Source organism: Amphibalanus amphitrite, unplaced genomic scaffold (genome assembly GCF_019059575.1).
Source record: "Amphibalanus amphitrite isolate SeventyFive unplaced genomic scaffold, NRLGWU_Aamphi_draft 000366F_arrow, whole genome shotgun sequence".
NCBI lineage: Eukaryota > Metazoa > Arthropoda > Thecostraca > Balanomorpha > Balanidae > Amphibalanus > Amphibalanus amphitrite.
This window is the reverse complement of record NW_024881860.1, coordinates 481,531-553,154: the sequence shown is the minus strand read 5'-3', so window position 1 is coordinate 553,154 and position 71,624 is coordinate 481,531. Positions and strand designations below refer to the sequence as shown.

Below are 71,624 nucleotides of genomic sequence, written 5' to 3'. Positions count from 1 at the left end.
CGAGAGCGGGTGTGAGCAGTGTCGGTGCCGCGCGGCGTGGCCGTTGGTGATTGTGCTTGTGTGTTGTTCATCGCCTATAGAGCCTCTGTGGACATTTTATTGTAAGTACCGATGTGCTAGAGCATTGCGTGCCGTTGAGTGGTGCTAATTTGACCTGGTCAACAGGACCCCGTGCACGGCCACGTGGCCTAGTGCTGTGAGTACGTACCTACATTAATTTTGTTGTGATGCTACAAGTTTATGCATTGTGTTGGTGACTTTGAAAAAGCCTTGCACTGTAGTGATCCAGTCTCATTATCTCACGCAGACGGGCGACCACCCAGGAACGCCGTCGCTCACTTCAAATATTGTGCGCTGTGCCTTATCCAATATGAGGGCGCTGAATGTCTTGTATTCATATTCAAATTGCATTCAAGTTGTATCGTGGTGTTTATTTACCGCTTGTGCATTGCTGAACGCTTTGTATAAATTCGTATGAATAATTGAAGAGTCTCACAATGTTCATGGCTGGTGTGTCCCTCGTATTGTTTGTACGGAAGCCTAATATACATTGTTGCTCTTGAAGCATGTTTTTTTAGTTGGTGAGCTCCGGTTAACAGAAGCTTCGTAAAGCTTCTGGAGGAAGCGTCTGTGAGTCTGTGACCATCCTCTGGGGGGTTTACACTAAAGGAAAGAGTAAACATTACCATGTGACAAAGGGTAGGCCAGAAGAATATACTCGCTGTAGGAGGGTAAAGCACAGAGTAGATGATGCGTTACTCCCTAGAAAAGGGTTCCGTTAAAGATTTACCCTTTCAAAGAGTGTAACCCAAAAAATGTTACACTCTAGACAAGAGTAAATCAAAAGAGTTTACCATTCAGAAGATGGTAAAAAACGTCTGTGTATCATGTTACCCCTACCTGGCGAGTTTACTCTTCATGAAAGAGTAAAATTTACCATCTAGAAGGTGGTAAAAAACGTCTGTGTGTCAAGCTACCATGCTATGGCGGGTTTACCCTTCAGGAAATGGTAAAAAAGTTTTCAGTGCGGCATATAACTTTGCATCGGAATACTAATCCGATAGCCGGCAAGGCCAGTCTGGAAATCGTCTACGGAACTTTGCATTCAGACTGGTTTTTAGATCTGAATTTCGTGTTTGGTCTTTTGGGTGGCTCATACCAAATTGATAATGACGCCATAGCCGTTACGGTCGTAATCGGCTAGTTACTTCCGAAAACTTCGAGCATCGTGACTTTTCCCGACGAAGTTGAAGTGCGGCAGCCAGTCGCTGTAAACTAGCATCGTCTACCGTACTTTTACGGAACGTAACATAATTTGGGAAATTGAGCTCGTCGTCCCGACCATTTGATCTACATGCATCTCCACAACGACTGGCCTGATTGATGAGGCATCTTCTTTGGAGAAGGTCAGTATCCTTTCTACCCCGAACTGCTCTATTGATATAGCCCATGAGTGCCTACTACGGCACGTGCCACTTACGGCGTGATTCTCATATCCTCGCATTCTATCCTATCTCCTATCCCATAGGTTCCACATTTTCTCATCTTATTAGTTATAGTTCGAAATGCTGGAAACTGGAATGTGTTTTAGGGTTAGGCTGGGAAATATGATATGAGTGTGATACACCAGCGACCGATGCTTTTGTCACAACAATTGCTCAATTTTGTGCTATCTCGAACCTCTGACTGGAAATGTGTTCTTATCTGGTATGCACAATACTAGTCAGGCCTCCCGAGTGAACAGTTGGGCCGTCCGTCCATAGATGGCAGCAGCGGTTTCGCATGGAGGTAGGCTGTGCCGCAATGGCAATGTCCTAGGACGGATAGTAGGAGCCTAGGCCCTTATTCGATCGAGATGAGTTTCTTGCAGAATGCAAACAGAGGAATCATATGCGATATAGTGTATTCATTCACTTCCCTCAGTTACACTGATCATTTTTATACAAAATGATCATATTGATCATGGATTTGTTCTTTTAGTTGTAGGATGCATAAGATATTCGCACAGGGTATAGACATCTGGCGATGATGTGCATTTCCGAGCAAATATAAATAATGCCCGCAGTAACGGTCGACGTTGACTAGTATAGTGTCATTTTGTTGCTTGCGTCTACCACTTATAAGCCTCTCAGTCTCAGGGTCAGAAGCATCTCGATATAGCAGCTTCTCAGCACAGAGCAGACGAGCAGCCGATGAGTTTTAAAGGCATTCGGCAAGAAGACAGTGACTTGCGTCCGCACGCAATTTAATCAGATGTTACGCCTTGTAACTATAGGAAAGACGATATGCTTGGGTCGACAACAACACATTTTTTCAATATGAAGTAACGGCTTTTCAGCACCTGTGTCGGAAAGCTCTGGACTAGCGACTGAAGCCCCTTCCGAATGAGGTGGCCTGCCACAATAGTTCACTGTCTTTGTTCTTAGAAAGTCCCGAGAGCTGCTCATTTGTTTCGCCGTTGGGGGTCGCGTCAGAGCCGTCACTGGAATTGAGTCGGTATTCGAGTTCCATCTGAAACAGACAAACACAATCAGACTATCAAAAAGCAGGACGATTGGACGTGAACATCATTTACTCACAGGAATGACGTTTTGTTAGCGTACATTTTAAAATATTTTCTACATTTTAAGAATATTTTATATCCTTCGCATATTGCGACATCGTATGTGACTTAATTGCACAGGCACTAAACGAATCAAATGTTATTTATTTTGTACCACTAAAAGTGTTTCATTTATTCTTTTAAATTTTAGTTAATTCAAACTTCAAATTCACTTCAAAACCATCCGGAGATGAGTTATTGTAGAGCAAGCATAGGTACCTACAGCTGCCATAAAAGCTGTTTCGACAATATAGATGACAAAATGTGTGGGGAAGCACGCTGCGTTTCATCCTGTGTATTGCACAATGTGCAACTTACACGGGTAATTATTCGGCGGGAAAACCACAGACTGTATAGGCGGCTGCACACATGCGGGCCAGGCCCTGGGCCGCTTCCGCTTCTGCAAACAGAACGGGGAGAGGTCAGCTGAGCAATGATGCCCCACGGGTCACGGGTCACATTACATCAGCCTACACCGAACACTATACGCAGATCCGGCTGGGCAATGGTAATTCATGCTGAATATTAGCCGAATAATTCCACAGGTAAGCGCCACACCTGTCGAAATCGGACCTTTTGCCATGTGCTCATTAACACAGGAAATATGTCATTATCATGGCTCACAGGCAAAGCAAATGGGCGTTTATGGCATTTTACACCTGCTGGCTGCTGATAACATCTTTATTCTGTAAATATAGATAGGTATACCGATGGTAACAAATGAAAACCGGCTTCAATTAGCTGATTATTGACAGCTTTCTACGGATGGTGGCTTTGCTGATGGCGTCAAATAATTCCTAGGGATTAGTACAAATACTTTGAAAACATGTTTATTTCCTGAAAATCTATGGAAAGTAAGGTATTATAGCTGCCAACGATAATCCTACTCAACCCACGTGGTGAAACTAGATCTATGTGTTAGCGTTATCTCTCAACCTAGGTTGGATTGCGTATGGGTCTTTATCCTATCGGGTCACTGCTCTTTTTTCAATTTAGTCCGAACCTTTTGAATGGAAGGATTTACAGCGGGACAGAGGCCCACTAGGCACTAAGTAAATCTTGCTTTGCCCTCCAATCGAGAAATTCCCGGTCTATGGCAGAATTCAGATTTCAAAGTAAATATACGCACGTAGGCCGTACGATCGGTCCCTCTCACTGACTTCGGCTGGCTTATAGTCTGCCACCAACCGCAATCATACCCGTGGCCGTCAAGAGGTTTATAAACATCGTGGTGACCGGAGCGCCTTCAAGATGGCTTCTTCCTTCGTTTTCCCTCGACGGCGGGGTGAGGGGCATGCAGCTAAGATGCTAAATTATTCCATAAATGTTCACTGCAGAGGGTAGCTTCAACACCTTACGTTGACATGGAATAATAATATCGTGTATCATACTGCATGAAGTGCTGTCCAATGTCCATGCATAGACGTTTTCCGAGGTTTGTGTCTCCAGCGTAGCTTTGATACTATCACCGTCGAAAGCTAGCACTTGATATTTATGTCGCGTGGACAGCTGGAGGACTTCCCTTGCACCTACCGGCCGCGGCGGCTGCGCGTTTGCCGAAAATGCTGCCGTTGAACGTTGGCTTGCGGTAGCCGGCCTCTGTCAGAGGCGCCAGTAGCGCCAGCGCCACCAGCGCCACCACCAGCACTGCGGCCACCCGACGAACTGCGCACCGGCTGCCCATTTTGTCTCTGCAACACAGCGAACTGATTTATTGTGAGGGAGTGCTGAATACCCATCGACACATATGCACCTTGCACATACCCACAAAGTCTCACTCGACTGTTGCATAACATCAGCCAGTACACTTCTTTTCAGCGATTTGTCTCAATCTCAAGTCTCCAAATTTTCGGTGTTCAGGTTTATCGCAAACCCCACGTTCACCTATTCATCCGTTCTTTTTATTCTAAGCGCCAACCCATTGCTTTTCTTAATCATCCCTATTCTGGTTGATCGTTGCCACGCCAAGCCCGCGATGAGGGTCACCTTCAGTGGGAGCAACCTCCCCGTCCCCCGTGAATGACCTAACCGTTTGTTCGACTTAGGTTCTACCGGGGCACACCTGTCTCACGAGATGAGTTCAGCAGTGGCAGCACACCAGTTGGCGTTTGCCCTATTCATTCACAGGGCATACACGCTGTTCTGTATGTCAGGCGAACTTTTATCCGGTGCTTTGTCAATTATCAGTATAGTGATAAGATGAATTATTGAAAATGAACTGCAAAACTATAATGCATTTTCACTTATGTGAAGCATCTGCGCTTTGCATAATTTTTGCTTTGATTTTTTTTTTTCAAAACCAGATGTTCAATGAAACGCTTAATTACTAATTCGGTTGAACATTTCGTTAACCCGCGCCCCGCTGGGGGGGGGGGGCAGAATCTGCCCCCTCCCGTTTTTCGCCAATAACTTCTAAACTCGTTACGCCAACGACGTCAAACTTTACGTACCTTATCATACATCAATCTAACACGTTTCCTAAACATTTGAGCGAAATCCGTTTGAAACTTTTTGAGAAAATTACGTTTTAGTGACGTCATGTCCGCCATTTTCGCCTTAAAAACGGCAAAATTTCAAACGCTGCTAACAACTTCATTTTCAAAGGAATCAAGACGTAACAAAAATGTTATACGTGATTGTTCTTTGTCTATCTCATGGCTATCTCTACTGTTTGAAAATTTTGGATTTTGGATCATTTTTTTCAAACTACTGACTTTTTTGGGAAAATAATTATGAAATCCAAACTTTTAAGTGGATCGAAAAAAAAAAACGAAATATATGTCAGAGAAGTGGTCTATCTGCACCTGCATACCAATTTTTAGAAGAATCGGTTCAAAAATGTGTGAGTTATTCAAAACTTTATGACGTCACGACACACAAATGTTTTTGAAAAATGAACTTTTTGGAAGTTCTAGACCTCGTACGGTAACATAAATAGCACCATTCGATTTGCCGTGAAAAACTGCATCAGATAGACACCTTGTTAGGCCTTAACACGCGCACCGACGGGGGGCGAATATCCACCCCCTGAGGTTTTTTTGCGAATAGCGGAAAAACCGCAGCGCGTAGCGCCGCGAAATTTAGTACGACTATTTTCTTATCAATTTTACACATCGTGTGCAAGTTTTAACCTCCTAACTTTTAAGGTCAGGTCACTAGGTCACTTTGAATGACTCAACCTCAAGTCACTTTTTTGCAACTTTGTCACCGTGCCAGAGCTACAGTAGATGTCGGAGGCCTTTGAAAGTCGCAGGATGTTATAAAATCATTAGTAGCTACAATTTGTTAATCTCGTAATTTTGATATCGGTGACCTAAGGTCAGGTCAATTTCTCGACCTCTTCATTATAAGTCAATGGGGGGAAAATCAACTCCCTGTTTTCACCACTAAAACCGGTCGGAATGGCCCCATATACCATACATGACTTCATATACGATCAAACTTCACTACCTAGAGGTCTGTTTTGCTGTTGGGCAGCTGTAAGGTCATGTGACGTCATCAAAGGTCACCAAAGGTTGTTTGCCAATAACTCCGTACAGGAACAAGATACAGCCGCGTGGATGATCTCATTGTGTTCAGCTCGTCAAGACGCATCGAATGATATACATGATGACCTCGAGGTCACGTGACTTGAGGTCAACCTTTGACCTTGACCTTTCGAGGTTAAAATATATATCATTCGATGCGGATTGACGAGAGGATCACGATGATGCCCTTAGTTTTTTCCTATCTTGACTAATTCGAAAGTTATTCGAGAAAAACTATCTCCATATCTAGCGCCGCCATTTTTACTTTTTCGACCCCTGTGACGTCATCTTTGACCTGACCTGAAAATGACCGTAGTAAAAATTGTAGAACTTGACCGTGCGTATCCGATGCATGTCGTTTACCGCTTGTCGCTATCTTGCTTCGTTCTCGAGATCTCATGGGGGGGGCGGTCATCCGCCCTCCCCCCCGTCGGTACTAAGTTGGCGCAGATGTCGGTGCGCGTCGGTGCGCGCGTTAAAAACCAACTTCAAAATTTAGCCTCACTTATCCTGACCTTGTCCTGACCTCGACCTGAAATTCATCCAGATGTGGCCAATATCACTTATTGAGTGTGCCTATTGAATTATATGAATAAAATAACCGATAAAACATGTGTCGCACATGCCCTTTTCTACATTTCGTTTTTGGTGACTTGACCTGACCTTGACCTTGACCTTTGCATGACATTGTATGCAACGAATATTGTCTTGGTAGCCTAAGAACACGTTTTGGGCAATCAGTCTCAGTCCATTCTTTGGCAACTACGGTGCAATGCCGAAACTGTAGAAACTTGCATTTTGTACCCTTGACCTGACCTTGGCTTGACCTGACCTCTGACCTACTTAAGCAAATAAAACTGAGCTCTTAAGGTCCACCTTGTTGAGAGCTTTCGATTGCCGTTTTCCCCGTCTTTCTACGACCATCGGTTCGGAAGTTAGTCAGGGGGGCAGAATCTCCCCCCCCCCCCCAGCAGGGCGCGTACGGCTGAATAGCCCAGCGGGGCGCGGGTTAATAAAAGCGCTAAAGATGCTTATTTAAGTGGCAACCCTTACGAACAACAAACAAAAATCATTATAAATGTTGGAGGCTCATTGGGCCTGGATGTTTCTTTTTCTGCGCATAGGACACGTACAGTCGTCCTCAAAATTATTCATACCCTTGTTAATTTACGACATGTTTTGCTTTTTTGATGAAAAGAAAACATTTTGTCGAGCTTATTTATGATTTATATATGACCAACAGGGGAATGAATAACAGCAACATACAACTGACAAAATATTCAGTTTCAGGTCTGTTTTATTCATGAATCTTTGAAAACACTCATGTTCAAAAATATTCATACCCTTGGTTTTCAGAGTTCAGTGTCTTTCTTAAGTAGTCGATAGCATATCCTTTGTTCCTTATTACTGCTTCTAGTCGGTTCCTGTAGGTGCTCACAAGCTTGCCACACGTTTCCTATGGGATTTTGGCCCATTCTTCCCTGGCGAAAGCCTCCAGCTGGGTCAGGTTAGTCGGTTTCCTGGCCGTCACTCGGGTCTTCAAGTCCCGCCATAGATTCTCTATGGGATTCAGATCAGGACTCTGACTAGGCCACTCGAGGACGCTGATATCATTGTCCTCGAACCATTCCTTGACTACTTTAGCCGTGTGTTTGGGATCATTGTCTTGCTGGAACTTCCAGTTGTTGCCGAGTTCCAGCTTCTCTGCAGATTCCTTCAGGTTTTCGTCCAGAATTTGGATATAGTCCTCCTTTCTCATGGTGCCCTGGATCCTGACGAGGTTTCCTGTGCCGCGGGAAGAGAAGCATCCCCACAACATGATGTTTCCGCCACCGTGCTTGACGGTTGGCACCGTGTTCTTGGGATCGTAGGCCTCTCCTTTACTCCTCCAAACATATGCAGCATCTATGTGCCCAAACAACTCCAACTTCGTCTCATCAGACCACAGGATGTTTGCCCAAAAGTTGGAATCTTGCTGCATATTGCCTCTAGCAAAGGCCAGGCGAGCCTTGCTAGAGGCAATATGCAGCAAGATTCCAACTTTTGGGCAAACATCCTGTGGTCTGATGAGACGAAGTTGGAGTTGTTTGGGCACATAGATGCTGCATATGTTTGGAGGAGTAAAGGAGAGGCCTACGATCCCAAGAACACGGTGCCAACCGTCAAGCACGGTGGCGGAAACATCATGTTGTGGGGATGCTTCTCTTCCCGCGGCACAGGAAACCTCGTCAGGATCCAGGGCACCATGAGAAAGGAGGACTATATCCAAATTCTGGACGAAAACCTGAAGGAATCTGCAGAGAAGCTGGAACTCGGCAACAACTGGAAGTTCCAGCAAGACAATGATCCCAAACACACGGCTAAAGTAGTCAAGGAATGGTTCGAGGACAATGATATCAGCGTCCTCGAGTGGCCTAGTCAGAGTCCTGATCTGAATCCCATAGAGAATCTATGGCGGGACTTGAAGACCCGAGTGACGGCCAGGAAACCGACTAGCCTGACCCAGCTGGAGGCTTTCGCCAGGGAAGAATGGGCCAAAATCCCACAGGAAACGTGTGGCAAGCTTGTGAGCACCTACAGGAACCGACTAGAAGCAGTAATAAGGAACAAAGGATATGCTATCGACTACTGAAGAAAGACACTGAACTCTGAAAACCAAGGGTATGAATATTTTTGAACATGGGTGTTTTCAAAGATTCATGAATAAAACAGACCTGAAACTGAATATTTTGTCAGTTGTATGTTGCTGTTGTTCATTCCCCTGTTGGTCATATATAAATCATAAATAAGCTCGACAAAATGTTTTCTTTTCATCAAAAAAGCAAAATATGTCGTAAATTAACAAGGGTATGAATAATTTTGAGGACGACTGTACATACTCCGCAGGCGCAGGATGTCTGAATTGACTTTCAACGCATTGTGGTTTGTAATGACAGCAATAATTACCATGGTACTAAGGAAATACAAATTGTACAATATTTCAGAACAAAATGTTGTCGATAAACCTACGAAAAGACCGTTTTTAGGCACAACGAAGTCCTCCTCAGAGCCTTACCTGACGCTATCAACTGCAGCCACCCCATGAACTGACACTCGTGTACCGATCCCCACACCTGCTGTTCGCTAAGTGCAGTGTCCGGTGCAGTGTGTGACCCACAGTGTGACCGACTGACCTGCGGAGCTGTGCGGAGCGGAGGACACTGCAGACCAGCCGGGGTCACCGTCACAATGGACCTCAGCAGCCACCGGGTCCACCTTTATAGCCCTCCACACCGGGTGTCATTTCCAGTCAAATTGACCCGCGATTGAATTACTGGCCAAGATGAGCCCGGTGACCGGCGCAGCGGCGCGCGGCGCCCGCGTCAGATTGGTCACGCGCTGCGCCATGATTGTGTCATCTGCCGGCCTCCTCCCAGCTGTATTGTGTGACCGGGTAAAATGGGAGCAGCGGTCCACTGCGTGGGTGGGAGGTCAGAGGTCAGGAACGCTGAGAAAATATAGCCGAGTGGTAGCCAGTACGCTTGCACTATACCGCATAAAGGGGAAGCTGTCATCTCATTGTAAGATCACTTTGCGAGCAAGAAAGCACTAACACTAGCAAGGATGGAAAGGACACTTCACCTATATATTTGCAACTTAATTAATCTCTGATCATGCAAACGCAGACCAGACCATCAGGTCACGTTCAGTGACGTGAGATTGAGAAAAGGATGCATTCTCATCCTAACCACAGCACAACGACTAAACTAACAAGTAGCAATATATGTGATCACAACGATGTTTCTGATGATATGATATTTGAGAATGGAAGATATATGATATGCCTACATTTTGAATATTAATAGGGTATTTGCAAGATGTGGGGTTTTAGCTGTATTGGTTTTATAAGATAAAAGGGATGCCATGAAAACATGTGCATAGTCACCTCGCATTAACCATTAATAGGCTACATCGGGTCAGTCAGGGTTGTTATGCTCATACTTTGTTGTTTTCTGATAAAGGTGAAGGAAGAATATGCGTACCGCTAGCTCTCAGTAGTCACATAGTGTAATAAATAACGGTATGGTAATCATATGCTACAGCTATATCAACTAACTAAAAAAGCTTAACTCAAATACACATTTTACCTGTTATTAAAATTTACAAATAGTTTGTGTCACATTGGAGACGGAAACTTGGTGCAAAACGTCTGGAGACGACCGGTCGAAGAGTCCTCAGAAACACACTCCGAGTTCACTCTCTATAAAACGTGGAAATTACACAAGATGGAATGTACTTACTAGTGATACCAATCGGAACTTGGATCTTCGGAATTCCGTTTTAGTCCAATGTCCAATTTGGAATTTGGCCGGACAAAGGCAGCAGCCCTTAGACAGCATTGGACAATCACTTGCAGCACCTCAACATCTTTATAAAGTAACCGTTAGATAAAACACATATTTGTAGTAACGTAAGCAGTGTTGAGTGTGAATTATTGCATTGCTTTCGGACATATTTGGACAAATGGCTGGCTTGGACATTTTTGGACGGACAGTCGACGAAAATACCGGACATGGACGGACCATAGACTGACATTGGACATACGTGTTCTGAAACTGGTACCACTAGTATACTTACTGAAGGAGTTAAACTTGCACCACTTACATCGTTGTTTAGTTGCGTAACCCTACTACTAACCACGATTCCTGAACATACCATGACGTCACGCAATCGTCGAAATTTACCCTCGTTATTCAGAATGAATGTGTAAATTGCATGCCTACTCAGGGCAGCTTCCGTGTTATGATTTTCACTATCGCTTTCACACCTTTTACCTCTCGCTCTCAAAATGGCGAATAGCCCTGCTCCTGATGCAATAAGTTACACTCTGAGTTGTTCCCTAAAATATCAGCCAGGTCTCACATTAATACCAATCACCTGAATTGAAATCTCACCAAACATTATTTCCATGCATTATACGGACTCCGTATAAAATGTTTTGCTGACTGTTAGCTCTGAACAACACAATATAAGTTTAAAGTTCCGTGTTTCACTGAACATGTGCAAAAACAAATCTGAAGATCGTACCTAGCCATTTGCAAATTGAATCTTATTGCTCGACTCCTGTAAATCAATCTCTATATACATATGAAACTTTGTATCTAAGCCAATGAGATCCCTCAACATAGGCCTCATATCACTGTAAAGCTACTGCTGCATGTATAGGTGCAGAGGAGATGATCTGCCGTTTCGATTTCCAGGGCCCGCCCCAGTAGTGTGAGAAAGGTGCCCACCTCCGCACCACCGCACAAAGCGGTGGTGAGAGTCCGTTTCGAGACGCTTCAACGCTCCCTATTTGCTTCCAATTAGGATGGTCTACAGTCAGCGACCGTGGTCACGATATAAGGCAGGCTACTCTCGCCAGCAGCCAGGTCAATTGATTTCCCACATTCGATCACAAGAGGGATTTTAGAAGGGAACAGAGAAAAGGAGGGAGAGAGAGCGAGAGAGGAGAGAGCAGAGAAGAGAGAGAGGGAGAGAGAGAGAGAGAAAAAGAGAGAGAAAGAGAGAGATAGAGAGAGATGGAGAGAGAGAGAGAGAGAGAAAGAGAGAGAGAAAGAAAGAGAGAGAGAGAGAGAGAGAGAGAGAGAGAGAGAGAGAGAGAGAGAGAGAGAGAGAGAGAGAGAGAGAGAGAGAGAGAGAGAGAGAGAGAGAGAGAGAGAGAAAGAAAAAAGAATGAAAAATAGATCAATGGAGTAGCACACGTGAGATGAGTGCCCTGAAGGTGAGGGTGAGGACGGAATGGTGACTTTCATGGCCCCGTGCCTGCCGTTCTGGCTCCGCCGTGAGAGTGAAATCTCGGCAGTCACGGTTCGGTGCTCGCACATGGGGCCACTGCACAGACGCTGCCACGGCACGGTTCGGCTCAGGGGAGCCCGTCCGCCCCGCCCTTCTCCGCCGCAGGCCGCAGGCCAGGGGAGGTTTCACCAGTGCAGCCGACTGCTCCGACCTGCACCCTGTCTCGGCAGGGTGGCGACCCATGACCGACCTCAGGCAACGGTGGGTCGATCCGGCAACCAGTACCTGCCAGCTGATACACCTGTAACTGTATAAACCGAGTTATTCATCAACACCGTACTGATGATATACCTACTATGTGACGTTACCGGTTACACTCATATTTAGCATACAAGGAACGAGTTCGACCTATTGCTGTAACCGTCGTGCGTCAATTTAACCATGGGACAAACTCATAAACCACAGCGTTTAACCGCTTTCAATAATTAGCTCACAAAATTTCCAAGCGCCTGGTGGTGCATCCATGCAATATCCATGGTGGTGCAGAAAGTTATTGCTTCTTTTCAATTGTCTCGGAAACAATAGATCGTAGAAATATAAGCTATGGTGCGTTGAAACCGTCGGTCCTTCGCACACATTCCATGGAAATTTCATCGTTTTCGCCGCTCTGAGTTATGTAAGCTGAGTTACGAGTGTAAACAGTGAGGACGGTGCTGAATTGCCACAGCTGATTAGACCGCCGTTCTGCCACATATCGAATGCAACAACGTGCTGTAGCCGACTTTTCGACGGCAATAAAGTAAAAAAAGAAAAGATAAACAAGTCAAGAAAGTCAGTTTGATCAGTCAAAGCAACCATGTAAGAGGATTTTGCATTCACTGATACCAACAGCGTTAATGTAACAACGTCGATACCGCCAATCAATTCACTATTTATCAATATTCAGCATGCCAGAAGCACTTCATGTCAGCGCAAACGTACGTGAGGCGGCCGGGAAGTTGGCGGAAGCCGTCGCTCCCCTCATACCTGCTCCTACCTGCTCTTGTACCTGCTCCAAGTGTGTTACATTTGTTTCAAACTCAACCAACGTCTCCATGGGGCGTCAAACTCTCCCAGACGAAAAACGAGCTGTGTAGGTACGCGTGGCGCTGGCATCAGTGATGACAGTGGCTTTCTTCGGCGACCATCTCAGAAGAAAAGATCGACGTTGGCGATTGGTAGACGTCTTTGAATTACATTGGTGACTTTGTGGGGTAAAATTATGCTCATCTGATGGACAAATGCTCAAAATATCCCGCACCTTTGTTTCATTTTGATACCCTCAGCCGTTTTCGAGTTATGGGAAATTAGGCTAACTTTTCTCATCTGTAGTTATACCTGATGAGATAGTCAAGCTATACGAGTACCTATATTGCTCTGTCTTTCGCCATTGGTCGTGAGCTCGTGCCTCTTATACCATGCAGACCCTATTTATTCAGCAGTTGTTCTTTGCAGCGCGAAGGCATCGTAGTAATCGTGGTTGATATGCACATTACCATCGGAAAACGTGCATACCACTCCCTTGACTAAGGTACGTACCTTGAACTCGTACTTAGCATTTTTGAAGGTCAATGGGGTGAAGCGTGTCCAATGCACTGTCCCCAATAGATTGAATGTGACGTAGCACGTGTTCGCTCATTAGAGACATATTTTCAAGTCATCAGGTCAGGTCAAGCAAATCTAAAAGAAATGTTTTGGTACTGCATGTGCTGAAAAAGGGATTTGAGCTTTTCAGCAGCCGATAAACGACAGAGGATGTACCAAAAGCACACCAATGATCTTAGCTTAGATCAAGATCAGCATTTCAACCGTCTCATAAAACGGGCACGTGTTTTAATTCTCTGTTTATGTGTACTTGATGTTAGATGCATATCGTACCATCCAGTAGGTATATCCGTGGCTCTAAAACAGCCTACCGTACATATATGTATGTACGGTCTACCTACCAAGAGAGCGCATTGATGAAAGTTCATTGACACGAAACTCGCTCAAATTCTTCACGAGATGTTGAATGTCTCAATCACCATGCTTAGATTCCAATTTTGAGTGCCTGCTGATCTTTGAACATGCACGTGGGATTCCATAATTGATCCCATTTGATCGGTCTTCAACGTCAAGAAACTTTAAACGGTTCCGACCCACCCATGCCCCAAGATAAATAAGTGGTGTGTTAACCCGCGCGGGGCTGGGGGGGGGGGAATTTTTACCCCCCTCTGTGCACCTACATACCAATTTTTAGAAAAATCGGTTCAAAAATGTGGGAGTTATTCAAAATTTTATGACGTCACGACACACAAAATTTTTGAAAAATGATTTCTTTGGAAGTTCTAGACTTCGTACAGAAACAAAAATAGCACCATTCGATTCGCCGTGAAAAACTGCATCAGATAGACACCTTTTTAGGCCTTAACAACCAACTTCAAAATTTGACCTCACTTGACCTGACCTTGACCTGACCTCGACCTGAAATTCATCCAGAGGTGGTCCATATCACTTATTGAGTGTGCCTATTGAATTCTATGAGTAAAATGACCCATAAATCATGTGTCGCACATGCCCCTTTTCTATATTTTGTTTTTGGTGACCTGACCTGACCTGACCTGACCTTGACCTTGACCTCTGAATGATATTGTATGCAACGAATATTGTCTTGGTAGCATAAGAACACGTTTTGGGCAATCAGTCTCAGTCCATGACTCCATTCTTCGGCAACTACGGTGCAAGGCCGATACTGTAGGAACTTGGAATTTGTACCCTTCACCTGACCTTGACCTTGACCTCAAACTTTAAATTAAGTACATGTTTTTAGTTGTTCGTGATGAGATCTTTCGATTGGCGTTTGAATTTTCCAAATCGGACCATTAGTTCGGGAGATAACAGGGGGGGGGGGGTAAAATTTACCCCCCCCCCCCAGCCCCGCGCGTTCGGCTGGAGACCCCAGCCCCGCGCGGGTTAATACGTGAGCACTACGCAAGTTCAAAATAAACATCCACTAACTTGTGCGGTTCTCTCATCTATAGTGTGGCTCAAAACCGTACACATTAAGCGTAATCCGTTGAGCCCTTTTTGCAAGGGTAGAAGAGGGCCAATTTGTTATGCATACGCATAAGAAAAATGATGTTCCAGCTGGCAACAACCGTTGACTTGAGTTTAAATCGAATTTGACTTTTCTGAAGCAAACGCACGTTTCTTTATAGGTGATTTGTTTTCATCGTGCATAGATAACATGGTAGTTCATGTTATCTATGCATCGTGCAATAATAAATGGGCTGCAACAACCAGATCTCACTGGACATGTCGTTTTATTGCACATTCAATACACATTTCAATTGAAAGACGGCTGCACTGCCGGACACATAACAGCAAACAGACGCCTGTGGCAGCGGCTCATCGTTCTCAACAAAGGCCAGCTCGGTGGCGGTGCTGCACAACTCTGCAGATCGGTGGTCGGGCTGTCGATTCGGTGATGTGATAACGACTCGCCTCGGTCGTTTTGATATGTTCTGCCTTGGGCGATATGATGATGACCTGCCTCGGGCGATACAGTGACCTATAGGTCACGCTGGCGTCTCAGCCGGCTGGCGGTGGCTCGTTGCGGAGGTCAGGTGATGTGTTTAGCGGTGGTACTTGTCGTACGAGTACACCGGGTAGTCGGCATACCAGCCGAAGGCGCCGTACCCGCCCGTGTACGCGCCGTAGTCGACCTGGTCGCCGTAGCCGCCCGGGTGGCCCGCCTGACGCGCCGGCCTGCCGACAGGTCACAGAAGGTCAGCGTCACAGCTGTGACATCGTTACAGAGAGAAGCCAGTCACACCTAGTCATCAAATGGCTTCGTTGTTACGCCCACATATGCACACCAGAAATGAATATGGGGTGCAGCTGCATCTGTCAGTGATGAATGATTTTATTGACACAGTTTGCCAACTATTGACCCTTCTGACTCAGCTCTTTATACGGCTGGTCTGTCTCATTTTCTCTATTCTGTGTGAGTCATGCACGAAATATCACGCTGACCGATGCATGTGGGAGGGCGATCGATTTCCCGTGAAAGTGAGCTCCGCAAAGCGGGCCGTCCACTGCACCTTTGCGTATCTTTCCTGTTAGCTGGCTGATTTGTGGGGCCTATCGGGGCTTTACCTCAACTGAAACACGTCAAACCTAACCTGTCTAACCCGAATCTCAATAACATCATCAATCCCGGATAAAATCAGTTGTAACTGCAGCTACAAGATCATGCAAGCATTTACATGGGTGATGGCGCTAGTTCGAGACGCCCTCGGCAGCCCCAAATCAGTTGGCACCTCCAGACTCTCCCTGCACCTCCCTGCACTTCCTCGGCACCCATCCTGTCTCTATCGGACCCACCCACCTCAGCTCAGAAGGCTCCGGCTGGTAGACGTCCCTGTCGTACTGCTGCGCGGCGCGAGCCACCCTCAGTCGCGGAGGAGCGTAGGGCAGCTCCTCCATAGGAACCAGGGCGTAGCGTGGCATGGCGGTGGCCACCGCGGCCAGAGCGGCCAGGACAAACTGGAAGGGCCGCCGTGGGTGTCAGTGCACGCGAAAGCGGGAAGCTGGGAGCACAGATAAATGAAAATCAGAGAGGTCAGCAAAAGCGGCAGCGGATGGCCGTGACATCCAACTGATCGAACGTTTCCGAATGTTATTTTTTCTGAGACGTTATATTTTTACAAGTAAAAAGGCGCTTTATTATTGTCACAAGCTTTGCGCAGCAGCTGATGCATAGCACGGTGGTCATGGAGTGACCCATAAGATGTACGTAAACACCAAATACCACTGGAAAGTCACAAAGCAGAGAAGAGAAGCAGTCAGAGAAGCTGCTGCCTTTCCTAAAACTCACCAGACAGGCCTTCATCTTCGAGCGGAGAGGAGATACTGAGCTGCCGAGCAGAGCCGACCGCAGGCTTTATACGGCTCGCCTGCACCTCCAGCGGAAAACGATATCTACTCGACGGTAGCTCGAGCGTGGAGAGAAAACCGCCCGCCTCCGCTGCCAATCGCTGCCAATCGCTGTCACTGGCACAATGAGAGAGCTACTGCACTGGCAGCTCAACCACCACTGCCAATCGCTGCCACTAGCACTGTGATAGGTATACTGCTGGCAGCCCCTGCCAATCGCCGCCACTGGCACTGTCAGAGAGCTACTGCTGACAGCTCGGCCGCCGCTGACCGGGAAGGAGTGGTGGTCAGTGGTCTCCATCTGCTTTGCATAGCCTGTCTGACTCGGTCACCGCCAATGTCAATGGCATTGGTCGTCAGCTTGTCTTGAGAGGTCCGGCGTGCAAACTGCAAAACAATGAGGCAAGAGGCATGCAAGTTTCATATATGACTGTTTATTTCGCTGCTACCTCATAATAATTTTAACACCCTTGGACCAGCTAAGTGACCTGATAGGCTTCGAACTGGCCTTCATATCTTATTGTGGCCTTATTTAGCAGTGAAAGGAGACAAAAGAAAGGAAACCAAAACTTTTAATTAAGACCGGGACAAAATGCTTATAGATTAGTGCCCAAAAACTGCTGTTTAGCAAAAACAAAATGGATCGATTGTTGGCATGCCAACATTTGGCATGCCAACGTTTGGCATGTTGGCATGCCAAACGTTTGTGCACAAACGTTTCCAATTTTACAACTTCGCAGCGAGAAGACGATCGCTCAGGATGGAAGTGGGGACATCGCCCACGGTGGAGCTCGCCGAGGATACGCTCTAGTGCCCAAGTGCCCATGCTCGGTCATTCGTTGAGAGAATGTGAGCCGAGAAACCGGGCCACCAGCGGCAGAGACTAAAACTACAGTTGTCATGTACCGCCGCTGCGTCGCTGCTGCTGCTGCCCTTTAATGTGCCCCGACTCTCGCCGCAGTTTAGCGAGCGTATGCATATGAAAAGAATAACACGGTGGGAGTGGCGCATCCGTCCTCGCCTCACTCAGGACGAACCCATTCGTATCCCCTCACGCTTTTTCCAGACTGGTGGAGTCACGCCCATGCCCCACCACCAGACAACACAACCGGCGGTGACGGCTAGTCCTTGTTTGGACTACAATCCCTCCGGGGTGACCGTTTGAGCGGCAGGACGGGCTGTCCCATTGCGGGACGGTCTTTACTGCTGCTGCACACCGTCTCGATGGTCCACACTCCACACAGTCCAATGTCTACGCCCTATCCAACCATTCCAGCAATCTTTTTTGATGTTCGGCTCAAAAATGTACTAGTTTCCGAAAATTCTGAGATAGTCATTTTATAGAGCGTTCTAATTGGCACATTTCAAGGGTTTTATTTGCAATGAGAGGGGGTTGACACTTGACCAGTAATAATTATCCCAGTCGACTCCTCGCAATAACACGATTATCATCGAGATCGTGATGTATTGATAACCAGCAAAGAGCACTGAACGCTGATAGAATAGCTTATGCCGTAAGCGTGTCAAACAGCGATTCAGAAAACAGCGACTTAAAGCAGCGACAGAAAAATAGCGGCTTAGGTACTCATAACAGCGTCCGCGTCCACGTGTAGAGCGACCGTGAGAACCGCGACTCACATGTTTGAGCGATTATTTAATCGGTGTAGCTATAGCCCGCGAGTTGCTGGGGGGGGGGGGGGAGCGTTAAACGCCCCCACTTTTTTCGCCGGGCCATAGCATAAAAACGGCGCGCCGCAGGCACGCCAAATTTTAAGTACCTGTAGGGAATTGATTGAATTTTATTGTGACAAAGTTTCAAAAAATTCGGTCGGAAATGATTGAGATATCGAGGTTTTAGTGACGTCATGATTTCTGAGTTTTCGACCAAATTCGGCATATGTTCAAAAATTGTTCAATTATTGATTATCGTTCCGCATTTTCCAAAATCTTGAAATGAATCTTGGTAATTTCTCGTGACTACTTCACGACCATGATACATGCCTTTCTTAAATTGAACTTTTTGAGTCAAACAAGTACACATATGATAAAATGACTGTAACCATCGTGTTCTACGCCCCAAATTACCCATAAAACATGTGTCACAGGCTACGAATATCAGTTTCGATTTTCGGGGATATGTGCCTACCCGGTTGACCTGACCTTGACCCTGACCTATGCTTGACTGACCCCATTCATGGAGCTGACACTCTTGTAGGCCTTATATGATGGATTGTGCACCGTTTTGACAGAGTTTATGACGAGAGGCGCCCATTGCGAAGTCCTGAAGTTCATGCTACTGAAAGCCCGATTTCAGGTGTTTGACCTGACCTTCACCCGACCTGTGACCTCAAAATTCAACTTTAAAGTACTCATCTGAAGCGTCTCGTCGCGTTCTTTCGTTTGCCGCCTCGTGCGTTTCGCTGCGCCTATTGGTGGCTCTCGAGTTATCGGCTGGGGGCGTTTAACCCGCGTCCCACTGGGGGGGCTATTTATAGCCCCCCTCCCGTTTTTCTGCAATAACTTCCAAACCGCTTGATGTATCGACGCCAAACTTTCAGTACCTTCGGCTGCATCAATTTGACACCTTGTGTCAAAAATTGAACTTCGTAACTACCGTAGGTCGACCGGAAATGACGTCAGAGTGACGTCATGTTCGGCCGATTTCGACGCAAAACATTGAACCACGGCAATCGCTCCCAAGAGCTCAGTTTTTAAGCTAAATCCAATTTCTTTGCATGAGAGGACTCAGAATATAGACTGCGCTATCAAACTGCTATCTCGGATTTTCGAAATTTTGAAAATTTCGAAAATTTTATATAATAAAATTCAAAATTTATATTTTTACATTTTTTTCAATTTTTTTTTTTACTTTTCGAAAAGACCGGAATATATGTGATAGAACGCATTATTATGACTAACTCTAGCAAGTTTTAGCAAAATATCTTCAAAAATGGCCAAGTTATACGCATTATTGCAAAAAAACTAACAATTATTAATTTTTCAAATCAATTTTTCAGCACGAATTTGACATCGTACGCCAATATGAATAGCCCCATCGTGTTCCTGAGCTCAAACTGCATCCAATAGACACCTTTTTTGTTGAAAAATTTTTACTTCAAAATTTGACCTTTTGTTGACCTGAAAGTGACCTGACCTAAGCTAAATTTGACTCAAAATGACCTCGAATGACACAGACGACATCAAATTCGAAATGTTTGGCCTAAATGGACCATAAAACATGTGTCACGTGACCGACGGATGATATAATATTTTCATGACCTGTGATGACCTGACCTTGACCTGAAAATCAAAGAACAAGTTTGGTACCCTCAGAGTATCTAGAGCATCTGTTCACGAGTGTGTGAACCAAAAATGAGCCTGATCTGACTTGTAAGACGGCGGCCAGAGCCCAAAACGTGAAGAAGCCAAAATGCTAATAATGTTTACTTTGACCTGACCTGTGACGTCATAGGTGACCTCGAGGTCAATGAAATTAGGCTTCGTTCGACAGTTTTTCCGGGGCTATCAGACGCCGTTTGAATTTTGACGATCGGCCCAGTAGTTTCGGAGTTAGGAGGGGGGCTATGAATAGCCCTCCCCCCAGTAGGGCGTGTTATACGCAGACCCCAGTGCACACTGGGCCGGGGGCCCGGAAAAGTGCTAGAAATTATTTGTGATTGAGTTGTTGATCTCAGCGACAAGCAAACATGCTAAAAACGAAGTGGGGCTGCTTAACCCGCGCCCTGCTGGGGGTCCTGGATTTCCACGCCCTGCTGGGGGGGGGGGTGTTTGAACACCCCCCCTTGTAACTCGGCTCCTGGGCCACGTAGCGATACGCAGAAGGCGGCGTTCGAAAGAGCGTAGAAAATAATGACGAAATCACTTCGGTCAATTTTTGGTCAGGTCAAAGGTCAGGTCACCAGAGGTCATTGAAGGCAAAATTTCGCCGATTTCCAGGTCGAATGTCGAAATTTTCCAAGAAGCCAACGCATAACTCGGGAACCAATAGAGCTACAGCGCCGCGGAAAAGCGCATTCGATAGCCCTATTAACGCCCTTTCTGACTAATTCTCTCAGATTTGACCTAACGTCAACGGTTTTGCCTGCAGGGGGCAAAAACTGCAAAAATAGCCGATTTTTTTTTGAAACAGTTTTTCTGCAATAACTTTTGACCCAAGCCTTGTACGAGCTTACTTTTACCGGCATCGTGTTCCTCTCGTCAAGACGCATCGAATGAACTATGACTTGACCTTGAAAGGTCAACTTGAAAATTTGACCTCATGTCAAGGTCATGACCTGACCGGAAAGGGTCATGTTGCATATCAGTCGATCCGTATCGTCGAGCTGAACACATCTAAGGCGTTTTCATCGCTCTAGCATGCCTCTATCAAAAGTTATTTGCGAAAAACTGTTAGATACCATTCGTGACCTAAGATGACCTCAGGGCATAAACAAGGGTCACGGACACCATTTTCAAGTTCAGTGTGTCTAAACCACTTGTAATTCGGTGTTTGGGAGTGTTTATAATGTCTTTCATCCAAAAGAGGCGCATTTCAATTTTCTCCCATTGACTTATAATGGGGAGGTCGCAAAATTGACCTGACCTTAGGTCATCGATATCAAAATTCTGAGATATACATTTTGTACATGCTATTGCTCTTAGCAATCGCTGAAAGTTTCAAAGCGATCGGTCACTCAGTGTAGCTATGACAGACATTGAAAGTTTTTATGAGGTGAGGTCACTTCAAGTGACCTGGTGACCTGACCTTGAATGACCTTGGCCTGAAATTTTCACAACATGTGTAGAATTGATGTATGATAAGGTGTACCAAAAACGGCGGCGCTCCGCGCCGCCGTTTTTGAGATATTCGCGAAAAACCACAAGGGGGGTGTTCAAACACCCCCCCCAGCAGGGCGCGGGTTAACCCTCGCCGGACCTATTGTCGGACCCCCCACCCCCTCGGCCGGCCGAGGGGGGAGGGTTGGTACGACCCCTTTTCGCCGTTTCGCCCCTAATGGAGCTAGAGTCTCGCGGAAAAAACAAGCGTGTGCGCCGTTTCAAGACGGAACGATTGATACCCGATTTTAAGGTCCCATGTCAACCGGTAACCTCTGAGGTGAAGTCAAAAAGCCCAAGGTAGGGTTTGGTTTTTGGTAAATAATTTCGCATAAAATGGCCGCAGAGCAGCGATTTTGGCACCATCGTGTTTGCCTGGCTCAGGCGCATCGAATGGTATACTTTTTGTTCGAGTGAGGTCAACTTAAGGTGTTGACCTCGAGTCAAGGTCAGGTCAGAGCCCATCAGGCCACGAACTTAATCGAATGAGGTCGTATTGCATATCATTCGATTCAGGAGGTCTTCCCGAGTCCATTGGTGGCTTTCCCGAGTCGCTGGCTCAATTTGATCATGAGTTATTGACAAGAAACCGACCGTAGTGACGTCATAAATGACGTCACGGAAGGTCAAAAATGCAAAAGTAAAGCATCGGATCTTGCAAGCAGCATGAAATCACGATTCCGTGTGCTTGAGATAGTTTGAGATCATTCCATGCGCAAAAACAACAGTTCCCTTATCTCCCCATTTACTTTCAATGGTGATGTCACGTGACCTCGACGAGTAGCAGGCATTAGCAAAAATTGCGAGTAGGGCATGACAGAAAGATGATTAGTGGCTTGTATGGCACGGCCATTTTTAGCGGCTCGAAATAACATTTCTCAAAAAGTCTAACTTAAGAGCAAGTTGTTGTTGATTATCACTTACTTGTGTTTGGGGGTTAATATTGACTGAATTTTTAAGTTTGGCCCAAAAATTTGACGGCATTGTGAGCGTTGATCAATTCTGAGCTCAGGGACATATATTTTATTCAGATTATAAGCGTTAGCTTTTCACAACTTCCAGCGCTATAAAGAGCGCCGGGCATTCAGTAGAGCGGCGAGGTGACAATTGCCCATACATCATGTGGTTTACTGGCGCATATCTCGAAAAGTAGCAGGGAAAAGCAGCAAAGCACCTATATGGAACGAAGGATGAGTAATCAGCGGCTAGTGTAAGATGTTTATTTTTAGCCGCTCGAAATAACGTTTTTATAAAAGTCTATTTAAAAATTTAGAAATGATTTTTATTTAGGTCTTGCAGCTTCTTGCAAAAAGCTAGCTTATCTTGCAGAAAAGCGATGCAATATGTAAGAATGTTGTTGGTACAGTGAACAACAGTGCCCTGAACTAGTGTGACAGAAAACTGCGTTCAAAACGACAACTGGTCAACTAATAAATATCAACTCAAGATTAGCATTAAAATCGGCAAATGTGGTGGCCACTAGCGAGTCTAAATAGTCTTGTGTTTGGTGACAACTGACCACCTCAATTTCGACCTTAGGGCAAAAATGGCATCGGAATCATATTCTTCGATCAATTTGGAATTAAATGATACCTATTTTGTTCATATTGCGGACAGTCGGTTTGGGGGAATTTCTAGCGCTTTTTCGGGCTGCCGGCCTACAGTGCAGTGGGGCGCGGGTTAACGCCCCCTCCCCCCTCCAGCAAACGGTGGGTGGCGAAATACCCCAGCAACTGCCGGGATAGCGAGCCTTTGATCTTTTCTGAGGCAAGGTCACTTGACGTGACCTGGTGACCTCGGACCATGAACGACCTGGGTCTGAAATTTTCACACCATGTGTGGAATAGATGTATGAACAGATGTACCAAAAACGGCGGTGCTGCGCGCCGCCGATTTTGAGATATTTGCGAAAACCCTGAGGGGGAGGCGAAAAAACGCCTCCCCCCAGCGCGGCAACAGAAAATACCAATCAACTCTGTTACATATGACTTTAAAAAGTCTCCGAAATGTGCATGACAGATTGATCCGCTTCATGACTGGGGCCGTCAAGTACGTTTTTTCTATTAGCTTCGAAGCCATATCAGTAGCAAGTTGTAACGTATCGACAAGTAGCATTCAGCCCTTTAATGCCTATCTGTCTTATATTTTGCTTATGTTTAGCTAAATATACAGCTTTAATATTTATATTTAGTTGGATATATTTAAGTATGCAATTGCATATGTAGTTAAAATAGTACCCAATTATATATAGCTTCATCAATTCAACACCTTGCTTCGAGAAAAAAGCGAGAAAAAGTAAGTCGCAGAGAAACGAGTCACGACGTCAGAAACCAGCGCGACGTCATATTCGGTCGGTTTGTCGTACTTATATATGACGCTACACATAGTCAAACGGCTTATTTTTGGCCGAACGCTTTTTAACGGGTAATAAACGGTAAAACGCTTGGTAGGAAAGTGAGCTAGTGTACGGTGAGCCACGTTTGCCGAACATACAAAGTTGATATACAAATTCGTATTGAATTAAAATGCTTACGAGCTACGACGTCTTCCAGTGCTTAGCTTACTTACGACGATTAAGTGCTATTATAGATGACCTTGCTGGCCTTTTCATATGATCTTTGGTAAGAGCTCTATGAATGCTCCTGTGCAACATGCAGCCCTGAAGTGACCTGACGTTCGATCAGAGGCCGTTTATTCTGTCACACAAAAGTAAAAGCAAGTTGTAGACCATCATTGTAGACCATATACACTAAAAATACAGTCCACGCTGTGGATTACATTACCTAATAGCTGTTTTCACGACGGCCATCTAGTACACATTTGGTGCACATCTGGTACAGATTAGGTGCAGATTTGGTCGAATCAGGTTCAGGGTGTCTCTTAGCAGCTACTATCAGCTAGGGTTGCACTTATTGCTTATATGCCTGCTTTGTCATATTATCAGAGAGCATCATCGATTAAAACACTAAAATAAACTCATAAAATGAAGATATTTGCTGTAAAATAAATAAGGTGCAGATTTGGTCAAATCAGGTGCACTCGCCGGATAGCCCGTCGTGAACGGCTAATACTACCTATGCTATTGGAGCTCCGAGCTCAAACCAGGTCAACGCCAACGGAAATCAAATAATGGAGGGCATGCATTACTGTGGCGTAGCGAGGACTCCAGAGCTGCCTGTTTAGGTATCCGATCCGTTGCTCAATTTTTGTGCAATGAACGTTTCAAAATAACCATTTTCGCAGCACCCGGGATATAACGCATATCCGAGAGAAACCTCGAGTTTTCTATACGGTGCTGCCATCGAGCGCCATCGCTTAGAACTAACCACGAGGGAAGCCAAGGGCCAAGGAGCTGCGGATTTTACTACCAACAGCTATCACTGTGGTGATCAAATGGGAATGGCCAAGCTGGTCGCTTGCTTTTCTAATGATGGATGGGATTGGTGTAGCTAGAATAATGAAGTCGCGAAAAAAACATCGATCAAACGCTACTTCTTTTGTGAATAAACGGTCAACGGAAACCGCCAAAATCGGCACCGACCGGGCCTCATTCGCGGCGAAACTGGCCACTCTAGTCTCGTCTGCCGCCGGGCGTGCGAGGCGGTGTAGGCGAACCGGGCTTCTTGCCGGCGTCCGCGTGCGACCGCCGCCACCTCCCCGGCAGTTCACCGCTGAAACGCGGAGGGAGAGGGCCCACGGGCCGGACAGGTCAGCCCAGGAGACTCTGACTCAGACGACTCACCTACTCAGCTCATCTCACCGACCTTCAGCTGCACGTGACAACATGCCGGCTTCCAACACTCTGTGGGTAAGTACTAAAAATAGTGTTATGACTCATGAACCATAAGGACAATGTTGGACCGACGTTGCTTTTGTTTTCTTGCATATCGTCTTTACGGAGGACTACAAGTTGTATAGCTTCAGGCATTACATATTGAATGTTGCCACGCGGGCGCCGTATCGCTGTACGATGCCACGTGGTCTGGTCCTGTGTTGTGGTTACGGACCACGGGTTACGACGGGCCGCCTCAGCCCGTACCGTAGCCTCAATACGACGGGGCCATTCACAGTTTGGCTGGTGGCATGGGACCCACAGCGTATCCAGTATCCACGTTACGAATCGCCGCGCTCGCTCACCAATGTTGTTGTTTTTTGTAACGGTGAAACCCTAGCTCACTGCCGATACTCGATAGGAATAAGGATTTTTTCCATGCTGGGCAACAAGTAAGGTTTACCTTATTATGTTAATGATGCGATTTTTGTGATCAAAATTCATGTGAAAGTAATCCCGCAAAGCCTACACGCCGCAAAACTACCGCGTCCCTTTATGAAAAAGTTATTACTCGAAATTCACCACCATTCCGTCGATATCGCAACGAATAGCAACGAGTAGCCTTGTTTACGAAAGGGTCCGTCTCTGAAGTCAACGATTCTGCTTATCTTTCTATGGAGAGGTTTATTCGTAGTTAATTAAAATTATATTGAAATGCATCCATATATGCAAAAACAGATTTAGAGTAATTTATTTTTAGTCCATAGCCTTCATACACAAGCAACCATTAATAATGGCTCAGTTATTGGCGCATCATCACCTAAACGTTTGATTTTTGGCGATGCACACTCGAGACTTTATCTTTGCATGTGAGAGGGGTGCAAAGATAACAAATAGGTACGTATCTTTGCACCTTAGAGGAGTGCGAGATAGAAGTTTTGCTGCACTGTTGACCTAATGGCAAATAAATCTCTACTAGAGAGATATAGGATTATCCATGGCTCAGTTGTGGAAGATCGAATATCTTTTCACCTCGCGTGTTTCAGAAAAAACATCGCTCTTTCGCCGCTCGGTTTTTCCGGTTTTTCAGTAACCCGCTTGGGAAATATATCCTTTACTTCCATTCGAAGCTATGAAGAATTCTCTATATCTTCCTGTGTTCTTATTTATCGATATGTATATGTCTGGTAAACATGAGAAAGAACGGAGCTTAGGCACCTGAATCACTTTGCACGTGTTTTGATTGAGTCGATATAAAAGAACGTACATCAATGGCTTCTGCACTTTAACCCGCGAGTTGCGGGGGGGGGCGCTAAACGCCCCTACTTTTTTTCGCCGGGCCAAAAGTTTTTGGCGTTTTTCGCCAAAAAACGGCGCGCATCAAAAAACGGCGCGCCAAATTTTGGGTAGCTGAAGGGAATTGATTGAATTTTATTGTGACAAAGTTTCAAAAAATCGGTCGTAAAATATTTGAGATATCGAGGTTTTAGTGACGTCATGATATCTGAGTTTTCGACCACAAACGGCATATGTTCAAAAAATCATATAAAATCACAGAATAGACATACAGACATGCTGTAAACGCCATTAGACTGCCAATCCCATGAACAGTCTAATGGCTATCTTCGATCATTGATTATCGTTCCGCATTTTCCAAAATTTTGAACTGAATCTTGGCAATTTCTCGTGACTACTTCACGACCATGATACATGCATTTCTTAAATTGAACTTTTTGAGCCAAACACGTACACATATGATAAAATGAATGTGACCATCGTGTTCTACGCCCCAAATTACCCATAAAACATGTGTCACAGGCTGCGAATATCAGTTTTCATTTTCGGGGATATGTGCCTACCCGGTTGACCTGACCTTGACCCTGACCTATGCTTGACTGACCCCTACATGGAGCTGACACTCTTGTAGGCCTTATATGATGGATTGTGCACCGTTTTGACAGAGTTTATGACGAGACTCGAGAGGCACCCATTGCGAAGTCCTGAAGTCCATGCTACTGAAAGCCCGATTTCAGGTGTTTGACCTGACCTTGACCCGACCTGTGACCTCAAAATTCAACTTTTAAGTGCTCATCTGAAGCGTCTCGTCGCGTTCTTTCGTTTGCCGCCTCGTGCGTTTCGCTGCGCCTATTGGTTCTCGAATTATCGGCTGGGGGCGTTTATAAACGCCTCCCCCCCCCCCAGCAAACGGTGGGTGGCGAAATACCCCAGCAACTGCCGGGTTAAATCCGTTCTTTCTTAGGCTTGCCGGGCTAGTCATGGCAAGCCTAACAAAGAACGGAGCTAAAGCGCCTGAATCACATTGCACGTGTCTTGATCGCTTGAAATGTATGGTTCGGATAAATTTGTGTGAAAAGCTGTGACAGAAAATTTGCTCTCACAATATAAATGCACATGCATCAACGACCGCAGCACTTAAAATCCATTCTTTCTCAGGTTTGCCAGACTATAGTTCTGAATTTTCAGCGTCATTTGAAATTTGTAGGTGTTGTTTATTTCGGTTTTTAAAATGCCTACCTTTGTAATGCTACATATGCTAGGATTTTCATTTTACATTATATTCCATTGGGCTATGATGTATACCTATAGGTTGACGGGCGCCATTTCTCGTTTCCTGAATAACGCTCAGCCTCGCGGAGATCTGGGCTAAGCTCACGGATAGGTGGAGTTGCATTATATGACTTTTCAACTATCTTTATTACACTGGTGGTCTAGAAGGGTGATGCTTGGTGTCGCGGGGTTCAGACCCCCCCCCCCCCCCACTCTAAAAGTTGTTTCATTCTCCAAAACCTTTCGGGTTGCGTTTCCGTACCTTCAACAGGTTAACTGAAATTAATTACATAATAGTCTGAATTTTTGTTAGCACTGTTTTGAGAGACATGCATAAACATATAATCAAGTAAAGTAACCGTACTCTCATCATTAATATTAAAATCTTAAGAAAAAATCGTGTCGGAATTATCATGCTTTTTTCTTACGATTTTTGATATTTATTATGAGAGTACAGCTACTTTACTTGATTAGGTACGTAATTGCACAACTACAAAATTGAACAACAGTGCAGGTTAGAGCAATTTGTTACGGAGCGAGCGAAGCGAGCGGAGTCTTTCCTTAGATTAACGGAAATTTCTGAGTATGAGCGGCCGGCCGTGCGGACGCTTTTGCGAGGCTTATATCTCAGCAACCACTTGACCGATTTACATGCGGTAATTTTTGTAGGGTAGCTTCATTCCTTCTACCAAGTATTGGACTATTCCCGATGCATGTGGGTGACCCCTTATGCACGTGCCACGTGCAAAACGAAGAGGTGTCAGTTTTGCAATTGTTGCAATATCTCGGTAACTACTTGGCCGATTGCGCTCAAAGTTGGCATGTAGGTAGGCACCCACTAGGCACTGCATATCCATGTGCCAGAGTTGGGGTGCTGCTGCACGTGCGCACGTGCAGGGGTCGTTTCCAGATCTCGAGAACGGCTCGACCGATTGCGCTCAAATTTGGTACACAGTTTGGGACCGGTTAGTAGGGTGCCGTGCACAAGTCAGTTGGGACCCATTTTGCACGTGCGCACGTGCAGGGTGCCGCTTCCAGATCTCGAGAACGGCTGGGCCGATTGTGCCCAAATTTGGCACATCGCTAGAGACCGGTTAGTAGGGTGCCGTGCACAAGTCAGTTGGAGGTACCCCCTCGCAATTTCGCACGTGCAAGGCCCACCCTCTCGCTCGCTCCGTTAGTCGCCCCATAAGGCGTTATACTGGTGTTATGTTTGGCTCATAGATATTTATTTCTGATACTTTTAATTTTATGCAAGAAAACGATATAAAGCGGCCCCATTCGTCGGTCGCTGCTGGAGGCGCTAAGACCCAAATACACCATCATCATCATCATCATGATGGTGTATTTGGGTCTTAGCCAACCAACCCCCAACCAACCAACCAACCCCCCCCCCCCCTCCTAGATCCGCCAATATGTTGACATATACTGTCCTTGGGTCGTTGTGTACATCCTGTTTGACGACAAATGATAAAGCATTTGAAAGTATAATTGTCCGTATACGTATTCAGTAGATATTGACCGTTGCAGTTGAATGTGTCGGATGTATGGATGTTCATTGTTCAATGTAGTATACCCGAGGTCTGACGACACTGCTAGGTTTACATACATGTCCAAATCCATTATTATCTGCGTCTGACGGCACGGCGGCGCGTGGTGATACACGCCGACCACTGGCCTCCCGGATATGCCGCTGCATTCATCGAATACACTCGTCTTGGCCTCACATAATATGTCCTTCAGGGACATATGATTTGGACAGTGAGCTTTGAGTGACAATCCGCACCTACTTGGTGAACTGTATTCCTCCCTTAGGGGTGGGGAGGGAGGCGTGTTCCTCGCCATGTTGCATGAGTGCAGAACACGATGTCTCCCTGGGTCTTGTTTATCCGATGGTCGATACACCGTCTTCCTGTAGTATAATCGGCGATACACCGTCTTCCTGTAGTATAATCGGTCACCACCCGCAGCAGACAGCATATTTACGTCTGGACAACGAGTTGCGTTGGAGAACCAGGTATGGTCATCAGGCTTTTTTTTACCGTCCCCCTACCGGGCCCGAATGACGTCACTGGGATGGTAACTCGCCGGCCGCCGTCCGTAGCCATTATGGAGGACGGACGTTTAAATACGTTTTCAGCGGATTTTAGTGCAGTTTTGATGTCCGATGCAAGGCAGAACGGTGTGATGTTTCCTCAGTGAAGCAAATCAGGACCAGCTGTTACTCGAACCAAAGATTTGGCGACATTATTGGGATCGGACCGAGCCAACGTGCGCCCCGCCGGATATCCGGCCAGCACATCGGCGGCTCTCTCGTAGATGAAAATCGCCATAGTTTTGCGCGAGGCTTCGGAGTCAATGGATTTCTGGTGACCCTGACTCCAACCGCGACTTCCAAAAACCAACTCCGACTCCGACTCCGGGCTGGGTAATCAACTCCTACCGACTCTAACTCCGACTCCGCAGCCCTGCCAGGTCTGCGGAGCGGCCAGGGCTGCGGAGTCGGAGTCGGAGTCGATTTTAGAAACCCGAGCCGGAGTCGGAGTCGGAGTCACCGAAAATATGTCGACTCCGCAGCTCTGCTAGGTCTGCGGAGTCGGAGTCGGGAGTTGGAGTCGGTCGGAGTCGACAATTCTGCCCGGAGTCGGAGTCGGAGCTGGTTTTTTAAAGCCGGAGTCGGAGTCGGAGTCGCCGAAAATCCATCAACTCCGCAGCCCTGGCGGAGCCGATGGATTTTCGGTGACCCCGACTCCAACTCGGTTTATCGACTCCGAGTCCGGTCAGAACTGTCGACCCTGACTCCGACTCCGCAGCCCTGGTTTTGCGTCTATTTCGCCCCATAATTAAGAGAGGTTGTGTGAACTGCACAAACCGAAATTGTACCGTAACACAAGTATATGTACACATTCCAAACTTCTGACTGGAACGAACCAAATGCGTACACAATATACCGGTTTATGTCATACCATAAATCGTAGTTATAAAAAACCATATTGGACAGATTGGTAGAGGACAAATAAGGCACAAGCCTAATCTCTTGCGACTTGAGTAGGTACAATAAAATGCTCCGAACTGTCGGAAAGTTGTACAAGATGTCGCCTCTCCAAACACAATGTCCCGATTGACTCCGCGACAGCCAGGAACCGGGCAACATAACACGTGAAACAGAGCGGTGGCACCTCAGCACAGGCTCCCCAAGCTCGTCAAGGCGGCGAGAAAGGCCCGGCAAGTCGGTAATAGGTTCACCACGGCAGAGACAGGTCAGCAGCAGATTCACCAGGGCGGTGGCAGGTGCGACAGGTCGGCAGCAGGTTTACCAGGGCGGCGACAGGTCCGGCAGGGCGACGACGGACCTGTTTCACCAGGGCGGCAGCGTAGACGCGGCGGCAGGCCCGCCGGGGTGGCAGCAGGTCCAGGGGCCCAGGGCGGCCGCAGGCTCACCAGGGAGGCGACAGGTTCGGCAGGGCGACGGCAGTTTCACCAGGGCGGCAGCGTAGACGCGGCGGCAAGTCCCAGGGCAGCTCAGGCTCACCAGGGCGGCAACAGGTCCGGCAGGTCGTCGGCAGGTCGGCCTCAGCAGCAGGCAGTCAGCACTAGCAGATTCTCGGGGCAGCCCTGGTTGAGGTGGGATGTCATCAGAAACTGCACGTCTGGGTGCCGGTGTCGGATGTCGTACAGACCACGCAGCGAGGCTTTACTGCGCAGCACGCCCTGCTGGCAGCGCAGGAGTGTCGGCAGCCCAGCGGGTGCTTTCGGCTCGCCTTCCTCAACTTCCTTTCGGAAACTGGCGCTCGCCACTCAGGGACTCGGGAGTCGGGCGACGTCTCCAAAGCTGGGAGACAGATGCTGAAGTGGATATGATGTGATTTTATGCCCTCAGCTCGGTGCCAGTCATTGTGTTGTTATGTGCAGGTAGCCACTCCTCGCTCTCCTGCACGCCGTGAAGAGGACCAGCCCCGGACCTGCAAAACACATTACCAAGTTTATTAACACAATGCAACATGAAAAAATTGACTAGGCGATGGCAAGCAAAAATAATCAATGCCCAAAGGTGCCTTTTCTTCGATTGCCTTTTCTATGTGCTGATATGAAGCCTCAAAACATGTACCTATTTTATATTTATGCATTGATTGCAGGCCTGACTCAGAATTCAGGTGAAACAAGCAAATAACACAATTTTTCATTAATTTTTTGAATTTGGGTCTGGCATTACTGTTCCAATGCACAGGTGCGTCTGCGTATAAAATCACATGAAGCAAATGCATTAGGTAAATAGTCTCAACAAATAGAAATTAGTAGTAGCACAGGTGGTATAAATAGAAACCAATATATAGACATTAGACAAGGATCAGGATGAGCTTGTTTAGTTAGCAAATGTCAATTACATAACATTTACATAAACAAGAATGGGATTTTCAGCAATAAGCATGTCAGAAATCCTTTTAAATTCAAAATTTGCATCCAAAATTTGAAAGTTTATGTATTAGAATATTGTGGCCGCAGTCGTGCCACTGCGGCGCCGCCGCCGCCCCGTCCAGGCTCGGGATGAGTTATATGGCATTGTGCGGGGCGGGGCCGGGAGGAAACGGCCGGCGGCACGCGCAGCGCAATTGTAAATTTAAGATATGTCATTTAAGGCACGTAGGCCGCCAAGCTGGCGCCTTCCGTCACCTCGTCTCTGCTGTGCAAGTTCGCACTCGTTTTGGGCGTGTTCTAGACGTTTCGTAACCTGTTGAATAAAAGGTGGGTCACGTACGACCCCCGGGCAGTCTGGGCCGGCGCGCGACGGAGGCAGCTGGCAATACAACGGCAATGTGGACATAAGGAGTTTACTACAAGCTATTTCGGCCTTGGAAGACTGCCGTGATGGGGAACGAGAAGGAGACCTGTGATGGTTCGGACGCTGCGGCTGATCTCCGCCTAATCCCGGAGTTTGACGGTGTGTCGCAGCCCGTGTGCGAGTGGCTGGACAAGGTCGAACTTGTGTGTCAGCTGCGCGGCATCAAGGGACTGCACGTCGTCGTCCCGCTGAGACTCACTGGTGGTGCGTTTGCGGTATATCAACAGCTCGGAGAAGATGAGAAGAACAAGTACGAGGACATCAAAAGGGCCCTGACATCGGCGTTTGCTTCGGATCGGTTTGAAGCCTACGACCAATTTGAACGTAGAAGGCTGCGTCCAGGTGAGACGGTGGACGTGTTCGTCTCTGAGCTGCGCCGGCTGGCTGGCTTGTTCGGAGGTATGCCGGACGACAGCCTGGCCTGTGCCTTCGTGGCCAAACTGCCAGATTCAGCACGCCGTGCGCTCCGGGCTGGATCACGGATGGAGGAAATGCCGTTTAGCCAGCTAATCGGTCGCGCTCGGGCCGTGCTAGCCGACGAGGAAACAAACACCGCGGCCGCCGCCGCTGGCACAAGGACTGGAGCACTCCCGGCCACAATGAAATGCTACTCGTGCGGGCAACCGAACCATATCGCCCGCGACTGCACGGCAGGCCGCGGACAGCGGGGCCGTGGAGGCCCCCGTGGTGGACGGAGCCTCGTGAGGTGCTACAACTGCAACCGGCAGGGGCACATCGCCTCTGCGTGTCCGGAAAACGACGCGGGAGGGGAGAGATCAGCGCCAGCCTCCTCTCCTGTCGACCAGTGAACGGGGCGCTGCCAGTCGCGCAGCTGTCGGTGGACGGAGCGAGCTGCGAAGCGCTGGTTGATACAGGATGCAGCCAGTGTGTAGCTCACGTGTCAGTTTGTCGGAGGTGGAACCGACGCCCGGTGAGCGTGATGACAGTGAGTGGAGGGCGTTATTGGTGTGAGGGGTCAGGCGTGGCACGCGTGCAGCTGCGGTCCGGTGAATCAGTGTCCGTAGATGTGCTCGTCGTAGCACGTAAGCCACTGGGGTTTGAGTTCATCCTCGGGATGAATGGTATCAGAGCACTGGGTGGCGCTACAGTGAGTTCGGATGACCGAGTCAGATTCGGAGTTGAGGCAGCGGTGTCTCATATAGCGGCGTCAGTGGCCTCACCCGGTGACCGGGTCAGCTGTGATGGTGAGAGGACTGGGGTGTCGCGTGCAGTGGCAGCGACTGCACGGGTGAGTCATGATCAGGCGAGCAGTGAGGCGGCCCCAGCGTCAGGTGCAGCGGCGGCAGCTGCAGCAGTGAATCGAGCTGACAGCAGTAAGGGGGATCCGGTGTTGGGTGCGGCGGCGGCGGCCGCACCGGCTAATCGAGCCGACGAGAAGGACTTTGTGGTGAGCTTTGATAAGACAGAAAAGAAGTGGTCGGTGGAGTGGAAATGGTGTGGAGGAAAGGAGCCCGAGCAGCTGCACAATACAGCAGAGGAGTACGCGATTCCAACAGAAGCCCGACACGAATACGAGCGAGAACTCTCCAAGTGGGTGGCGAATCAATGGCTCGTCCCTTATGATGAGAGCGTGCACGGGAGGGTCAAAGGCACGATCCCGCTCATGGCGGTCATCCAACCGAAGAAGGACAAAGTGCGTCCCGTCATGGATTTCAGGGAGTTAAATACGCACCTGGACCCGCATACAGCTGACGCGGATGTTTGCAGTGAGAAAATCCGTGAGTGGCGTCGGTGTGGACGAAACGTGTCTCTCCTAGACCTGCGAGACGCTTACCTGCAGATCCACGTGCACGCATCGCTGTGGCCGTATCAGACTGTAGTGTTCCAGGGCAGACGGTGGTGTCTGAGCAGACTTGGCTTTGGGCACAGTCTCGCACCGATGGTGATGAGAAAGGTGCTGGAAATGGCCCTGAAACGTGACCCGAGGGTGCACACCGCTACATCACCTTACGTGGACGACATACTCGTAAATGAAAACATCGCTACTGCATTGGAGGTGAAGGGTCATCTGGAGGCGTTCGGTCTGACCTGCAAATCCCCGGAGAAGGTGTCAGAAGGTGCTCGTGTCCTGGGCATTCGAGTCTGGGGGGAGCGGCAAGGACTGTTCTGGAAGCGGGACAACCAGGATCTACAGCCGCCGCCAAAGCTGACGAGGAGAGAGGTCTTCTCGCTGTGCGGACGTCTGACAAGTCAGGTCCCGGTGTGTGGCTGGCTGCGTGTCTCCGCATCCTACCTGAAAAGACGCGCCACTGCAGCGACAGACGGCTGGGATGACGAGATCACCGACCCAGAACTCCAGAAAATGGTCATGGAAACGCTGCAGCGCGTGAAAACGGCCGATCCCGCACGAGGTCGCTGGGATGTCACCGGCGATGAGGGAGTCGTGTGGGTGGATGCCAGCTCCCTCGCCATAGGAGCCGTGCTGGAGATGGAAGGCAGCATCGTTGAGGACGCCTGCTGGCTTCGGAAAAATCCCGAGACACACGTGAACCTTGCAGAACTGGACTCTGTTGTGCGTGGCATCAATCTGTCCCTGGCATGGAACCTGAAGAAAGTGACTGTCGTGACGGACTCGAAAACGGTCTATCACTGGCTAACAGATGCGCTCTCCGGCAGAGCTCGGATAAAGACGAAGGCGGCGAGTGAAATGCTGATTAGAAGGCGCCTGGAGACCGTGAAGAGTCTGAGAGATGAGTACGGCCTCCAGCTGACCGTGAAGTGCGTTCCGTCAGTGGACAACAGGGCTGACGCACTGACGAGAGTGCCGAAGAAGTGGCTGAACCAACAAAGCGATCCTGAGGTCTGCGGCGCTGCCTTCTCGGCGCCGGATGTGGTCAGGATCCATGAAACAAGCGGACACCCAGGCATCGGGAGAACGCTGCGCCTGTGTAGGGAGCACGACCCGGCTGTGAGCAGGCACCAGGTGCGCAGTGTAGTTAGCCAGTGCGAAAGGTGCCAGTCCATCGATCCAGCCCCCCAGCGGTGGACACATGGTTCGCTGAGCGTGACTAAATGCTGGGACAGGGTCAGCATGGACGTCTGTCACGTAAACGATCAGCTGTACCTGACTCTGATTGACTGCGGTCCGTCTCGGTACGCGATCTGGCGGCGGATAAAGCGACAGGACACCGACAGCATCATCACGGCTCTGGAGTCGGTATTCCTGGAGCGCGGCGCTCCGAGGGAGCTGCTGACGGACAACTTCACCTCATTCCGCAGTGCCGCATTCCACGAGTTCGTCAGCCGGTGGGGTGTCAGCGTCCGGTACCGAGCTGCCCATGCGCCGTTCGGCAATGGTGTCTCTGAGAGAAACCATAGGTCGGTCAAAACAATCGTAGCGCGCAAAGGCTGCTCAGTGGCGGAAGCAGTCTACCGCTATAATGTGATGCCGCGCAGTGATGACCTGAACTCTAGTCCTGCCAACGTACTGTTCAACTACAAACTGAGAGTGCCGGACGTGGAGAGTGAGGAAAAGTGCGAAGAGAGTGAATGTGCTATGTTCAGTGTAGGCGATAAGGTATGGATCAGAGACCCTAGTCGCCGGTGTGATGTGCCAAGTTCCATAGGAACAGTCACCCGACAAGTGTCGGCGCAGTGTGTGGAAGTAGACAATGTCCCCCGTCACGTGAGAGATCTGAGACTGGCTTTCGTTCCCAGTCCGGAGAGTGACCAGACTGAGCCGCCGAACAATGACAATGACGACTCTGGCCCAATTATCTTGCGAGAGTGTGCGCACGAAAGCCACGGGGAAATTGTGCCCCCTGTGACGTACGCTGAAGTTCTACGCCGCGGCATGCGGGAGAGACGCCCTGCCGTTCTGACCCAGTACGATGATTTGTAGATCAGGGGGGAGTGTATTAGAATATTGTGGCCGCAGTCGTGCCACTGCGGCGCCGCCGCCGCCCCGTCCAGGCTCGGGATGAGTTATATGGCATTGTGCGGGGCGGGGCCGGGAGGAAACGGCCGGCGGCACGCGCAGCGCAATTGTAAATTTAAGATATGTCATTTAAGGCACGTAGGCCGCCAAGCTGGCGCCTTCCGTCACCTCGTCTCTGCTGTGCAAGTTCGCACTCGTTTTGGGCGTGTTCTAGACGTTTCGTAACCTGTTGAATAAAAGGTGGGTCACGTACGACCCCCGGGCAGTCTGGGCCGGCGCGCGACGGAGGCAGCTGGCAATACAACGGCAATGTGGACATAAGGAGTTTACTACAGTTTAGATACAGATTATAAAATCTGGCAACAACTAATATTGAAAAGAAGTAACAATGAGCTTCAACTTTGCACAAAAGATGTGCCAAAATTTTGGTGAGAAATCACTTGCGCTGAATTTTGAGACCCGAAAGCCCCTGGGCCCTGACGCATCTGACAGTGTGTGAATTTTTTCCAGTCTGGGAGGTAAGCATAGATTGATTTGTTATTTGATACTATTTAATTTGACAAATAAGTTTTATTTTCACAAAGCATTAATATTTATAGAAGCTAGCCACTTCCGAAACAATTTACAACTATTCCATCTCCATTCTCCTTCTCATTATGTTTTCAACAATGCTAAGGCATTTTACAAATTAATATGAGTTTATTATGCTCCCTTGGAAAGCCAAAAATGACAAAAAAAATGTGAAACCGGGTTGAACTGAAACGTGGCTGATCTGCCTATGATACTCATGCTTATACAGTTGAATTAATTGAATACCTGAGCTGAACTGCTGAAGCTGGTCATTCTTCATGATCTCTGAGACGACAAGTGTGTGAATGCCACTTATGTGTATGCTTTTCCGATCTTCAAACACATAAAAAGTGATATTATTATCAAATAAACAATATTCAAACTCCGTATAACAATACACGCAACGGCTGGGAAAGGAAAACACTGCGCCGGTGCGCCAGAATTGACAGCATCGCCTGAATCTCAGCGACCAATCAGCTTTCGACCATCCCAGTGACGTCACATTGGCAGCATTTGGTAGCAATTTTCCTCCTATGGCCCGGTAAAGGGACGGACCCCCCCTGGTTGGAGAGGCCGGAAATAGTGGCGATTTCAGGACCGCAAGAATAGACCGTCATTGGAATGATTCTTTTTTAAACCGTGCACTGTTTTGGGTCGGAATTTAATAGTTACTACAAAATATTTTGTAATTACGTTTCCACCAAGAATGAATGCCATCAGGGCTAAATTTTTACTACTATTGCATTTTGTCAAGAAGCATTTAGTGCTGTTATATTGCAGTTTTAGCGCGTTTGTTACAAAATATGAAGCGAATAAGCGTCAGTGTAATTCATCATCAGAGGGCCTATCACCTGCTATCACCAGTGCCAGAAGTTAACTTGAGGGAAAGCTATGCTAATTGCTCTTGTCCATCCACTAAAATTTATTAAATATTTTGCTTTGTGTATTCCAAAAGGAGAGGGAACTATTTCATTTGTGCCTTCATGTCAGAATTGGAATTGAAGGTGGATCATTAAATTTTCAACGCAGTTTACAAACAAGCATTTGGTCTTTCTCGTTTATAAGCAGTGGCTAAGAAAAGGTTGATCAGTCCTGAAGTTCAGTCATCGCTTGGCAGCAAGATCCCCCAAGGACAGAGGATATATTGTATACATGTCCTGTAAATCAAAACAAACAAGCATTTGGTCTTTCTCGTATATAAGCAGTGGCTAAGAAGAGGTTGATCAATCCTGAGGTTCAGTCATCGTACCTCAACTTGGCAGCAAGATCCCTGAAGGGCAGAGGATATATTGTATACCTGTCCTGTTAATTAAAACATTTTTGTGCCTGCAAAGGCTTAAGTTATCTGTGGTGTGTTCGGAGTTAGGCTATATGGCCGTTTTTGTTGTATGTTTATGTGGAGATTGAATATAACTGTGACCCTGTGCTTGTTTGTATACTTACGGTCAAACAGGGAACAGCACATTCACATAACATACTCACCTAGCACCTAACTCATAGCTGTACCTTGCAGGAACTGTACTTGTTCATGTCTCGAGCATTAACAAAGCACTAAAGTAGCTTAGTAATCATTTCCCACATTTTCTGAGCATCTAACATGACATACAGCAGTGCAGAGCAGCTTCAGAGAAGAAACACTTTAAATGCACAGACTCACACCAGCCACCCAATGAGCCAGTTCCTCAGTTGACTGTTTCCCTGGATGCAGCTTGGCAATGTGAGCTAACTTTTGGCAAGTTGAAGGTTAGCAGGTAAGATTGAGTTAGGGTGAGTACCTACCTATAACTGGGTGCTACTGCCATGCAGGTCTTGGGTAGACTGCAAATATGTGTGATGATTGAGGTTAGGTCAGCTGTCAGGTTAGTCAGGTATGCATTGCTCATTGCTCAGGTCACATTTTTATGGACATTTGGTAAATTAAAAAACTAACAATCTAATCTAAGCTAACCCGACTAAACATACACAACTACTGACTATAGGAACTGAGCACCTACCTACTTGTGCCTACATCTCATACCACGTCAAAGTAGAGTTCCTTGGTGGAAGATTACCCTCAGTACTTTTTATCCCAGCCCTGTGAAGAAAACTAATACTTCTAAGCTCTGAGCCACTGCTGGCCATCCACAGGAAGAAACGCTGAGACTGAGCTTTGCCATTGTATATTGGACCAATAATCACTATCACGAATGACTATGAGCACATTTCACATCGTTCCATGGATTGTCACATTGACAATTTTACTACAATCCTTTTTTCAAGAAATACAGTGATGATGATTAACATCAAAATCAACATTAAGTGGATTTAGTGATCCAAGATTTCTCCTCCAGTAGCAATGAAATGATCGCATGTTTCATTTGCCAGACACTGAGTACCTGATGCACATTACAATCTGCATAGCATCTAAGCATAGTAAAACTGCCCAAGTCCATTCATTCTAGATTTTAACTTGATAGTTAGCACTAATTTATCTCGCTGTTGTAAGTTATCATTCAATATTCATACCAATACATCAATATGCGCTCATCAGTCAACATTTTCTGGCATGGTCCTGCTCAGCGTGCTCTTCAGTATTGCTCCAAGGTCTGCAATATTATAGCTTGTTTTTGGCCAATAAGCTCTTTTAATTTTTACTTTTTCTTGCTGATATATGAGCCCGATCAACTTGCGTTTATCAACCAAAATTTCATAACTTGTTCAACTTGATATTGATATTGCTCAGGAGTCAGGACCTCTGTCAGCCTCCTGGATACTTCAGATTGTTTTCAGTCAACATGCGCCTTAAATATGATATAAGTCAATCTTAAGGGATTCAAAACATCCGACAAAACGACGTACAAGAGCAAGAAAACCACCAGATAAACTAAAATGGCCTTGGAACAGAGCCAAGTGCAGTCAGGGTATATTAGTGCAGTGCTCCATTTGTTTGTTTACAATGATTGTAGTGCTGATGTATTTTTAGGACTCTGAACGTCGGCTTATAAAAAAATGAAACGTTTTTACAAAAGTTGTAAGGCAAGTAATATTTATCTGAAAGAACTAAAATATTCAAAAGCCAAACACTATGAAATACAAGAATCGGAACGAAAAAGTAACCAAAAAATCCAGCCTAATCACCGGCTCCTAAAACTGCAACACAATCAGCACTTTTCCCCGCAACTCGTTGTCCAGACGTAAATATGCCAGCAGACATGGCGGCGTCTATGGCACAGCGCAGCTTATCTTCAAACATGCTACGCCCCAGTGCTGTGTTTTCCGCCTGTGAGCAGAACTGGTCGCGGCGGCGGGCTGGACTTGGAGGCCCACCTCCCATTCACGGGCGCCAGCTACTGAGGGGCCTAGCAACAGGCTGTTCGAGAACCTGCCCTCGTGGGTCACGTGACCGGTGCCGGTCGGCCATCGCTGGGTCACGTGAGATGACCGATCTCGATCAGCGATATGGACAGGATGGTCTGAGAAAGTTGTCCCACAGAGAGGGCGAATGGACGCACCTGGTAACAGGATTCGGAGACGGTGGTTCTGACGCCCGAGATAGGCAGGATGGCATGGGAGAGAGGGAGGAAAAAAGAAGAGCAAAAACACAGGCAGCATAAAAGACGTTTGTGGAGAGAAAATGTGAAATAAGAACGCTAGGAACCTGTGCTGTTATGGTCGATTATTCTCCATAGATTTAGTAATTGGATTGTGTTACAGTTCCTGTTTATTGCTTAGTTTCACCCATAGGTAGGGGAGAGTGGGGAAAGATGCCCAGGGTTTTGCTATGTCATATATTATTCGAAAATGATGATGGGAAAGCAAAAACTTGGAGTTTCAACGGAAGCCGACATCATTTTTCTCCAAAAATATCACACTTTCGTGACTGAAATATTATAACTTTTTTTTGCTATTAAGCATTTTCCTGAAGAAGTGAAAGGGGGCATCTTACCCCAGAGGGTAGGAAAGACGCCCCCTGACGTTGGGAAAGATGCCCCCTGCACTGTAAGTGACATAAATGGGCACGTGAATCGCCTGAACGAATCAGTAGTCCCTTCGAGCCTGCAGTAGACACCAAACTTCATCATAAGGGCCCTCAAAAGTAGTCGTGAGGGGCTTCAGAGGTCATCGTTAGGGCCATCATAGTCCAGCGCGGCCAAACAAGCCTCCGTGGTGGCGTTCGGAGACCACTGTGGGGCTCTCATAGTTCATGATGCTTGAGGGCTCTCGAGCCCATCGTGGGGACCTCCGATGCCAGCGCGGCCCGTGGGGCCAACGTGGGAGCCCTCAAAGGATGTCGTGAGGGGCCCTGGAGCCAATAATGGGGCCCACAGAGGCCGTCGTGAGGGCTCTCAGAGTCAGATGCCGCCCAAAAAGTCGCTGTGTGGGCCGAGAGACCAGCATGGGGAGCACCCGACCGTACTGGACTTTCAATAGTCCCAGATCGGCTTTTGTCTACATCACAAGTATGTAATAAATGATTTGACGGGCTGTTTGAAGGACAGCCTACGGATTTAGGGGGCGTCTTTCTCCATCAGGACAGGGGGCATCTTACCCCAAGGTACCGAAGTAACATTAAATCAGTGCAGTTTGTTAGCCATAGAACTACACCCTGAAACAAACTGTTTGGGACACAGTTCACGCATGCTAATGTATCACGACTATAGCAAGGGACGCAAAAATTATCACCTTTTTTGATATTTGCAATGTTCTGACACCAAAATATTTTTTGAAAGCAGCAAATAAAAAACATGCAATCATCAGCCAGCCGTTGCCCAACTGGGCTTCGCAAATTTTTGTGCAGTTAACAAGGCAGGCTTCCGCTTTACGCTAAGAACATTAATTTCCAGGTCCGATTCTTTGTTTCGCCGCTAGAGGGGGTCTTTCCCACCCTGGGCATCTTACCCCACTCTCCCCTACTTTTGCATGAAAATTGACTCAAAGTCGAGGCCTCTTATTCAAGCTCCCGATCCTCCACATGATGCTGATCGGGCTGATCGGACTTTGAGAAGAGCTTTCCTTCACGCATGATCACATCTCATCATCATGCAGGTATGTGCGAGTCGTTGTTTGAAATTAGCATTTTTAATTGCATGTTATAAGTTTAAAGAAGCCGTCTATCGAACAGTTGCGTGCATTAGTTTGGGTTGGGAAGACCTTGTGGATATTCAGCACGTGTCTGTTTTCCTATAGTTCGTAAGAGAAAATTCGCGCTCCACCGACTGTTGCACGTGTTGTACAGTTGGCCGTCGATCCGGCGGTGCCTCCTTGGGCCCTGGTTGAAGACCCTCTGTCTGATGTCTACTGGTAGCGCTACGAATGTGTTGGTCTCCACGCCAACTTGTGTTTATTATAATCTATTCGACCTATAAATTGTTATAAAGGACCAAGAAGTGGTAAGAAGCAGAGAATTACGTTCTACGTCTTCGGGTAGGTAAGTGCTTTCCTGCCCTCTACCTAAATCGAGCGCTGCTCGTTTCCAAGACTGGGTCGTCAGGTTGGAAAGCGATTGAAAAGAAAAACAATTTGAGAAGTATGCCCCAATAATCGTTTTAAGTCGCGCCTCCGGGATATTTGTGACTCGCTTACTTGGTTGCAAGAGGCGACTGTGATGGAGTTCCTAATCAAAGCTCCAAATAGTCCATCCGTCCGCCGAAGCTTCCAATGTTTCCGTTCTACAGGTGAGCCGTTCTGCTGTGGCTCTTCGCGCCGGTCTGCGCGGACGGTTCAAACCGGTTCTTACCGGTATGGCTGGGCGGCCGATCGTCGGCTTATGAGTGGCGATTTGTTTGGTTCGTAGCTCGGCCGCACAGCGGGATGGACGGCGATTTGGATGGACCCGAAGCTCGCTGCCTTTTAGGGAGGTTTCTGTGGTGTGTGTCCATAAAGGACAGGTCTATATCCTGGTCTCTGTCTATGTGTTGTGTGCCCCGCGCTGCCGCGCGGACGCTGGAGCCCGCCGCGGCCCGCGGGTGATGTATTGATCCTGTTCACCAACCGTGGGTCGCGGCTGCGCGCTGGTCGGGCCGGCCAGGGTCCCCGGCCGCTGACCCAGTGGCGGCTTTAGCGGCGCCGCGGACCGTGCCAGGACCACCGGACCACCGTGGGGACCATCGGACCGTGTCACCGAGATCCCAACCGTTCCGTCGATCCCAGCAGATCCGCCAGACTCCAGTAGATTCCGGATTCAGACGCATCCACTGCATCCGTCACAGCAGACTCAGTGATCCGGGAAGCCTTACTGAGCCGGACCCCGCTCTGTCTGATCCTTGTCGGTTTCCTGTCCGGTCCCTGCCTGGTCCCTGCCTGCTCCTACCCCGCCCGGTCCCTGCCCGGTCCCTGCCTCCCTGGCCGGCCCGCTAGGATGGACTGCGCTGGCGGCTCGCGCGCCCCGGCCGCCGCCGCCGCTCAGTGCCAGTGTGGGCTGGTCGGCGCAGCGCTCGGCGCCTCCTCGTGCTCCGCTCCCAGACGCAGCTGACCGAGCGGCCCCGCACCGACCTGAGCTGACCTGACCCGGACAGCATGGAGCCGCGCACTGAGCCGCCGTCGCCCGGACACCCCTGGGACAGACCAATCGTAAGGAGACCCGCTGGCGCACGTTAGTCCCCCTCCTTTCAAACAGGCGCGCTTATAAAACGCCCCTGTTGCCACTTGCCAGCGCGCCCGGCAGCGTTGTTCTGTTTTCTTGTATTGTTACCGTTATTTCAGTCCATGTTTACTAATCAGATGTTCCCTTCTGGAAGTTTAGAGCATTGGTTTGTTGTGTTTTAGGGTGTTGTGCATTTGAGCTTCGTTACCTCTGTCACGTGGCTATATGTTAACGGGTTTAGTAGTCTGTGCTGTGCTGTGTTATGATAAGATATACCTACCTATTAACTACGTGCACTGTGCAGCTGTGATGTGTCTTCTAGCAATGCATGAATAGATTCTAGTTTTATAGATTCTATTGTGCCGTCATGTTAGGTCTTTTCGGGGGAAAATTAACGTCGACCTATTCAGAATTCAGACAACCGCCTATTTCTGGTTCTAAGACGTCATCTGGTTTTATAGGCGCGGTTCTTCGCTGTGCTCTTCTGTGTTACACCTACCAGTACCCATTGTTTTGAGCTGTACCGTGCGGCTGTACCTATATGTGCAGCCGTTACCCGTTCAGCGCTAGATCGCCTGCCTCCGACCAGTGCCGCGCCGCTCGCCAGTCTCTGTCGAGCTCTAGACCTGGACACGGTGATTGATGGAGATTGAACAGAGCCGCCGTCTCGGCCGGCGGCGGCGGCGCCTGTAACGGCGCCCGTCAGGGAGCGCCGGTGCCGGTCCCAGCCCTGTCACGAAACGGCGGAGCGTCTCACTAGAGCGCAGTTCACCGATCGATGGACTAACGAACCAGCGGACTGACATACACGGTGGTTCACAAAGTCCGCCGTGGAGCGGGAAACCGCCGGTAACCGGTGACCTCCAGTTCCGGCTCTGATTGCACATCTATCTGGAGCCCGCTCGGAATGGTGCATACGGCACAGAGGTCTGGACATCAGAGGCCAGTAGTTCAGCGGCAGCCGTTCCGGGCATTAAATGCCCTGTCCATTTTCAGCGGTAACATTTGTTCGCTCGTTGAGCTCGGATCATCGGTCGAGGTAGGTCTTGCATCCGGTTAGAGACGCCGAGTGGGCGGGTTCGCAGCTCACATAGAGTCCCTGACGGCCTCACATAGAGTCGCTGAGTGTGGAGGGCCGGATGGAGTCACTGGGATAGCCGGGTAGAGTCGCCGAGTGAATCGGGCTGTGACCGACGAGGAGGCCAGAGCCGACGTCGTCTCTAAGTTCTGCAAACTTCTGAGAAATTGACGGTTGGGACACGACTGGATGGCGCAGTTGCCATACGGATTCGGATTGTATGTAATATTGTAATGTATTATATCCAAAAATAATTTGACTTATGAAAAGCTTGAGGTTATTGCTTTTATGTGATTGGAAAATGGTTATATTTGTATGTAGAACGAAGAACTGTTCAACTGAGGTAATGCCGTCTTCACAATCTCATCCAAACCAGTTATATCTCGTGTGGCGCAGGACTCTCCGCTTTTCTCGTGAAAGTCGATAGCGCATCTGTTTACTCGATTGGACAAACAGTTGGATTTCCGTTACCCAATGCATTACCACATGCCTACGTCACCAACGGAGACCGGCGTAGCGTCTTCCTAGCATAGACGGTACCTTGATGGCTGACTTATGACCGGTGATCTCTGTGACCAATGGCTGGTGACCTATGTGGCCAATAATCGGCGGTGACCTCGATGACCAATGACCGGTGACCTCGATGACCGTTGACGCAATAGGACAACATCGGCGATGGGGACTGGCCAAATGACCGCGGTCCTTGGCTTCCCGCCCCCACCTCCACCCCTCTCCTCCCCGACTCCCCTCTGGCAGACCTCGGGTGACATTCCTCCCCCCCCCCTTGGATGTCAGCAGGACCCTTTTTACGGTGTGTTTATCTACCTGTTCCGCGACCGGGGCAGGCTTGGCATCGTTCACTCGGAGTGGGAGGGGGGAGGGGGCAGTGGACGCCCCCGCCTGTCACTCTAATGGCTGGTCGATTCTGTTTGACCTTTCCGCGCCCTAGAGGTGAAACGCACTGCTTTGTTATTCACCCTTCAGAGTTGATTAATGCTGTAATATGTCGAGAGAAGTTAGACTCGTTTCATCGTATACGGAGTACGGCAACGATTACAGCTGTGAAGATAAGATACAGTTGCAGAGCTGCAGATAAATGTCGAGGGTCAGTGTTAGAGGTGGCAAAACTGGAAAACTTTGGGACCCGGACCCGGTCTGACTGGCACATTTCTGGAACCGGTCAGACCCGGTCTAAGTCAGCGTTGGAACCAGATGGACCCGTTCCCGAAATTCATTATGAAAATTGTGTACAGTTGTAGGTATAGCAAAAGAAAATAGTTTCTTTCCAATTGGGCATACTTGTGTTGCAAAGTAAAAAAACTCATGCCATGGTCATTTCACTTCGCTTCACAATTTGTATTTTGGAACCAGATTCAGGTCATATTTAAGAATATAAGAAGTAAGTAGACCAATGAATTTCATGCTAACCTAAGCCACTTTTACTACAGCTGCTAAAAATGATGTGAACTGGGGATCCATGGACCAGTGCCTTCACCAGAGTCAGAACAAGAACCTAACATCAACATGGAACAAGATAACCATACTGATACATACCTTTTCTAATATTCTTGGTAAAAGATATTCGTTTTTAGAATTAAATTCATTAGTCCTTACAAATATTATCAACTATCAAAGGCCCCAAACGATAAAACATTCAAAATCAAAATAGAAACATGAAAACTGTGTGAGGTTCGCCAGAAATGTCGACACGATAGCAATGCCAAAACAGGCGTTAAATCACTGCAAAATTTTGTTGGGGTTAAAGTACTGCAAAATCGTAATGGCAATAAACTTACTGCAAGTACTGCAAGTTGCGGTTGCGATCATGACTTAAGTGCCAATTTATTAACGTAGAAAACAAACTACATTTTGTTGTTAGTACCTGGACATAGAATAAATAGTAATACCAAGGGTTCTGAGACTTTCTTCCCGAACGTGTTCCAAAATTGTAACTTTTATGCAGTAGATTAGCGTGCGTAAGGTATAGCATATATGACGCTCAAATGCGCCATTTTCACATCAACACGGAATCACTGGCCTTGGAGAAGGGCATTGGTATTGACTCAGTATTTTGTCAGCTGCTGCCGTATGATGGCGCTAGTAGAGCGCTATACGTATAGTACGCTCTGTTAGCGCCACCATGCGGCGCCAGTTGGCTAAAATCTGATCAATACTACGGTTTCTGGAGAATGCCTTGGATCCATTTTTGGCTTTATGTATTTATGCAAGGGCATGTTGGTTTTATGAGTTGTCTTCTGGCCGTGATAGAAATAATTTCAAAGCTGTTTGAGTTATGAAATGCATTTGAATATCAAACATGAACTCTGATTTCCGGTGGGCATAGTGACTTTGGTATGTCAATGTCTTTGAAAAGGCAGGTGAGAATGCCACTGGTCAGCCTTGCTTCAATTGTATTTGTGTCCATTTATAAATGGATTTCAGTCATACCTACTTACCTACATATGTTATTGGTATTTGATTTCTACAGCTCAAAATATTGCTAGGTGCTGTACAGCAAACTGAATGGAAGTGATCCGTACAAACATTTGGATTTTGGTGAAATGTTTTCTGGATTGCTAGCACTTAAACTTGTTTATTCTGTTGTAGGTGACAAGATAAGAAATTGAAGCAAGACTGACCAGTATCAGTATGCTATAGAATAGGTAGCCCAATCTGCTGGAATATTAAAATTCAAAAGTGGAATTGGGACTTATGAACTGGAAACTGCATCAACTATGACTATGTTTGCCAAAGCATAAAAGATATTAATGTTTACCATAAAGCACAGGGAATTGATAGGACCCGGTTGGACCCGGCCAAATATTTTGGGGGACCCGGTCTGGACCCGTCCGGGTCCAGACCGGTTCCATAGACCGGGTCCCCGGGTCCACATTTTGCCACCTCTAGTCAGTGTGGCTGTACCCTGTTGAGTGATGCAGCGGCGTCCCTGGGTGCCTTTACTCTACTGTTTGTATAACCCTCTGCGCGGAGTGGGAGGAGGGACTGGCGCCTGGCCGCTGTTTAGACAGAGGACCTGTGCAACGTTCTGCAGCCGCGCTGCCGACGAAGGACCGCCGCCGCGGCGGCGATTCAAATATTTACCGGTTCCCCGTGCGTCCTGGCTATAAAGTTGGCAGTTCATGCAGTCCACGCTGCGATAGCTGCGCAAGGTCGTCCGTGGCACCGGCGGACAAAGGATGGTCCGCTGGTGGGGTAAAAAATGGCCGCAGCTGGCAACAAAGGAGGCCCGAGCTCTGTGCTGCACCTGAGGGCAATTTTAGTTGCATTCAAGCGACGCAGTTGTGTTAGGTGCGACGCGCAGCGTGCGTTTCGGCGTATCTCATTCTCCTGGGGGAGTTTGAATTTCTGAGGTCTGCTCAAGCTTGCAGGTCGCACTCCGATCAGGCAGACCAGCCTCTCTCAGACCTCTGTTTGTTCGAATGCCACACCGTGAGTCCGGCACCGCCACTGCTTACGACTGTAAACGGGCCACCTTCTCCGCCCGTTGTAGTTACGAGTCCCTCACAAACACTGTCATCCATTCATGGGCTGTCCGAGGCGTGAAACAGAAATATTTGTTTTGTGGTTGAATAGGAAGGGGTTTGATTTGAGAAGGCATGTGAGACATTTGAGAACGTGGGAAGGGGCTACGGTGCCAGTGTGATATGCAGAAACGGAGGTAGCTGTTCTTCGAATAGTGAATGATATTCAAAGGATCAGACAAAGCTCATAACATTCAGTGAGTTGCGGAGCTATTGCCTACTTGGATATCAACCAGTGGCTCAAGAGCTTCTTAAATACGAGTGCCACCATCAATCAGAATTCAGAGCACCAAGCAGACCTCATTCAGCTCCCGTCAACAGCTTTAAGGAAGCGATGTGCAGCGATAGTAACCGCTTTGCACCCTGACAGGGTTGGTGGCAACCTGTTCCTCGGCTCTCAAGTACTGCGTCCGTGTTTCGAGGGCCACTATAGATAGCCGTCGAGGCGGCGTCACCCGTCACGTGTCGTTAGTCTCTGCCGTCACGTGTCATTTTCATCTGTCACGCGGTGCGGTGTGTCAGACTGCTCCGGAGTGAGACGGTACGGTTACGAAACGGCGAGTCGTCCGCGGCGGCCAAACATCGTAAAACGAACTCTGGCAGTCCGCGATGTGGCCATCTTCTGCGCCGCAGCGCTCTGGATTCGGCTGGAGAGTCAGATCGGGCGCTGACAGACGGCAGGACAGCCCGGTGTGATGACCGCGTCCGAGGCTGACCCCGTGACCTCAGTGACCTCTCCGGCGTACCGTCTGTGACCTCGCCGTCACCTAACGGTGCCCGCCGCCCGCCGCTGCAGACGCCGCTGCTAAGGCATGTAACATGGAGCTGACTGACGAATGGTCGCCGAATATTCCGGAGCTATCTGGTCGGGCGCATTGGGCTATCTTATATCTATCAGCTCCGGTGCACGTGGTTCGTGCACGTGCGTGGTGCACGTGAAGTGTGCAGGCGCCCGTTCATGCTACTGCAGACGTCTCAAGGACGAGTCGTTGACTGGGGCTGCCGACCCGGATCGACCGTCTGTGGTCTCCCCGCTGCCGCGCAGAAATATCAGTTGAAGTTAAATAATTACGCCTATGCGGTTATGGCTACTGGCCGGATAGGAGGACTAATCAACTTTAAATTAACAAACGGCTCCCATTCTATATAATAAAAGACGTGACATTTTACACAAGTTCTTTACATTTTCACGTCCTCATCAGAAGCTACTATTATCAGCGTAAGGATAATCTCCGATGGCATCTGAGGCGTCGGACATGGTACGAAATTGCGCAACACTCGTTTGAGAGTGGGTTTCCCGATGTGTCTGGAGCGGCGACGGTCGCTGCGCCACTGTCTGCCCTTGCTGAGAGGACCACTGATGAAACGGACCTAACTACGTCTCCCGTATATTCGTAGCACGTTGCGCCACGCCCGTACCGGCGAAAAGCGGCTGGTCTGCCCAGCCAGCCTGGTCCACTGGGCGCCCCAGCGCTGACCCGGGGCGCCGGAGCCGCCGATTATGGGAGACTGGTACTTACTCCGGGGTGAATCCTACGGCGCGGGTACGGGCTTGGGATGGAGCATTTGACGCAAGACGAATGCGTTCAAGTCTCACTCAAAGAACATGCGTGTTGCACGAGAGTCGAGCCATTATTCTCGTAAATTAAATCGAGCTTCTTTGATGCTTCTGACTAGTTCTGACCCAAATGAAAATTTACGTATTAGTATAAAATGGTTTTATTTAAATTTATTTCGTTCATCTGTCTCATTCGTTTCATTTATTTTATTTCATTTTGTCTGTGTCAGTCGTTTGAGCTAAATTCAGTGCTGCCTAATCTCTGTGGAATTTGGCCACGGGACCAAAGTTATAGCGACTGACCTGCATTTTATTTTTTCACTTTGGGTCCGAGAGTGGGGTCATCTTTTTTTGGAATGAGGACATACGTCTGCTGTATGTATTTGGGCTATGTTTTTCAATCGAGATGCATATAGATTGCACGCTCCTGTAATATTCTTTCATTTTCAATTACGTGAGTCAGTTCGAAATTTAGCCTATCTCCTTTCTTCATCTATCTTCTGGTGGCTTCCTCGTCGCATGAATCTATATGCATCAAGTCGGTAATTGTTGTTTTGTCCGCCAATTCTGCTCAAAATATGTGTATCTTCCATTCACCGCGAGCCACTTTTGTCTCCGTCCCAGAAACACTCGCCATTATTGTCGTCGTCCCAGTAACGTGCGCCGTTTTCTGGAGCGGTCCTGCCTGCCGTCGTCGGCTGGCCCGGTTCGACCGCTCCCGGCCAGGTCGACAGGAGCCGGGTCGCCGCGCCGCCCTGTTAACGCCGGCTGACCCGGTTGGCTGCTGCGCCGGCGCCGCTCTCCCACAGTGCCATGTGGGCTGGGTCGGGTGGCCGCCCTCTACTGACCGCAAGGCGTTGGGAGGGAGGGAGTGACCCTTTTCACCGAGAACTAGCGCCTTGTTTACGAAATGAAGTGCTTCTTGTAAGTCTGCAAGCTACGAGCACTGCTTTTCGGAATGGTTACTGGCATAACTGGAAGCCTTATAAAGCGCAATGATAATCTTGTTAGATCAACAGACAACATAGCCATACTGAATTGATGCCTTCACATATGGTACCTATAATATGAGAAACAGATCTACGTTTTCTGTCCTTCAGCTGCAATATTCTCATCTGAGCATGGGTTATACAGGCTGCAGTTGGGATGCCTGAATAGACTGCGACGCACTGCCTACCGTGCTTACCGCCTGAATATAGACTGCGCCGCAGTGCTTACCGCCTGAATGTAGACTGCGCCGCAGTGCGTGCCGCCCGTATTTAGCCTGCGCCGCATAACAGGCAGCCGAACATTTGTGCACTGACTGAATGTGTAGGATTTTTTGAATCTTCAAATGTTTTTACCATACCTTCAGTTATGCAACTACACAATATACGTACTTATTATGTAAATAAACGAGCTGTCAACCTCGCCATTTAGTTATCTTTTGGACTACTGATAATTTGGTCTACAAAAAGACGGCGTCTGTGTATCGTCTCGACATTCTGTCGCTTATTTCGCTGTCCATTCGCCGCACCGGCGGTGACCCATACCTCTGGCCGGCGGGCACGACCCCCTCTCGGGACTTGTGTCCGCTGTCGCCGGGCTCGCCTGGTGTATCTCTGCGGCTAGGAACAGGACCCGTATCAGGGCGTGTATCATCCTACTGTGACCCCAAATTGGCCGCCCGGGCTGTCTGTCTGCGTCCACCAGAACTGTCAGACGCCGGCGCTCCTGCCAGCGACAGGCGAACGGTGCCATGTGACCGGCCACGTGCTCTCTCCCCCCCCCCCCGACAACCCCCCCCCCCCACCTCCGGGAGCGGGCGGCCAGACATGGCCTCCCATTGGCCGACCGGCCGGTTGCTATGGCGGACATACGCCCGGCCTTGAGAGGGTCTACTGCTGATTTTCTGATAAACAGCGGTGATGGGAGTTGAGCTGCAGCTCTGTCCAAACTTAGCCTCTCCCCGGCCTGTCCGTCGTCTGATGGGACTGATGACGTCAGCTGACGGTGCGTTTTTTTCTGTTATGACGTCAATATAGCGCGTGATGGGGTGTGTGTTTGAAAAAACAAAGTGAAATGTCCTTTATCGACCACGCAATGCCTCTTTGGGAGGATGTTGACACAAATGAAGTTTGATACGTGGCAGTATACCGATGTACCACTCTACCGAAGGACAGTTTATAAATCCAGTGATGTTTGGACGGATGTTGTGCTGGGATAAATGCGTATACAATGACCCCGCCTCGCTGAAGTAATGGTCTGGTCGTTGATACGGTTATGTCACTGTCACACGCCATGTAAACATGCGCGTCTTTTTTTATTTTTCGTTCCGCTACGAGCGGATCATTCTGGGCGATTGCATCTTGCCATAGTGAGTTGTATTGAGCTTCGTTTGTCCCCCTCTCCCCTCCTAAAAGAAATGTACCCCCGGTACCCCAAGCGGTTCAAGAACTACGATCAACAGAACTGCACAGTGGCAGTGCACATCATTTGTCGGACACGACGTTTCCCGTACACCTTTTTATCCTATAGTTTTCCAAGAGGGATAGTTACGCAGGATCTGTGCTGCACTTTTGCAATGCTCCCCGCTCGTCTGTCTCTCCTCAGGTGCCCACGTCTGAGGCTCGGGGACCGGCGCTGCCCGCACCCCTCTGACGCGGCTCCTCCCTCTCTCCTCAGGTACCCATGCGTCCGAGATGCTCTGACCTGCTCCGCTGCTGTCGTTAGCCTGTTGGTCTGCACCCGTCTGACCCGGCTCCCTCTCTCCTCAGGTACCCACGTCCGAGATGCTCGGGGATGACGCCGAGGTCGAGCTCAAGAGGAAGGTGCCGGACGCCCTCGTCTTCGCCGATGACGAGTTCGTACCGGCGCTGCTGCGAAATCTCAACGCCATGCGCAAAAACAACCAGTTCTGTGACGTCATCCTGCAGGTGGGTGATGCCGCTAATTGTGTTAATGAGGTTGGACAGGTTCTGCTGCGGCCAATTAGGTGCTTTGGTGTGAATTGGAGCTTTGACTGGTTACCCATGCTGACGCTAACGACGTATTCGAATGCGTTGCTGACGCTGACTTCACAGACATTGATTGACGCACGCGTTTTTACGCTCCTTGTACCAATGACTTGCACTATGTAGTGGCCAGTGGGTACTTGACACTCTCAACTGTTTATTTGAAGTGCTGAAATTCCATCTTCTATCGCATCTTAGGAGAATATATACTTATTTACCGCTTAGTCACTCAGCTATTGCTGTTATCTAAGAACTCACGAGGCCTTCGTTCCCCACTCTACTGATCACTGGGTCACCGACTTTGGCCTTTGAGAACCGTAATTACTGAAACTTGGAGTTTGGCTGTGAATTGTGATTTGTGAATGTATTTGCACATAAAACCTATTTAATCAGACGATATATGTCCCTCTTATCGAATGTATTATTTTTCGTGAAACGGAAATAAAGAAGTTTACGTATGCCTAAATTTTACATACAACCAAAATTCCTACTAAGATTATCTCTGAATCAAAGATATATGCTATGCGTTTGATTGATCTTGTGATAAGAGCAGTAATCGCCACGCACTTTGTATGTGGATCGCTCTTAAATGTAAATACAATACAATACAATAACCTCTTCTCTGCGCCACCCTGACCTCTTCTGACTCAACCTGGCCTCTGCTGACCTCTACTCTGACCTCTGCTGACCTCTACCCTGACCTTTACCTCGACCACACCCTGACCTCTGCTGACCCTGCCCTGACCTTTACCTCGACCCCGCCTTGACCTCTGCTGACCTCTGCTCTGACCTCTGCTGACCTCTGCTCTGACCTCTGCTGACCCTGCCCTGACCTTTACCTCGACCCCGCCTTGACCTCTGCTGACCCTGCCCTGACCTCTGCTGACCCTGACTGACCTCTGCTGACCCTGCCCTGACCTCTGCTGACCCCTACTCTGATGTCTGGCAGGTGGGTAAGCAGGAGATCGCCGGCCACCACTGCGTACTGGCCGGCAGCTCGCAGTACCTTCTGAAGTTGTTCGGTGACGAGCACCGCCAGCTTACCTGCGACGAGGCGGCCGTCAAGTCCAGCGCGCCGCGCCGCCAGGAGCCCGTCGTCTACAAGCTCAGCGACAAGCTGGATGGGGAGGCCACTGAAGCACTCGTCCAGTTCGCCTACACTGGAAAGTGAGTACCGGAGGAGACAGACAGGCATGGCGTTGGACGGAAGAGAGTTGTACGGGGCCAATGAGAAACTAGGTATTGCAATCCCGGCAGATCAGTTCGTTCATTATGCCCCTTTACATTCTTAACCCTCGCATGTGTGCGGCGTTTGCCAGCTTCTAATGTGTAGGGGGGGGGGGGTCGGTTGGACCCCCCCCCCTTGCCGTTTGGCCCCTGATCGAGCTAGAGCTTCGCGGAAAAAACGAGCGTGTTGCCCGTGACGAGAGGAAGCCGATGATACCCAATTTTAAGGTCCTAGGTCATTGGTTGACCTTCCAGGTCAGGTCAATGACCCAAAAGTCTGGAAAATCGGGACCTGTTAGAAAGTCGTAAAGTGTGGCTGCTAAGGGGTTTTTCGGGGTGCTGATCACGAATATTGTGTTAGTTTTGATCACAGATGATATCTTTAAGCATTTAGACCAGGTCGGGTCAGGTCAGGTCAGGTCAACCAGTAGGCGTCGGGACGGGTATTCGTAGTACGTGTCAACCGCCTCTGACAGCTTCGTAACATGTTACGAAGTCACCAAAACTACTTCGTAAATGTTCAAATGGTTGCTAAATTCGAATTCAGCTCCAAAAAACTAGCCTAGAAACATGTAAAACTCGACAAAGTGAGCCGAGGTCACCCGAGGTCACCAGAGGTCAATGACCTGACCTGACCTTCAGGTGACCTTGACACCCACCCTAATGTATGGGAGCAGCATCAGATCACATGTTTGAACGTTTGAAACCACGAAAAGCTTGCAAACGCGCGGCTAATGCGAGCCGACATACGCAAAATCGCGATTCCGGCCAAACATGGTCTCGGGAAAGAGGTCACAGGTCAAAGGTCATTTGGGTCAGGGTCATGAAATTTTCAGGGTAGGTGTAAAATTGATCAATGCGAGGGTACTGAAAGTTTCGTCGCGATCGGCCGCTTTTTACGCGAGTTATTCTCGAAAAACCATGGGGGGTCCATCCGACCCCCCCCCCCCCCTACACATGCGAGGGTTAATTAAGTTTATTTATTGCTAGATGGCGTACACCGGGGGCCATGTATGTATAGAGTTATGGCTCCCACGTCCCTCAACAAAGCGAACCCGATGCCGCTCGATCGACTGGCTTCGGGCCCGGTCTGGGGCTGGGCTTTGGGTCGATCTCCGCTGTAGGCCATGTAAGATACCGCCCGGACCTGTCCGACCCGATCTCCGCCGGGTTATACTGGCGCGGCGGCTGCCTCGTGGTGGCAGATAGTGACCGGCTCTCATGGACCACTGGAGGCGGCAACAGACGGCCGCGCCGTCCAGGTCAACGACCCTGTGGTGCCCGCCGCGGCGGCTGCGCCCTCTCTCCACGCCCTGCGGCGGTGCAGGTCGCCGCCACCTCTCACCCGGCCGAGAGAAACTACCCCGGGCCGCCCCAGCTCCGGGCCGGTCGCCGGCGGGCGGCCTCTGTCGCTAGGCGGGTCTCGTAACATGAGGGAGCTTACACCGGCCGTTTGATATTGAAGTATGGACGTCGCTAACCGGTGGCCATCACGCCTGTCCTCGTACAAGTCTGGGCCCCAATTCTCTGACAGGAAAATCAAACTAGAACCATTTCCAAACTCGGGATTACATATAATTATTCAGGTCATGGCAGCGTATTGCGAAATGGTGGCAGTATTAGTTCAAAGAGGACCATAACTCATGAGTTTAGTAATTATGCCGCACAGCTGAAGCTGCCGTCGCCAGCAGACCTGGCTGGCCGTTATTGTTCATGGCACGAAATACGAGTTCACGTGCGCCGGGCCGGCCGCAGACGCGGACCAGCGCCATATTTGGCTGGCGACGACCGTGTGCCAGTTTTGTGGCGACTGCGCGGGCGGTCCGGACCGGAGGGCGCGTTACCAGGCGCGCCGGGGTGTCAGTAGCGAGGTCCATGAGTCTGGGACGCGGCCGGACGGGTCAGAGGAGCGGGCCGTCAAGGCCACTCTCTGCTGGGTACGACAGGCCGGGGTGAGGGGAGCCGTCAGGTTTCGGGCAGCACGGCGATATGATCAGGCAACATGCAATCAGTGTGTACGCTCGGAGCAGCCTCAGTCGCCCTGCGCCGATCTCATCTTTCCTCGAACAAACACCCTTTTCCCATCCATCCAGCCCTGTCCCGCACCTTATCCTCTCTCTCCCCTGTCCCCGCCCCGCCCCTGTGTCCCCTGCTGTAACCCTATACCACGGCGCCGTGTCAGGTCGGCCACCTGCTGCAGCTGTGTCGCCGGCCCAGCTATACTCCGGGCATTGCCCGTCGTGGTGTACATATGTGTGTGAGCGGGTAATCATGGGGTCAGCCCACCCCGCCGCACTGGACATGGGTACGATTCAGCGTTCACGCGCTCTCTCCGTGGCGGACTTATCGTAAACACAGACCGGCGCACAGCGGATAGGGGCGGTGTGAACGACCCCTAACCGGCGCCCAGTGACTGCGTGATGTCATATCACCAGACGGTGGCAGTTAATGGTCGCAGATGGCGCACATAGGTCATGGGGCACACCCCTTCCTGACTCCAGATGGGTGGCGTTTCTATGTGAGCGGATTCTTATACCGCGGGCTGCACGCATGAATTCAGGAAGCGGTGATACAGCAGCATGCGGGCATTTCCGCTCTCTAAATTTGTTTTGGCCCGCATACTGGGTTCGTTGTGATGACATAAGCCACTGCCATTCCCCTGCATCTATTCTACTAGCACACACACGCGTAGCACGCCCGCTGTTGGTTTGATTCAGGCCACATGTGTTGGCCCGCCGAGTGGTGGCCTTGGGACCGAGTGGAACGACAACGTCAGTCCGCAGGTGGTCGCGCCCTGTCGGTGGTCGCCGCGTGGTGGCATATCGACCACACCGAACTGCCTCCGCGTGCGGTCGGCCGCCTGCCGCCGTCCGCCTGCCGCGCTGTCCAACCTTCGTCGTCCGCCCACGGCTTTACATATTGCAATCCACAACTGCGCCATCCGCCTGCATTCTGTCCGCTTCCATCTTTCGCCTATAGCCGTCGCATCCCACCGTCCTTTTTGCCATCTTATTTTGCCCATCTGCGCCCTCCACAATAAGCATGTCATTTTCCCTTTCCCGTTCGACCCATTCCTCCCGCCTTTTGCCATCCGCCTGACGTCCATCAGACTGCCTTCTTTCGTCTACCCTCTACAACCCTTCTGTGCAACTCACATCCGATTTCACCGGCTGTTTCGCTGATATCTCTCAGGTTTTCCGACAAAATGACCAAAGGGGCTCAGAGGTCTTCTTCGATAATGATTGGGTTAGTCATCAGAAACCTTACATAACCGGCCCCCGCGGTGATTATTATCCCAGACAACGGTCACGTCTTCTTTGGTGCCTTTATTGACCGTGATCTTGGAGAGATATGGAAGAAGATGAGCTCTATTAGATCGATATAAGATATGAGTATGATGATGACTCCGAAGATCCATTTTAACGCCACTAATGAACGGTTTCTTCTCATAATGAGCAATAACGGGCACAACTAGTGCTCCTGTTATGAGGGGCATCGCCTGATATCAGAGTTCGATGACCATGGCATGGCATGTTCTCTGTTCCTTGCTCTGTGCATTCCACAAATGAGATGCATCTTCATTCGTCTTCATCTGTCCTGGCTGGCGAGGACACGGTTCACACCTCGTTCTGCTGCATGCTATGCTCTGTCATGGACAGACTTACCAAAAAGGCTTCTCGTTTTTCTCTATTCCATATTCCTGCCGGGCTTTGTCCGGTTTCCTCGGTCGCTAATGGGATTAGTTGTGTCGCTGATCGTCGGTAGAGCTCCTCTCCCACCCTCTCTCCCTCTCTGCTTCCCCTCATCCATCCCCGCCGCTGACTGCGCGGTCCTCATGTAAGTGAAGCACATTATACATTCGCCGCTGTCTGTCGTTACCTCATTTGTCTCTCTCCTACGCCGCGGACCACTGATGTCCGCCGGCACACGAGGGGTTACTGGTCCTCCAGACCAGGACCGGATCAATCCGCTCTCTACCGGTGGACGGTGCTCTCAATTCTCTCCCCTCCTGCACCACCAGCCACTGACCGCCTCGTGCAGTCGTGGAAGAACCTCTGATAGCAACACCGGTTTAATCCGGCTTCCGCCGACGGAAGGAAGGCCAATCTCCGACCCCATCGACCGGCGAAGACCTGCTTGAGCGCGCTGCCGCTGACCGCTGCCCCGACTGACCGATGCCCTGGTACCGACGCACATCCCAAGGTCGGGGCCGGCTGGCGCGCATCCGGTGGCTGGCTCGGCCCGCACGCACACACACACATACACACAACAGCGGTCGACAGGCTTCCCTGACGATGGCTGAAGGTCGCGTCGGTCGGCGCGGCGCACTCGGTCGATGCGTGCCGCTCCTCCGCGGGCGGCTTGTTTACCGAAGCCGACGGTACATCTTCAGACAGGATGTCTCTGCGGGGCCTGTGGAGCAATAGCGCGGGCTATTCTGGTAATTGATCGGATTTTAGAAACGATGATTGCGCTCTCGTGTGGAGATGATCGTTAATGATCGGCGAATTCCCGGGACAGACCGAAATAGACGAGCGGGAATGACCCTGCAGTGCTCACTGCTCACGTCAGTTGGCCAATGGCTCTCCAGTCCACATTTCCCAAGGGCTGTGCGGCTCGCGTGGGCGTTTACCCTGGGAGAGTTCGGCCATCGGAAGTCGATTAGTGTCTGTTGAGGCGCAGTACTCCTCTCTCTCTCTCTCTCTCTCTCTCTCTCTCTCTCTCTCTCTCTCTCTCTCTCTCTCTCTCTCTCTCTCTCTCTCTCTCTCTCTCTCTCTCTCTCTCTCTCTCTCTCTCTCTCTCTCTCTCTCTCTCGCTCTCGCTCTCGCTCTCGCTCTCGCTCTCGCTCTCGCTCTCGCTCTCGCTCTCGCTCTCTCGTTCTCTCTTTCATTCCTCTCCCCGCATATCCGACTCTCCCTTTCTCTCTGCCTTTCTTTTCTTCCTTTCTCCCTTTCTCCTTTCTCCCTCTCTCCCTCGTTCCTCTTCCTCCTTCCCTGCCCTGTCTCTCCCTCCATCTATCTCTATCTCTCCTATTTATTATCTTTCCTTGCTCTCTCATCTTCTCCAACAATCTGACGGTCTTTGTGTCTGTGTCTGTCGGCAGGCTGTCCGCGCACCCCAGTCGGGTTCGTTCCGTGTACTCGGCCGCTGTCCGGCTGAAAATGGACAAGGTGGCCGCCGCCTGCGCCCAGTGGCTCGTCAACAACCTGGACATCCACTCTTGTCTGGAGATCAGAGCCATCCCGGGCATCGTGGCCGACACCCAACTCGTCAAAGTCATCGACGAGTTCATCGTCAGACATGTGAGTGACGGGCTGTGACAGCGGCGGCGGCGATGCGTGAGGGGAATGATGGAGTGGGAAGGGAGGTTTTAGTGACGGGAGTCGAGAGCGGGGACACAGTGATGTTCAGGGATCGCGGGACATCGGGAGATGCGAGAAGTGATATGAGGTAGCGAGTGAATGCCAAAGGGTGACACCGAATCGATGTCAATTAGAGCGGTTACCAACATAAAATGCATGACAAGCAATGCCACCGACACTTGTAAGTTGTAAAACACTGACATGCTATGACAGGCTGGGACTCAAGCAGAGATTTCATCGTTCCGATCTCTGACCACTCGCCTCCGCCTCCGTTTTCTCAGTTTGCCGAGATGGTCTCCACCAAGCAGATGATGAAGCTGCCTCAGGTGAAGGTGGAGCTGCTGACTCCCGCCCTGGAGGAGGTCACATCCATCAACATGGCCACCCAGGCGCTCCTGGTGCTCGACTGGCTGCGCAAGTTCATGGTCGAGGAGAACATGACTCTGCAGGAGAGCACGGAAAAGGTGAATAAATTATCGGCAATGTCTTGGTTCCTTTCGAAACTGTGGGGAAACACAGAGACGTATTTGGTTGTGCTGACAAGTGGATAACCTCCTCCGCAGACTTCGAACACATCTTGCCCTACTTCGCATTCCTAAGTCGTATCGGACTTCAGCATCTTTTGTCCCTGCCGTGTCGCACTTCCACTCTGTTTTCCACTTGCTTTCGTATCGTTCGATTCTCTTCCTTCCACCTGTCCTTCGAATGCAGACACGGCCTCCGTACTCTCTCCTCCCTATCTTTGCGCTCCGCCGCTCTCTAGCCCCTTGTTCCCTCTGTTTTCCTCTCCCTATCTCCGTGTCCTCCTCACCCTCTCTGTGTCCGCCGCTCTTTCCGAGCCTTTGTTCGACGAGCCTCGCTCCACTGAGGCCGCTGTCCTCGCTCGCACTCCCTCGGCCGGCCGCACACACACCCGGCCGACTCAGTCGTTATCCTGTTTATTGCCGAGAGAACAGACGCCAGAGGTCGGACCGCTGTCATCCTCTTCCTTCCTCTCTCCTCCACAACAACAGGAGCAACATTGGTTTTGGACTGCTCGCGGTCCCGTACACAACTACGAGGACCGGCGGTTGTAGACGGCTGTAGCCCTCACCCTGGATTTCATAAACTTGTCGCACTGGTCGGCCTGTCTGTCTGTCTAATCTCTCTGTCTTATCCCTCTGTATATCTCTCTGTATCTATATCCGTGCCTGTGTGTGCTGTTTCTGACGTCAGCACAGTGCTGACCCAGCGACTGGCACGGTGTCCTCACTGTCCTCTGGTCCTCATCAGCGAACGATCAGCAGTCGGCGGTCGGTGACCAGTGCCAGCCACCCCTCCCTCCCCGCTGCTGCTGACTAAAGAACACTCCCACCCAGATATATAATTATTATACACCTCTTGGTGTACACATAAGTGCTCTGATATGCATAAATGTCTTGTTGAAGCGAGCACAGACCAGATATGGTGTGTAAAATACGTACTACGAGCCAAATATACGAGTTCTTGCAAACTGAAGATGACAATTCACGGTCAACATTTGTGCAATGCTCGTTGTGCAACTGTTTCTGTTGAAGTCGTTGGCGCCTGTCTCGTGCGTCGCCAGTTGGGGTCGCTGTGCCTTTTTTGTCGGTTGAGAGGACGTGGTTTCGGATTCCATTGGGCCTGAGCTGGTCAGCGGAGTCGTGCGCCAGCAGAGGTGGCAGGGGCGCGGCGCCGGCAGTGGGCCAGACCACGCGGCCGCGGCCGGCGGGGGAGGGTGCCGTCCGGTGCCAGCCAGGCCACGCGCTCCCCTCGGCGCGGTGCCAGCGTCTGGGGGCTCGCCGGCGTCCGTGGCAGCTGACAGGGCCGCGCCGCCCCCCACCACTGACCGGTCTGCCCCGGGCAGGGACGGAGGGTCCGACAGTGCACCCGACCGTCGGCCATCAATAAACAACCCGCCGGACCGGCTCTCTCCCCCTAGTCCCACCGTCCGCCCCGGTCCTTTCTGAGACCCTCCAGACCCTCCCCTCCCCACACACCGCTGTTTTGCTCATCAGAGTCTTGGCTCGCCAGGTGGCAGGGAGGGGGGAAGGGGCACCCGCTGGGGTACAGTCCCCGCTGGTATTATTGGGACCCGGAAGCCGCGGTCCCAGTCGGGGGGGGGGGGGGATGGGACTCGGGTCAGACGGCTCCGGTAGCGCGGCGCGGCTCCGGCGGTGACCCCCCCCCCCCCTCCCCCAGTGATAGGCGGCACCTCCCGGTAGTGACGTCACACGGGGGTAGGGGGTACGCCGTGTCGGGTGGCCCGCGCCGGCCGACCGGTCAGAGAGGACCGGCGTCTTCCTTATCTTCTACGTTTCCGTACAGATACTGACTGCAGCTGCATGTGTTGTCTCCCACGGTAGAAGGAGTACGGCTGGTGTCTCCCACGGCGTAGAATATTCATATCCCCGTAGTCTCCCATCTACTGCATCGACCTCTATTGCAATGTGCAGTCTCATTCTCTGAAAACCCGCACTGTTCCCTGTCATTTTCCAGCTTCACCTGCTCTACATGAATATTGATCAGTCGCTGCACGACTGTTCGGATATCGTCTCCGGCGACTCCGCCAACACAGAGATGGTCCAGGACTACAAGAAACTCAGCAAAAAGGTATGACAGTGACGTGGCTTCTCATACGTCTTCCCTACCGAGGTCGATTACTAAGACTTCGCGGAAGTCCTGGCAATCTTGCCTGGCACATGAGACGTTCCTGATGATGCCGAAACAATGACACTCGATAAAGTTTTATACATACATTATTTAGACGGATAAGCTATCTTTTTCGGTCGTTATTCATCATTTCTTCTTCTTCAAAAAAAAAAAAAATAGAACAAAAGAAATGTCATTCGGTTACGTGGTCAATAACCAACCTCATCATGTTTTACAAATGCTGGCCCAAAAGAAATGTAAAAATTATCACCTCGCACTATAACATTCGCAGCCGAGCTTGCGCTTCTCGTCTCCTCAAACTATCATACTCAGACGCTGTGGTCCGTCCGTTTTCAGACGGGCCGTAAGCAGTCTCCGGCCATCCAGCAGCACTCTGGCGGCGGCTCCAACGGCCACTACCACACCATCACCTACTCTTCCGAGCGGGCCGAGGCCATCAGAGACGAGGAGTGCGACTGGAAGACGCTGGCCTGCTCCAAGGTGGACGGTACGTGAGAGACCGCCAGCCCGTGATTGGTGTGCGTGTGTGTGCTTTTATAATGCATTGTTAAAGACTGGAAAGTTGAGACGGACTTTTGTTGTTGTGAGATTGTGCCTCTCGCAAATGACTGAGGAGATAATATTTCAGCGTGGTCCCCTGCTATTGGGGATGTCTGCTGTGAACTGTTGAAATCATTGGCGAGTAGCGACTGTTGATAACTGCAGACAACAGTTTGTTCTCTGATCCCCCTAGAGTGCGATATGACCTCTCTGCGAACGGGGACCGCTAGTGACCGCTGCTAAGGTCTTCTGTTCCCCACAGAGCGAGGTAGGGTCTCTCTGGTAGCCGTTGATAACCGTTGGTCCTCTATTTCCCCAGAGCGCGGTATGGTCTCCCTGGTGACCGTTGCTGGCACGCTGGCCGTCCTCTCGGTCCGTCAGCGTCTGAATGCGCCCTCGCCGACCGGCTCGCCGCGCAGCAGCCGGCCGCCCAGCATGGAGAAGCCGGACTCGTACGGAATGCTGCCAGAGCTGGCCTGCGCCAAGTGCTCCGTCGGCGCCGGCAACCTCAACAACCAGCTCATCATCTGCGGTAAGGAGTGACGAGCGTTAGATTGGTGAGATTCCTTCATCAAAAAGAATGGAAACGATGAGCATTGAACGAGGAAAACTTCGTAGAAAGCCATGAAAGCCGTTCACTAGAAATCCTCCAGCATGTAGAAGGCATAATTGAACGCAGAATGATAGTTTGATCGTTCATATCGTTTATCGCCGTTTGTTGCCTATGTTTGTCCAAGTCTCTGTGCTCACGCCAGCCCGTAACCGTCTGCGAACAGGCGGGTACGACCGCGGCGAGTGTCTGCGCGAGGTCGAGATCTACGACCCGGTGACGAACCAGATCCGCGCGTGCCGGCCCATGCTGGCGGCGCGCGGCCGCTTCGATCTGACCGTCGTCGACGGCCGAGTGTACGCTGTCGGCGGCTGCGACGGTAACAACGAGCTCGCCTCTGTGGAGTGCTACCAGCCGCAGCTGGACAAGTGGTCGCCGCGCTCCTCGCTGCACATGGCCCGCTCCAACCAGGGTGGGTTCGCGGCGCGGCGCGGCCGCCGCCGTCGCCTCTGCACGACCCGTTATGTCGCTATTCCAGGTGCGGCCTGACGCGGTGTCGCTCGCTCGCTCGGTGGGTCGCTCTCGGTCGCTCGCTCGCTCGGTCGGAGGCGGCTCAGGTGGACAGAAGCAGCGCTGGTTCGCCGGTCAGTCCTGTGGTCGCCGTCGGATATCGGGGGATGGGAGGGAGGTTTGGGGAGGGTGTGTGGATGAAGGGAGAGTGAAAGGGGCTCAGGGTGGGGAAAGTGGGAGCGCGAATGTCCGGAGGGCGGGGCGAGGCGCGGTGGGTGGGTGTCGTACGAGGCATGTCCTCCGCCTGTCTGTCTGGGTGCTGGGTAGTGCTCGACTCTGTCACTGTATGCCAGTAGCGTCGTCCGCACTGCCGTGCGCGCACCTGTGCCGCTCTGCCCCGTTCACCGACTGACGGCCGCCTTCTCCGTCCACTTTTGCAGGTGTGGCCACCGGCTGCTGGCCCCCGACTCTGCTACCTGCCGGCTGAGCCCGCCGCGCTCCGCGATCAGTTGTCTCACTTTCACAGAGTATCGGTCAGCTGACTAACTTAGCTCGCTGGTCGTTGTCGCCGCCCGTCCCGTCCGCAGTCTGCCCGAGTCACTCAGAGTTAGACTATCTCAGAGTATCTCTAGAGCACCTCCGGAGTATCTGCGAATCACGGTCATGGCCCCCGTTGGATGGACGAGGCAGGTCGGGTCGGCGCCTCGACCAGCTGGCTAGAAGTGTCATTCGTTTCTGTATCTGACCAAATCCAAAATTCACTCTCCCTTCATGACTACGGTGAGTCTGAGACTTATTTATTTAAGTTTTCGCTGTTTTGCAGATATGTTTGTGGTTGTTGCCGAGTTATGATTTTCATTATGTTTGGTTGACTAACTTGTCGTTGGCAAACGCTGTGGCTTAAGTTCGGGACTTCAGTCTGCTTTGTTTTCCTCTGTTTACAAAATGAATTTTTGTGATTCAAGCTAAATCGTACTCTGTGCACTGTGCAGACGAGTAAGCGATGCTTCAACTCAAGCCGTAGCGTTTGCCAGAAGTGTCATTTATATTCGCGTTAGCATTTTCTGCGTGCTGCCAGTAGAACATCTGATCGTTTAGTGTAGCTACATCAAATTACCTTGGCGTGATGCGTCATTGGTTTTATGAATTGTTTCAGATTTGCCTCTTTATTTCCGTGTGGTAAGAATTTTAAACTTTTAGATGCAGATATAATTAGAACAAGTTTGGTACCTTTATTGACGATTGCCGAAGTAAAGTTTCGTTTCCAACTTTTTTGTTAAGCATTTAGGTCTTTTATCCTGTATATTGAAGTCACTTTAACGTTATATCCTAATCATCTTGCTTGCGCTTCTGATACCATTCATCACAAATAACCGAAGTACTTATGTTTTAAATGCATATATGATTGTTTGCCGTGTTTTATCAGACTTGATTTAAAGACGCAAATAAACTCTAACGTTTGTCGTAGCACACTCGCTCGCAATATATTTATGTTGTGCTATTTTATCGATAGGACGAAATGTGCTTAGGCGTTTCATTGATACATGCCTGTGTGTCGTATAATGTTAGGACGTGCCGGTAGGATTTATCTTTTTGCATTGATTTTGTGCTGTCGATTCGATTGTCCAAAAGCTCCGACGGCCAGCCCTGGCACAGGGTCCCCTTTCTCCCCTTCCCCCTTTCTCTGGAACCGTTCTAATTAGAGTACTTACCGGTCTACATTGGACAGAAAGCTGTCCACTCCCGCCCCCACTGTCCCACGCCGGGTGCCGGCGCTGGCCGCCGGTGCTGCGCGTCCGGTCCCTTTTACAGAGCCGCCGGCGGCGGAGGGGCGGCGCCGGCTGACCTCACCTGCTGTGTGACACTGACCCCGCCGGCACCCCAGCTGACCACTCGGCGTCTCTGCTCACAGGCGTCTGCGCGCTCAACGGCAAAATCTGCTGCATCGGCGGCTGGAATGGGAAGTTCGGCAGTCGTAAATGTGAGATGTACGACCCGGCTACCAACAAATGGACGCCCATGGCCTCTCTGAATGTCGGTAAGTTACCCCGGCTACCGTGACATATGCTCTGCTACCGATGAGCCTTTTCCCCAGGTCTAAATCACTGACAATAAATCCTCCCTACTTCTGTCTCTCTCCCAGGCGATCTTGACCGAAAACTGGAGGTGGGTGGGTCCTAGCCTAACAGCTGACTCGCTGCCTGCTGGTCTTTCTCAGTCCGTAATCTTCACTGTTCAGCACTGTCCTCAGATGGGGACAATAAACTCACTGTTCCTGTCCCAGCCCGCAACGTCCGCCTTCTGCCTCTAACCAACACCACTCAGTTCGCTCCATGTCAGTAGCACCCCTGTACCAAACCCGACACTGACCCTCTCCCCCCCCCCGCAGGTCGTTACCAGGCGGCCGTGACGGTGCTGAACGGCCTCGTGTACGCCGTCGGCGGCTGTGACTCCTGGAACTGCCTCAGCTCCGTGGAGGTGTACGACCCGGTCCGGGACGCCTGGTCCTTCGTGACACCCATGTCGACCCCGCGGCGCGGCAGCGGAGTCTCCCGAGTCAACGGTCAGTGCTGGGTGGGGAGGAGTTGGGAGGGAGGTGGGAAGAGTGGGGAGATGATAGAGGGAGGTGGGTACTGGAGAAGTCTGCTGGCTGAAGGGTGGGTAGTGGAGTACTGTTGCGTTATGAACGGTGAGTGATATGGATCGGGTATCTGCTAAATTCGAGCAAATTGTTCAACCAGCCAAGTGCCAACAAACAAACAAACAAACAAACAAACAAACAAACAAACAAACAAACAAACAAACGAACAATCGAACGGACAAACGGTACCTAAGCAAAGCGATCTAGTAGTTCAGCTGGTTTTGCCAGTAACGGTGCATCTTACCGTTCGTTGAGAAGGGGGGGGGGGGCACTTAACAGTCCACACTACTCCAATCGATAAATCTCCAGCACCCTCTCCAGGGCCGGCGTGATTGGCCACTCGGATACACCTTATCTACCGTTTGTGTTGTCACGGGCCTAGCGGGACCGGCACAGGGCCTTGAGCCGAGGTGTGTTGTGACACGTGCACTGCGTCTATCTCGAGTGCGCGCCCGCCATTCATACCACCACCGGTTGACCTTTGCGATATGTTTCTGTCTGGCTTAACACGTGGTTATAGCGTGTTTTGTAGGGTGCTGTTTGTTCTTAGCTCGGGGCCTCGCACCTATCTCGCACTCAAAGCAGTCGGGAAGTTTCACACTTGCTGTAAGACAACATACAATGTGCTGAGTTGTGAGTGGACAATGGTTTGATTTTTGTTATTATTGGTTTTAGACCGATATTTGTACCATTGGCGTACAACCGGTTACATACTTATTTTTTAATTTCAGTGCACCTGAAAACGTATTAAGACAATTCAGCTGACCAGAGAACAGGCTTAACGTAGCTTACGCCTTACGGTATACTCCTTCAGCTAGGCTTACGAGGCTTAAGGTCAATGCTATCACTAGCCATGTCCTGCTATGCACCAATGCAGTAGCTACCCCGGCCGACCATGCTGAAGTCTGACGCCCCGCGTATGTGCGCTCCACAGGTAAGCTGATTGTGGTGGGCGGCCTGGACGGCGTGCAGTCGCTCAACACCACCGAACTGTACGACCCCGTGGAGGACAAGTGGACGTCCGGACCCAAGATGCTCACCCGCCGCGCCAATGTCAACGTCGCCGTGGTCGACGGAAAACTGTTCGCCGTCGGAGGCTTCTCCGGTGAGTTCGGGGCTATCTTGTTGATGCTTTTGTTGACTGGGGTTACTTCATGAGTGTGTGGCCCTCCTCGTGAGTTAAGTGGCTCTGTCAGTGTTACAAGGCTTGCTGGGTACGTGTAGCCACTTACATAGGTATATAAGATTTCCAATAGCATTGGCTAATGGCTGTCGATGCCTGGGGAAAATGGCATGATCATATACATCGACCATAAATGTGAAAATTGTTAACCATCGAGGTCTACCCACTCCCGTCGGCTGTTCTGACCGTTCCGTCGTCTCCGTCCGCGCAGGAAAGCAGTTCCTGAACACGATGGAGTTCCTGGACCCGCGCACCATGAGCTGGAGCGCTCTGCTGCCGCGCAGGAACCGAGGCATCTCGAGCGGCAGCGCTACCTCAGAGGAAGAGTGCCCTGAGGCGGTGACGGCCGCCACCCGCGACTTCTCGCCGGAGGCCACGCCGCCGCCGGCCGCTCCGGCTCCAGCTCCGGCTCCGGCTGGCTCCTGCACCCCGCCCTCGGAGCCGGAGCCCAGCGAGCGCAGCGCCGCCGCCGAGCCCGCGGCCGCCGCCGAAACCTGCGCGTAGTGGCGGCCTCAACAGGTGGCGCTAGCGGCGCTTCATTCCATCCGAGAACTGTAAGGCTTGTGACGCTGCGCCGCAGCGAGGCGGAGGGCGGGCGCGGCCCCTCTCGCGGCCTCATGAAGTGTATTTTGTGGGTTTTACGATGAACTGCAGTGGCGCGTTTTCGCGCCGCGATGACAGCTGACTGAGACTGCACCCGAAAAACTGCGGCCCGCTGCGGTCTCATTCCGAGACCGATTGGTCGAGACGGTCCCCGACTGGGACGACCGGCGCCCGTTCTAATGGCGTCCTCTGGCGGCGGTGTGTCCACCGGCTGAAGTTGGCGGGACGGTAGTACCAGCTACTCCCCCGTGTGTGCGTGTGTGAGTGGTGTTGGACCCTGTGAGCCCGCGGGCCTCTGTAGAGTCGCGCGCTCGGTCAGTACCTCCGCGCTGGGGCCAACGGGGGCGAAACGTGTGCGACTATTGTTATTTTCACACCTTGCTAAGTACCCCTCACACTGGGCTTTTCAGTGGGGCCCCGTACCTCGGGTGGGAGGGGGATGGCCGCAGGGATCACCCGGTCCCCTTCAGCTGAGCCTGGCTAGCCAGACACCTGACCTGGCCTGACCTCTGTACAGCGCGGCTGGGGGGACGGTCTGGGCCCCGGTGGAGGCAGCAGCGGACCGAGGTCTCCATATTGGAGGCTGGCTGGATCTGCTCTGCGGGCGAGTGTCGTGGGGGACCGGGAGGGAGGGACTCGTGCAGTGAGCGGCATTGTGACACCGTCATTGCAGCCCTCGGGGCGACACCAATACAGACGAATGAGAGTGCAGGTGTCTGTTTGAGCCGTTACTGGATAGAGATTCAGGAGTGGGTGCCGTGTACCGCTATCCGTGGAATCGTGACTGCTATACCAAATGCAGTGGCTGGCAGACGTTCAGAATTTCACCTTTTTTATTTAAGTAGCTACTGAGTCGTAGAAACTTGCCTCGACTGGGAAAACATTGTGCATTGCAAGCCAATGCAGATTTCATTAGTGTGTGTCTGTAGTAACAGTGTTCACTTCACACTCCTGCACTCGGCACCGACCAAGCTGCATATATTGTCTTTATGTAGAAAAGCAGCTTGCATAAAAGTTGCATCGCATTTTTGTCCGTTGGTTGTGCAGAAATAAGCGGAGAAGCCTACTATAGGTCATTTACTTGGACTCCTAGCGTCGACTAGGGACAGCCACAAAGAAGATACCTTCAAGGCTGTTCAGTTTTTGCGTTGACTGCTCCTCCGATTTCGTGGAAATTGGCCGGACAGCCGGCGACAACGGCCGTGACAGCGCACTGCGCGCCTTGCGGGACAGCATACATTCAGGCGTAAACTGCCAATGCCATCTAGCGACAGAGTGGACGGCCGCCAGATAGCGTTTGAGGGGAACCTTTTTAGACGCGCCCTTCCCCTCTAACTCAGTTCCCCAGCCACTTTGGTGACAAATCCTAGATGACAGATACAGATACAGATACAGATGTATTCAAAAGAAATCCATACAATATGGCTTTTCATTCTTCTACGTCAGTTACAATGCGGACACAATGAGGACACATTTACACTAAACACACAAACCCATCAAACATACACCAACTGATCACAGCGCGTCAGCCGATCCCACGAGCCGCCTGACAGTACGGCGGAACCCAGGCTCGCCGGGAACAGCCTGCACACTGTTCAGCAACCTCACTCCCCGAAAACACATTCTCCTCCTTCCAGCTTCGGTACGAATGTTGGGGCATGTGATTAGCCCCGACTGTCGTGTTGCATGGGCATGCCTTTGGTCCGCTCTCGGTCCAATGGTGTTGTACAGGTACTCAGGCTGTCCCGTCTCAATTATACGCGCTAGCGCACACACAGTGTGGTAGGCAGCAAGCTGCTCTGCGTTCAGCCAGCGGAGCTCCTGCAGCGCCCCGCTGACATGGTCAAAGCGTCGTTTGCCCGTCACGACGCGAACACAAAAGTGAACAACTTTCTGAATCCGGCCGAGCTGGGTCACACCACATGTGCCGTACACGGACAGGCAATATCGCACCACTGACATCGCCAGCGCCTCCACAATCACCTTCAATGTCTGTTTCGGTAGCACGTGACGCGCGTGTGACAGCCCTATCAAAATACCCGTACATTTCCGTGAGATGTATGTCACGTGAGCTTCAAAATTGAGGTGACGGTCAATGTACACACCGAGGTTCTTGACCTCTCTCGAGTCGGTAATTATGTCCCCGTAAAAACGGACAACGACAGGCGGCAGTGTTCGGAGCATTGCAGGCGTTCCTAGCACGATCATCTGTGTCTTTTTAGTGTTCAGTTTCATGCCGTCGATTTAGTGTTCAGTTCAGTTTCATGACGCTCGATTTGACATGCTGCAACAATATATTTTTCCGTCATCAGGACTGAAGTCATTAGAAAACAAAAGAGGTATGTTCAAAGTTTTCCGATATTGAATCCTTTTATAAATCAGCTCATAACTCGCGACGAAATTGAGTATCTATGCAGCTATACAAGTTTTTCCTGAGAGAGTCGTGACACATGGACAGAGGTCTGAGCCATAGAAGGGACGGCGGATTCCCGCCCCGGCCCCTGCCGAAATGGGTAGGGTGAATAGGTCAAAAACGCCCCCATTAAGCGCGAAACCTTCTGACACTCAACCCAACCCAGATTACTGAAACCTTTGGGCACCATCATGTAGCTCATTCTTTTTACTACGCTTTGAGACCAAGAAAAGACACTTGCGTGTGGTATTTAACCCCCCAAAAAGGTTTCCGCATACCCTTACAAAAGGGCGTTTTGCCCCACACCCTGGGTAATACGCCCACACCCATGTGCAAAGCGCCCCCACCCCATCCATCAACAGAAAATGATGAACATGGCAGAACTTCACGTCATTCTGACGTCATTTGTGGTCAACCTATCATAGCCTTTGGAATAAAATGTTGTTGCAATGTGTAAAATGGATGCCCGGAGGAGTCCTGAAAGTTTGGTGACGATATCTGCAGTCGTTTAGGATATATCAGCAAAAAAGGACAGGGAGAGGCCTTTTCGGCCCCGACCTACAGGGCGCTACCCTGCACTCTCACCACAGTGCAAAACGCCCCCCTTTCAGAAAACTGGGGGCGTCTTGCCCCATGCATCGAGTAGGCGTCTTTCCCCATCCACTCCATTTCCGGTCAACAAAATATTGACAAAAAACGCGCCACTAACGCCGCAGCATAATAAATTCAACAGAATGACATTAAAACGCAGTTTTGAGTGATGTGCACAATAGCAAGTTTTGTGATATAAAGAGGGCATCAAAAGCTTAGGAAACTTCTGTAAAAACAACAAAAACAACAC

General features: G+C 49.9%; 2 protein-coding genes across 4 annotated transcripts; one reads left to right on the top strand and one right to left on the bottom strand.

Annotated features, from left to right (window-relative positions):
* Positions 1–15,229: 15,229 nt before the first annotated feature.
* LOC122389649 lies at positions 15,230–16,970 on the bottom strand. Its single transcript, XM_043381860.1, has 3 exons — positions 16,805–16,970; positions 16,316–16,473; positions 15,230–15,693 (listed from the first exon to the last, which is right to left on the bottom strand). The coding sequence occupies exons 1-3, from the start codon at positions 16,817–16,819 to the stop codon at positions 15,561–15,563; spliced, it is 306 nt and encodes a 101-aa protein (XP_043237795.1). The 5' UTR covers positions 16,820–16,970; the 3' UTR covers positions 15,230–15,560.
* An 8,303-nt stretch (positions 16,971–25,273) lies between these two features.
* Positions 25,274–69,081, top strand: LOC122389625 (influenza virus NS1A-binding protein homolog). 3 transcript variants are annotated; one of them, XM_043381823.1, is made up of 13 exons: positions 25,274–25,507; positions 52,844–53,002; positions 54,030–54,247; positions 59,412–59,610; positions 59,952–60,134; positions 62,170–62,283; positions 62,680–62,830; positions 63,203–63,415; positions 63,660–63,905; positions 65,856–65,981; positions 66,333–66,506; positions 67,519–67,689; positions 67,979–69,081. In XM_043381823.1, the coding sequence occupies exons 1-13, from the start codon at positions 25,484–25,486 to the stop codon at positions 68,269–68,271; spliced, it is 2,271 nt and encodes a 756-aa protein (XP_043237758.1). In that variant the 5' UTR covers positions 25,274–25,483; the 3' UTR covers positions 68,272–69,081. The 3 variants fall into 3 exon arrangements, with proteins under 3 accessions (XP_043237758.1, XP_043237760.1, XP_043237757.1); XM_043381825.1 differs by lacking the exon at positions 25,274–25,507 and adding an exon at positions 42,545–42,754; XM_043381822.1 differs by lacking the exon at positions 25,274–25,507 and adding an exon at positions 43,100–43,896.
* Positions 69,082–71,624: the final 2,543 nt, after the last annotated feature.

Bases quoted from the DNA above. Each gene is read 5' to 3' on its own strand.
- LOC122389625 (XM_043381822.1), top strand. From the start codon at position 43,843: ATGGAGCCGCGCACTGAGCCGCCGTCGCCCGGACACCCCTGGGACAGA. The intron at 54,248-59,411 runs GTGAGTACCGGA...GTCTGTCGGCAG, and splicing joins CAGTTCGCCTACACTGGAAA to GCTGTCCGCGCACCCCAGTC. The intron at 63,906-65,855 runs GTGGGTTCGCGG...CTCTGCTCACAG, and splicing joins CATGGCCCGCTCCAACCAGG to GCGTCTGCGCGCTCAACGGC.
- LOC122389649 (XM_043381860.1), bottom strand. The intron at 15,694-16,315 runs GTGGGTGGGTCC...ACCTGTCGGCAG, and splicing joins CCGGAGCCTTCTGAGCTGAG to GCCGGCGCGTCAGGCGGGCC.